We start from the raw sequence: 68,584 nt of genomic DNA, 5'->3' as shown, positions 1-68,584 counted from the left end.
GGAAACTGCTCCTCCCTGCATCCAGCCCTGTATTTCCACAGTGAGATCTACACATTCTTGCACACTGCCCAATCCCCGGGTTTTGCTGGCTAAGTGGGTAGAAATCTCACTCACGCTGGGCCAAGCCTGGGGCTTCATCATGCTCTCTGAACTCAGACCAGGGAGCATAAGTTCAGTCACTCCCTAGAGTAGAATCTTCATGGTGGCTGTTTCCCTCCATGAGTAGAAAGTCTGGTCTGCAGCAAGGATATATGGTGCCCACAGGCACAGAAAAGCAGGGATGACGTGTGGTGTGTGGGTCCAGATCTTTCTGGAGTCCAGCCCCATCCCAGTGGGCATGGGCTTTGTGGACTCCCTGCCTCCAACTGCTCACTGCAGACCTGGACTTTTCACAGCTTCCATGGTGAAGCAAGGGAAAGAAAAGAGCAGAAGAGAGGGAGCAACCATCCCACTCATCCCCCACTCACTACTTGGGGGCCTCCGTGTCCTCACCCTTGGGTGGGGCTGCCACTGTGGAGGTCGCCTTGAGGCTTCGCTTCCGCTTCTGCACATTCTGCTCCGGGTGGAACAGGATGACGTAGGTCTTGGGCACATAGAGCATGCCGAGGGACACCGATGCACTCAGGCTCAAGGACACAGTCAGTGTGGTGGTTTGGATGTAGATCTGAGTCATGGAGGAAGGGACCGGGTGGGACTCAGCCCTGTTCTCTCCCACCCCACCCCCCCACATGAGTCCGTGTTCATCGGGTGAATGGAAAAGACAACATACGAGCAAAGGCCCTGTGGCATGAAGAAGTGGTGGTCATGACATGGCTCCAATAGAGACAGGATGGAGGATGAGTGACACGGCACCAATGGACAAGTGACCAAGGGAAGTGAAGGGTTCATTCACAGCGAGTGACACCTGGGGAAATGGTCCCTATGCCTGAAAAGGGTTAGAGCATGTTAATGAATGAGTGAATATGTTTTCAAATGAACAAACCAATGAACAGAGATTGAATAAGAGAGCAAGTGGGCAAACAGATGATTGACAGGTGAATAAGCAAATGTTCTACTCTGTGCACAAATAAATGACTGAATAATGATCAAGCAAATGGACTGACAGATTAATGGATTGACAGGTTTGAAGTATATGAAGAAGTAATTGAATAGAAACAAGTTAGTGGATGGATAGAAGCATGGATGAACAAATGAAGGGAGACAGAACTCACTGAGCCAGCAGCGACACTGACAAATGAGTGAATGAGTATGTACATGAATGAATCAGCCAACAAGCAATCATTCAGATGGGTGGTCCAGCTCTTGGGACAATTGAGCCCCTCCTTGGACAGGCAAGAAACAGAGGAGGCAGTGAAAGCAACAGGAGACCCCAGATTACCTTCTCAGCTGACTGGGCGGTACCAAAGAAGATAGGCACAAAAGCTAGCCAGATGATGCAGGTGGTGTACATGGTAAAGCCGATGGGCTTGGCCTCATTGAAGGTCTCGGGCACACCGCGGGCCTTGATGGCATACACTGTGCATGTGACCATGAGCAGGAGGCTGTAGCCCAGGCAGCCGATGAGGGACATATCTGACATGTCGCACTTGAGCACCCCTCTGGCCTGCTCTGGGTCCACGGTCCGTTGCTCTTCGTAGTCAATCACGCTGTGTGGGGGCTGGGCCCCCAGCCATGCCATTACTCCCACCACCTGCAGGAGCCAACACCGTATCAGGGACACACCAGCCTAGCCATCCACCCATGTCTGGCAGGTTAGGGTTGCCTCCAGGCTTCTGGCCTACTGAGTGGGATGCTCAGGCCCAAGAGCCACAGTGACAGCAGGCAGAGGCCCTGGAATTGTGACCCTACACATATCTTCTCCATTCTACCTTGGGGGAGGAGCCAGTGCATGCCCCATGGATGCCCCCAGACTCAGCAGAGATCTTGTCTCCTCACAGCCCTCCAGGTAGGCAATAACCATCTCCATTCTGTAGATGTGAAAACACGAGCTTGATCCTGTCTAGCAACATGGCAAACCTAGTTCTTGAGGACCCCCTTCCTTCTCCAGCTCCAGAGAACTGTTGAACATAATGTGATGAAATCATGTGCAGATGCATGGTGAAGCTCAGAACGAGGCACTTAAACAGACACTGGTAAGAATGTGAGCTGATGCCAGGTGGCCTGGGAGGTTATCAAAGTCGAACACAAGCACTAACGGGGGGGGGGGGGGATGGAATAGCAATTCCCTCACAGTGACAGGAGACATGACCTTGAGCCAAGAGAAGCTGGGGAACAGGAACTAAGACACCTGCATAGAGGCAGGACGCTGGAAGGGCTACCCCGTCCGTGCATGCAGATTGTTCACTGCACAAGACTGCCTGATGTATGTGTGTACGAGGGGGGTAGGTGGGGCTGAAATCCAGCCAACACTCCGGTGCTATACTATGTCCCTAGAGCAGAGCTCTGTGATCCTGGAAGAAGGGATGCTTTTTTTTTTTTTTTTTAAAGTTTATTTATTTATTTTGAGAGAGAGAGAGAGAGCGAGCAGGGGAGGGGCAGAGAGAAGGAGAAACAGAATCCAAAGCAGGCTCCAGGCTCTGAGCTGTCAGCACAGAGCCTGATGTGGGGCTCAAACTCACAAACTGAGATCATGACCTGAGCCAAAGTCGGAAGCTCAACTGCTGAGCCACCCAGGTGCCCCAAGAAGGGATGCTTTTTATTAATTTGTACATCCAGAAGGAGAACTTTTTTGTGATTCTCCCAAAGGCAGTAGCTCCATAAACAAGGGACTAATAACACCCCACCCAATGTCCAGGAAAGCAGCATGAAGGCTCCTCTTATAACAAGGCTCTAGGTAGGGGGGAAAAGTTGCCTGTGAGAAACTAATACCCAAGGCCTGTGATACACAGAAGCAGCAACCAAAATGGATCCCACCAATTTTGCAACACATGTAATTGAGAAGGAACAAGCATCTGGTACATGTAAAAAACAAACAAACAAAAACAAAAAAAACCTCCTACAAAATAATAGAAAATGTGCAAAGTGTAGGAACAGGCACATCACAGAAGAGGAAACTCCAAAGGCCAGCTCCACTAGTAATTAAGTAAATGCAAATTAAAACAATGAGATACCACTTCATGTCCACCAGATTGGTAAATAACCTAGTAAAATTGAAGGTATGCCTCTTTGAAAGGGTCCAGGACCTCTGGAAAGGTGGGTCCGCAGATGAACCAGGAGGTACTAAATGTAGTCTAAGTATCTCTATCCTGGGGAAAGGGGCACCACAGGGATTTCAAGGAGGGAAGCAGGAAGGTAAGAAGTCAGGATGTGCTGGGCATTGCCATTCTGGCCCTGACAGGGGACGCTCGGCCCCTGCTATCTTTAGGAAGATGGCAACACTTTTCAGTCATGGAGAATTGCCTGTGGGTGGGAATGAAGGTGGTATATGCAGAACTAGGTAGGGAGAAGGGCTTGCCTGGAGTGGAGAGCGTGTCATGTCAAAAGCAGGCTGACCATAGGCCCTCCACCTAGCCCTGAGAACTGGGCTGGCTGTACAATATCACAGTGTCACACACACCCGTCTCTCAGTACCCTTTGCACAGAAAATATCCAGTGCCTTCCAGCTCATGAGAGTAATTTCTGCTGTTATAATGTTACTATCTTAGAGAAAACCCTGAAGGTCCTCTGCTTTTGCTGCACATACAGCATGAAATCCCTGCCATTTATGGAGCTGGACGACCCGCTCCATAGTGCCATTGCTGGAGCCTATGCCTCTCATCCAGGTTACCCTGGTGACTGGGCAACAAACAGGAACTCCCTTTATGGAAACAGATTTTTTTTTTTTTTTTTTTTTTGCTTGAGAAAACTGTCACATAGCTCTTTGCCTTATTTTTATATGGGAGCCAAATTGTGGAAGAGTTTGTTCAGTGTACAGAAAATAATCTCATTGTTTTTACAGAAACGTTGCTGGATGCTCGCACTCCCCAGCTTAAGGACCATTTTCTCTCTTAAGGACAGAGCCCCGGGGACTGGCTGCTCTGAAATGAGTTCTGCATATAAGTAAAATAGTAAGGCCCTGTCTCTTGTAGCCTTCCCCTCCACCCCCCTCCCTTAATTTTGACATAGGAGCCAAAATAGAAGCGTGATCACCTGAGTTTTTGGAGTGTTGGACAAGCCCGCCAGTGCAGGCGCAATGCGCCCACCGAGTGGCCCTGGGATTCCCACGACCCACCTGCACGGAGGTGAGGCTGAAGGTGATGACGAGCTGCGAGGTGGGGCTGATGAAGGGCGGCGGCGTGACGGAGCGCTTCCCCTGCTCGAAGATGCGGTAGATGCGGTTGGTCTTGGTGAGCAAGGCCGAGTAGCTGAGCGTGGTGCCCAGGCCGAGGAAGAGCCTGCGGCCGGCGCACACTGCCGCGCCGGGCTCGGCCACCATGAGGAAGGTGATGGCGTAGATGAGGAAGATGCCGGTGAGCAACACATAACTGAGCTCGCGGCCCGAGGCGCGGACGATCGGCGTGTCGTTGTGCCGCACAAAGGTGGCCACCACGGTGGTGGTGGCCATGCTGCCCAGCACGGCCAGCAGGAGTGGCGGCGCGGCCCAGGGCGAGGACCAGGTCAGGCGCACGACGGGCGTGGGGCGGCAGCCCGTGTGGTTGCGCGTGGGCCGCATGTCCCCGGGGCAGGCCTCGCACGTGAACTCGTCCACCTGGAAGCGGTACCCGTCACAGGCCTCGCAGTGCCAGCAGCAGGGGACGCCCTTCACCATCTTTTTCCGCTCACCGGGCCCACAGGGGAGGCTGCACTGGGACGCAGGCACCTCGCGGGGGTCTCCCGACCACTGGAGAGCTTCCACCTGCGGGCACAGGAGACGCGAGCCTGGGACTGCATTTGGGGACGGTGGGCCCGGGCCCCTGCGCCTCCCGTCGGCGTGTCTGTGCCCACTTACGTCCAGCCTGAGAGTCTCTGCCCACTGGCCCACGGCCTGGTAGCCGCCGCTGCCCGCACTGCCGTTGGCCGCCTGGTACTGGAAGATGTCATAACGCCCGGGCGCATCCCCATTCTCGTTGAACATCACTGGGGTCCCCGCGCTGCCTAGAGGGAGAGCCCATCATCCTCAGCTGGTCCCCCAGCTCATCCCGGAGATGCCCAAGGCCCAGCCAGGTTAAAGAAGTCGTGCGAAGATGCTCAGTGTCATCAGGGAAATGCAACTCAAAATCTATAATAACAGGAGCATCTGGACAGCTCAGTCGTTTAAGCACTGGACTTTGGCTCAGGTCATGATCTTACAGTTGGTGAGTTCAAGCCCCGCCTCAGGCTGTGTGCTGATAGCTCAGAGCCCAGAGCCTGCTTTGGATTCTGTGTCTCCCTCTCTCTGCCCTTTCCCTACTCATGCTCACTCACTCACTCTCTGTCTCTCTCTCAAAAATAAACAAACATTAAAACAAAACTACAATGAGATACCTCCTCACACCCATTAGCATGGCCACTTTTCACACACCAGAAAATAACGAGACTCAGTGAGGATTTGGAAAAATTGGAACCCTGATGTATTTTGCTGGTGCAGATGTAGAATGGTGCCATCACTGTGGAAAAAAAAGTGTGGCAGTTCCTTGAAAAACTAAACACAGAATTATCACATCCCCAGCAACTCCACTTCTGGGTATATGCCCCAAAGAAGTGAATGCAGGGCCTCCAAGACCTATCTATCCACCCGTGTTCACGGCAGCTTTGTTCACAGTAGCCAAAAGGTGGACACACAAACGTTGTTCACTGGGGGCTGAATGAATCAACAAAGTGTCTATTCATGCAAGGACATCATTCAGCCTTAGAAAGGAAGGGCGTTCTGGCACATAGCTATGACACGGATGAACCTTAAGGACATTATACTAAGTGCAGTGAGCCAGTCACACGAAAGGCCAAATACTGCATGATTCGTCTTGCGGGATGTACCTAGAGGAGGCAAAATCATAGAGACAGAATGTTGAATGGAGGCGGCCAGAGGCTGGGGGAGGGTGAGGAGGAGCTGTTCTTTAATGGGGACAGAATTTCAGTCTTAAGATAAAAAGAAGTTCTGGAGAATGATTGCTGCACAGTGTACACAACTAAGCTGTACCCTTAAAGATGGTTAAGATGGTCTGTATTACACCATGTATATGATAACCACAATTTAAAAAGAAGAATGAAAGGGACACCTGGGTGGCTCAGTCGGTTAAGCGGCCGACTCTTGGTTTCAGCTCAGGTCATGATCTCGCGTTTCTTGAGTTTGAGCCCCACATCGGGCTCTGCGCTGACAAGGTGGAGCCTGCTTGGGATTCTCTCTCTCCCTCTCTCTGCCCCCCTCCCACCTGCTCTCTCTGTCTCTCTCGAAATGCATAAATAAACTTCAAATAAGAAAAAGAAAAAAGAAAGAGCTTTAACAAGCCAGGCAAAATGATGGGTTCAAGACTTGTACAAAGGTCTGAGTGTTGGCATGAGATTTGTACTGATTTGAACAATCAGCTTTTATTTCTTTTAATGATTTTTTAAAAGTTTACTTATTTATTTTTGAGAAAGACAGAGACAGCATGAGGGGAGGGCAGAGAGACAGAGAGGGAGAGAGAGAATCCCAAGCAGGCTCTGTGCTGTCAGTACAGAGCCCAATGCCGGACTCAACCTCACAAACCGTGAGATCACGACCTGAGCCAAAACCAAGAGTCGGCCGCTTAACTGACTGAGCCACCCAGGTGCCCCTTGGCTTTATTTCTTTTGGAAGCCCATTCTACCAGCTTGTAGAGCTGGTCTGTAATGATAGTAAGTTGTGCCATTTATCAGAGAGCTTAGCAGAAAGAAGGTATTCGGTAGTTGGTGGAAGAACACTTTTTAATTTTATAAAGAATAGTAACTGGGGGCACCTGGGTGGCTCAGTCAGTTGAGCATCCGACTTAGGCTCAGGTCATGATCTCACAGTTTGTGAGCCCGCGCGTCGGCCTCTGTGCTGATAGCTCAGAGCCTGGAGCCTGCTTTGGATTCTGTGTCTCTTTCTCTGCCCCTGCCCTGCTCACACTCTGTCTCTCTCAAAAATAAACATTAAAAAAAAAAAAAGAATAGTAATTGACTAAGAAGTATATCTGTCTGCACAAACCATGAGGGCAGCTTGGGTCCATTTGGGCCTTTTCAGAAGACCTTATTCTGAGCCCTGCCTATGTGCCAGGCCCTCTGCTGGTACCAGAGGACACATCAGACTTGCACCTTGTGCTCCCGTGGCACAGAGCTTAGCTGGGGTGGCCTTTGCAAGCTTAAGACTCAGAATGGGCAGCCTGTCCACACTGTACACAGTGCCTTTGCAGTCTGCACCGTGCCCCACACAGGCCCAGAGTCCAGATGTCCCCGAACTCTGTGCAATGGAAGGGAGAGTTGCATGTGGCTCGCTGAGGGTTCCAGGCATGAAGGGGTCACAGAAAAAGTTCCCCAACACCTGAATTTCGCAACTTGGGCCAAGGGGTACTGAAGCCTGGGGATGAGTGTTAAAAATTGGTTCCAGAATTTGGCTTAAGTTTCCAGCTCTCAGTTCCGGGTGCCCCCACCATACCATCCTGCCTCTCTCATCCCTTTGATCCCCAGTCAACCTAGGTCCCGCAGAGAAATCCAACCCCGGGGGCTTCCCTTCCCTGTTGTTAGGAGATCTGGCTCCCACTCACCATTGAAGCGGACAGCTCGAATATACTGCAGCAGCATCCGCCCATCGGTGGTCTCCATCGCAGGGCACAGGCCCGTGAGCCCCGGGCAGAGTGCCTGGTGCATGCTGTGGAGGGCGTGGGCAATGGCGTAGACAGCATCGATCACAAACTGCACCTTCCCCTCCTGCTCGTAGGTAGAGTCCCGGCCGATGCGTTCCTCACCTGTCCTAGGGATGCCCGGAGGAAGTGTGCCTGGACCCCCGGCATCCCACCTGGCCTCCCACTTTCTCCCTCACCTCCCCTTGCCACCCCGGGCAGCTCTCACCTGTGCATTTGCGGGCGGAGTCGTCGGACTGGGTACCTGAGCTGATCAGTTTGCAGTTGAAATTCTCTTCCCAGAACTCGGCAAACCAGATGTTCCGGCGGTTGTTCTCCAGGGAGCGGGTCATGAAGTACTGGTCAAATCCTGAGAGTGGGGAGAGAGGAGGATGGCAACCATCTGAACCAGACATGATTCTTCTGTGTCCCTTCACCACTTGCTCACTTCGCAGCTAGGACTGGCCACATGACTGACTTCTGGCCAGTGACTTCAGAGCGATCTGGGGGCTCCAGGGTAGAATTTGTGTCCTGTTGTAAACTCAGAGCCTCACTGCATGAAAGACTTTGAGGCGGCTCCTTCTTTCCCGGTTAGGATGCTACTGTGAAGGTGTGATGGGTGGAGCTTCAGCAGCCACTTTGTGATTATTAAGACACCTCAGTCACCAAGGCACATAGCAACCATGGAGGATGGTGGAACAGAAGTGGGGATAGAGCTCAGGACTTTGAGAATGTCATTAACTCACTGGCCCAAACCTGAAGTGGCCTACTTTCAGACGTCTTGTCTTGTGACGAAGTGCCTTTATTGCTAAAACTGCTCTCATCCTAATTTGTCAAATGCAACCAAATGCACTCTAAGGGAAATAAAAAGTGTGAGGGTGGGTGTACACCCACAAGAGGCTCTGAGTCCCCAAAAGTTAAGGCTCTCAGCCTTTACAAGTTTCTGTTCTTCATAAAATAGCCCTGTAGCACCTCGTGAAGGTGCCTTCAGGTCAGTCTTTGGTAAAACGATCAATCCTATTATAAAGGGAACATCTCTGCTGGATTGTTCCAGACATTCACAGGTAGTATGGTGGAAGAAGGGAGGGGAGTCAGGCTTCATCATCTGACCAATAGGACAATATGTCGCCATCCTCGGCCTTGCTCCCTCTTCCCCAGCCCTCAAATTGGTGTGCCTTTTGAGGAACCAGCAACACCAGGAATGTAGGCATTGAATTAAAACAAAAACAGAAAGAGCAAAACTAATCCTTCACCCTGTGCAGTGGGGTGGGCTTTTCCTCCTTTGCCAACTCAAACACTGCCCGGAGGGAGGTATTCACAGAATCTCAGAATCCTAGAGTTTGGGAATCCCGTAAGGGACATGAATCAGGATGCAATTTTACAGGTGGAGAAAATGAGTACCCCCCCCCCATCACCACCACCACAAAGAGGGGTCCGTGGGGAAGGACAAGCAGGGGCAGGGGATACCATGGGGGACAGCATCACTGCACTCACCATCTATGGAAGCCCTTTTGGGCAGGATGGTGATGGCCCCCACGGCCACATCCTCCAGGTTCAGGATGGGTGAGGTCTTGGCTCCCCAGCTGTCGGAGCCGACCCATAGGAAGTGACCTGTCAGGTTGGCCTGGCGTGCAGCCTCCAGTACCCTCCTGGTAGGAATGGGGCGAGGGGTGAGTGAGGGCCTGCGATCCTCCTCCAACTTACCTCTGGGCACTTCCTGTTCTTCTCTCTTCTTCTATCCCCTTCCAAACCACTCAGCAGACCCTCATTTATCAGGAAAAATGGGGTGTCTGGGGTTTAGGACACCTGCCCTTGGCTCCTCAGGTAGTCAAGGTTGCAGCCAGGCTCTGGCCCCAGGCCTGCCCTCTTCTTCTGTGCATTCAGCCCACTTCACACTGCTTGGAAGAGGGGCCTCCCTTTTCTTGCGGAGCCCTCTGCTGGCTCTGAGCCACACAGGCCTCAGGGCAGAGTCCATGGCCACCTGCTGATACCCCCTGAACTGCCTCCCGGGGCTCCTTGCCTGACAGCTCATTTTCTGCACTTAGATCTGCCCACGGGTCTCTCCCCTATTTTGGATGATAAGAACAGACAGGCGTTTTTGTGTGTTTCCCTTGGCTAGTCTTGGAGCATCTCCACCCAGAACAGGCCTGGTTCGTTTCTGGGAGGCACCAGACAGGGAAATGGCAGCAGGAAAAATGTGTAAGGGCAGCAAGGTGGGGGGGGGGGGGCAGTCAAGGAGAGAGGGAGGAGGAGGAAGGGAGGATGCGCAAGGCTGGAGGATATGTAGGAAGAGGGAGCAGGGCCTTCGAGGAGAGCCTCTAATAAACATGGTGATGGAATGTGCCCACTGTCCCACCTGATGTCATCCTCGTTGGCAAAGATGATGATGCCCCGGGCATTGGGCGTCTCCATTAGTCTCTTGATCACCTTGTTGAATTCTCCTGGCTTTGGTTCCCTGGGAATCTTGATGGACTGGGCAATACAGACCCCCCCTGGGTGTCGGGGATGCCAAAGTCACCTTTTGTTCCACCCACTCACCCAACCCACTGGGGCCGCCACTGTGCATGATTGTGGCAGGGACAGAGTCCTCCAAAGGAAAGGGGCACCTGCCCACAGGGGCACCATCCACGCTCCCCACCATGTCTGATGGCCCTGGCTCACCCCTGGTACCCCCACACCCAGCTCACCAGCCTCCCGGGAGATCTGCACAAAGGCCTCAACCCCACTCTCGCCATAGTTGCCCTCGGAGGCCAGTGTGGACACGTAGTTCCATCCCAGCGCCCTCACGATGTCCACCATGGCCTGGGCCTGGTAGGAATCAGGTGGCACGACTCGGGAGAAGAAGTCATAGCGTGTGGAGTCGCTGAGCTCAGGGGCTGTGGACGCGTAGCTGATCTGGGGTATCTGGAATGGGGAAGGACATCTGGGTTATGGAGGGAGGGTCAGTGACCCTATGGGGAGGGAGGGCAACAGGGATCCAGGACACAGGTGGGGGCATGGAAGTTCAGGATTAGGGTTGGAATAGCTGCATGGAGACGCCTCAGGCGTGGGAAAATCTCTGCATTTTGAGAAGTGGTCTGATGGAATATGGGAGGTATGAGGGTCTAAGGAAGAGGGCAGGGCACCATACACACTGGCGCAGGATGTGTCCAGGCAAAGGTGGAGTGGGGACTCAAGTCCATCCTGTAGCTGATCCAGCTGCTGGGCAAAGGCTGCATCTGAGAGGGGAACGGGGCTCCTGTCATCCCTAGGGGACAGCATATTTTCCTACTTCCCACAAAGGGGCAATCTGTGTAGGGGAGCGGCACCCCCAAGCAGGGTCAGAGCAGGCAGGGGGGCTAGGAAGGGATTATTTGATTCAAAGCTGTGTCTGGTTTTCTGGAGGGGACTGCTTGGAGTTGGGTTTATCTCTGTGCATTAGAGTGATCGACAGCTGGGATTATGGGCTGAGCTGATCCAGGAGAGGGGGGGGCATGAATAGCAAGGGTGGGAGGAGAGTGGAGAATGGTAGGGGAAGGCTGAGGAAATCAGGACGATGGAGGCTAACTAGAGAAGAGGGCTGAAGTGGGAGCTGGTGAAGGTCAGAAGACAGGGAAAGTTCTGGCAGGGGTGGGCCAGACTGGTCTAGGGGAGACAGGGATGTCTGAAGCAGGACAGAAAGTGTAGAGTGTGAAGACAGTGTGCGAAGAGCAGGAGGGAGAGAGAAGGAAAGACGGAAGGAGGAAGAAGGAAGAGAGCGACAGGGAGACAGAAAAAGAAAAATAAGAAGAACCACAAAGAAAGAGGGAATGTCAGAGAAAAAGGAGACAGAGAAGGACGAGGGCAGTTCGTGGATGCTGTAGATACTCTGGGCACTCTAGACACTAAAGCTTAATCTTGAGAACAATCTCCTCGTACAGGTTGAACCTCCTGAGAGAAATTAATCTAAAATGCCTGACTGCTGGGGCGCCTGGGTGGTTCAGTTGGTTAGGCATCCAATTCTTTGTTTCAGCTCAGGTCTTGATCCTGCGGTTCATGGATTCGAGCCTCTCATCTGGCTCTGTGCTGACAGCTCAGAGCCTACTCTTGGGATTCTCTGTCTCTGTCTCTCTCTCTGCCCTTCCCCTACTTGCTTTCTCTCTCTCTCTCTCTCTCAAAATAAACAAACATTTAAAAATAAAATAAAATAGGGGCATCTGAGTGGCTGTCGGTTGAGCATCTGACTTCAGCTCAGATCATGATCTCCCAGTTTATGAGTTTGAGCCTCCACATCGGGCTCTGTGCTGACAGCTCAGAGCCTGGAGCCTGCTTCAGATTCTGTGTCTGTCTTTCTCTCTGCCCCTCCCCTGCTCACACACACACACACACACACTCTCTCTCTCTCTCTCAAATATAAATAAGCATAAAAAGTTAAATAAAATAAAATAAAATAAAATAAAATAAAATAAAATAAAATGCCTGACAGCACAGTAATACAAATATGGCCTGAACTCCGTCTCTGCTCCTGGACCAGGAATTGCAAAACAGCGCCTCAGGGAACCAAATCTGTTCCCTGGTTGCCATTCATGCACCAGTGTCTTCAAGCGTTTAATTTTTGAATTGGTAAGTAGTGTTTAACATGGTGTGGGGGTGCAGGGTGCTACCTTAGTCTGGGGCTGAGCTGGCAGCAGTGGGCCCTGGGCTTATGGGGTCCTGCTTCACCCATCTATGCCCCAACCTGGCCCTTGAAGGCCCTTGAGTCTGAGATCTCTGCACTCAGCCTAGAGGGGCAGACACAGGGAAAGAGACAGAAACCAGAGCTCCAAGCAGGGCAGAGGACAGAGCTATAAACACAGACAGACATGGGCAGTCGGGTGAGACAGAGACTCTCCTCACTACTACCCCGCCCCCCATCCACCCACACCCCCCCCCCCACACACACACACATCCCAGGGAGCCACAGAACTTCTCTTGGTGCCTACTAGAAGCTGTGTCTGTATGACAACACTGACATCTGGTGGGAACAGGGGTGGGGGGATTACATGGATGCAGATGATGGAGGGGGACCCACATAAAACCTCTACCCAGCATGGTAGAAACAGAGGCCTTGCCTCAAAGAAACTCTCAAGACACTGAAGTCCCCTCCCCCAGCCAGAAGGAAGCAAAGCCTTCCTTTCTTCACATAAAGATGGAGGGACAGAGACACCCCTCCCCCACAGAACCCCAGTGAATGACTTCTACTGAAAACCCCCACGCTCTAATGCCAAAGGCCCCCTAATCCCTTATTCTTATGCCCTTCCCCTCAATCACTGCCCCCCAGGCTGCAGGGAAGGGGTGCCCCGCACTTAAGACAGTTCCCTCAAGATGAGGGAACTACTCACCACCACCCTCCCCTACCCCGCAGAGTTGCCAGGGTCATGTCCTGGTGACCCCACCAGAGGAGGGCCCAGTCCCCAGGGCCGGGGGATGGGACCACCACACAAGGTTGTGCAATATGTGCCCCAAACAAGGACATCCAAGCAAGCGACCAAGATGAGGCTAAACTCCAGGGGGCCCTGCTCTAATCCATTGGGTCTCCAGGCAAAGGCTGCATCCCGCTGTGGGAAGAGGCAGCCTTGACCGCCCAGAAGGTAGGCTTCCTTAATTCACACAAAGGGCTGTGTGTGCAGGTGGCAGCGCTGGCAGGGCACCTGAGCAGACAAGGAAGGGTCAACGGGTTGGGTTGATCTGGCTCGGGCTTCCTTCTGGCTCCCAGGGCAGGGTTTCTTTGAAGCAGCGGGTGATCTTTGTGAATTTGAGTGATTTCTGCCAGGAGACTAGACTTCAGCCACCCAGAGGGCGGGGACGGGACGAGGACGCGAGAGAGTGCCCTCACCGCAAACAGGCGCAGCACATTGGCGACCATGATGGAGACGGAGCTGGCCGACGCGCCGACGACAGCCACGACCCGCTCGGGGGGCGCGGCGCGCAGCGGAGGGACGCCTCCGGGGCAGCGCACTGCCCCCTCGTCGCCGTCGCCGCGGCCCTGGATCAGCGCCTGCACGAAGGTCAGCGCCTGCTCCAGCGCGTACGTGTCCCGAGAGCAGGTGTCGAGCAGCCGCGCGCCCAGGCGCACGCCGGGCAGCAGCTCAGGGTCGGCGTTCACGCGGTCCAGCGCGTACAGCATGGCCTCCAGCCGGTGCACGCCCTGCTCCTTCTTCAGCTGCCCGCACGCCCTGCCCGCAGCGCCCCGCGCGTGCACCGGGAACAGGCCGCCCAGCGTGAGGCCGCCCGCCAGGCGCACCGAGCCCGCCGCGCCCGCCGCGCCCGCTTGCACCAGCACCAACAGCGGCGGCAGCAGCGCCAGGAGCGGCGGCTCCCGGGCGCTCCCCGGCCTGGCCATCCGCTGTCCAGCTGCGGGAGGAGGACAGGGCGGGGAGGGGAACAGAACAGGGGAACGCTCTGAGCGCTAGGCAGAGGGAGAACCCCGGGTCGCGGGGAAGGGGAAGGAGTTCCGGGTGCTGGGGAGAGGGGAGGCGCGCAATAAATGTTGGCTGAGCGGGTTGGGGAAGAAATGAGCTATCAATTCGCCCAGCCCTCCCAGGTCTCCACCGCGCTCTCACACCCTCTGAATCTTATCACACGCGTCCCCCCGCCCGACCGCTGTCTCCACCGAGCCAGCCTGCCCCTCCCCGACAGCCCTGGGCCTCTGCTCCTCAGGGACCCAGCCCCAGCGGACAACTAGGCCACACTCACCTGTGCCAACCGCTGTTGGTCAGGACAGGGCTGTGACAGATGCACAGGGCCCAGAGTGAGAGAGGATTTAAGGATTCTGGGGAAGGGATGAGGCCGCCCTGAGGGTGGAGACCCCTCCTGTGTATGGGGTGTGCACAGAATTGCCTCTCTCTACATCTCCTTTCCCTTCCTCTCCTACTCCCTGGGTTTGCTTCTTTCCTCTCTTTGGATGTGTGTCTCACCCCAACCTCTCTCTGGCTGTCCCTGACACACACACACTGTCCTTCTCTGTCTCTTTTTTTTGTTTGTTTCTCTGTCTCTGTCTCAGGCTCTCTTCTCCCCCTGCTGCCCCAACCCCTTCCCCTGCCTTCTCTCTTCCCTGTCTGTCTCAGTCAATTTCTCTTTCTTTCTTTGTCCCTCTCTTCCTCTCTTTCCTAGCCTCCAGTGCCTTGGCTCCAGCTGCCTAAGTCACTCCCCCAAACCCTGCAGTACACTTGGGAGTGGAGGGAGAAAGGAGCTGAATGAGCAAGAACACGACTGGTCACGAAGGGACCACCAGCAAGCAGACCTTTAACATTAGCAAGACCTCTGCTTAACACACACACAACCACCTGACAAAGACTTTTACCATCAGCCCCATTAGGCAGATGGGAAAATAGAAACCTCAAGGAATTAGGTGACTCATCCAAGGTCACACACTTGGTGTGGGTCAGCATCAGGATTTGCACTCAGGTTGGTATGAAACTACAAGCCCGAACTGCCTCTGCCTTGGATGGGGGTCGGGGACAGCACCAGCTAGCCCGGCAGCTCCTGTCCCAACCTCTTGCATCTGATGGAGGAACCCTAAAGACCTGTTCTTTTGGTCATGTCCAAAGCCTTCCTGGGCTCTGGGGTCTGAAGCAGTGACGCACACATGGTGTGAGGCTCTCTGTACCTGCATTTCCCCATCTCATGGTTGAGGGCCAAGGTGAGGGGGTTTTAGCCTCAATATACTTTTACCATCATCCCTGTCTGAGGCCCCGGATCTGGCTCTCTGATCCAGAGAGAGAGAGAGAGAGAGCAGAGGGCAGGCTGGGGACAGGTGGTAAGCTCCTAGCCCCAGGGATTTGCAGGCTCATCCCATGGGGCTTGAGCCGGCTTGGGCTCCATTAGTCAGGGTGGATTAGGCTTTGGGGATACAGGGATTTGGGCAAAGCTGACAGAGGGAATGAGCAGAGGCCTTGTCACCCTTCTCCCTTCCCCCACCACATCCAAGGGCCCTGCCTGGAGCTGTCCAGGCACCTCTTCTTGGCGGAGGCTGGGAGTCAGGAGGCCTGGATCTGGCTCTGCCTTTACCCATTTTATAACTCGGGAAGGATGGAGCACTTCGCTGGTGACAGGCCCCAAACTTGACGTTGCAAAGGTCAATACAAACTGGGTGTTTATGGTGGCTGGGCCAGGCTCACACAGTCCCTCACAGCCCTTCTCTGCTGAGAACGGGACAGACCAGGCCACAGCAGGTGTCACAAAGCAGCTTCTGGAATCACAGGGTCAGAGCATCCCACTGGCTCCAGAGTGCAGGATAGACCATCAGTAATTGGGACAGAGCCCTCATGGTGGTGCAGAGGGAGGTGAGAGGGTCTGTGGCCAGGCCGCTGGGGGTGGAAGGGAAGGGGAGTGGATCGGCTCCAGGCATGGGCAAGAACTGGCTCTGAGGGTGAGGAAGATGAAGGCGTCACGGCTGGAGCACCTGGGAGGAGGCAGTAGCATTCAGAGTAGCAGTAGAATGTCAGGACCCAGACTGGGGCAGATCAGGTCCGTGGAAGGCAGAAATCAAGAATTCAGTTTGGGACACAGGAAAGCCGAGAATCTCATTCAGTTGGTTGGATTTCATGAGTCTGGAATTGAGGGAAGAAGCCAGGGTGGGAGATAGAGCTGAGATGCCATCAGTGAGTGTGGTATCCAAAGCCATGGAATGATGTGCTCACCTGGGCAGAGGATGTGGACAGAGGGTGAGGACGGAGCCCGAGGCCCCCCAACATTAGGAGGAAAAACAGAAGACAGGAGGCTTAGGAGGGGGTGGCCAAGAAACCAGGCTTGAGGAAGAAAGGAGAATCCATTGTAATTAATTTAGCCCCATGCAGTGGCAAAGGGTCATTGCTCCCCTTGCACAGATGACACAATGGAGCCAGAGAGGTACAGTGACTCCCCCAAGGCCACACAGCAGGGGAGACAAGGGACTCCTCAGACAACCCTGGTAAAAGCTCAACAACTTTTACTTTGGAGTAAATTATGAAATTCCATAATTTCAGCTCCAGTATTTCAACTGACAAAATTAAATGGAATTTAAAGCCCAGGGCCGCTGATATCGGTTTGTTGGAAGGTTATATACTTATGTTTATGCTTATATTTAGACTACCTTCCAATTTAACAACCAGATGACTTTTATTGCAAAATTCATTTACAATTATCAGGGTGCCTGGGGGGCTCAGACTGTTAAGTGTCCAACTTTGGCTTAGGTCATAATCTTGAGGTTCAGGTCACGATCTCAAGGTTCGTGAGTTTGAGCCCCGAGTCAGGCTCTGTGCTTGACAGCTGAGAGCCTGGAGCCTGCTTCGGATTCTGTGTCTCCCTCTCTCTCTGCCCCTCTCCCGCTCACACTCTCTATGTCAAATTAAATAAACATTAGGGGTGCCTGGGTGGCTCAGTCAGTTAAGCTTCCGATTTCAGCTTCGGTCATGATTTCACAGTCCATGGGTTCGAGCCTCACATTGGGGTCTATGCCAACAGCTTGGAGCCTGGAGCCTGCTTCAGATTCTGTGCCTCCCTCTCTCTCTGCCCCTCCCCTGCTCTCTCTCCCCCCCCCCTTAAAAATAAATAAACATTTAAAAAATCTTTAAAAAATAAACATTAAAAAATGTAAAACTATATGTCCTCAGGTTCATTTAATGGCTAGCTTCAAAGCTTCTGATCCCTGGTTTGGGTTGCTATACATATTCCACCTTCCCCTTTGTTGAAAGAGTGGGGGACGTGGTTTGTGTGAGAAACGACATGTCTGGCATGGTCTCTGATTCAAGGATGTTGAAAGGCATGGTCATCTGTACCTAAGGATATCCCCCTGAGCCCTCCCTGAATGTCCTGTGTGGACACATGTGAGGTGTGTGTGCCTTTAGAATCCTCCCATTCCACTGCAGCCAGACCTGGCCTGGCCTCCCCACCTGCTCCCCTCACAAATCCTTATACACAAATGCTCATCGCAGCATTTTGTTGTTAGAAACAACCCAAAAGTCCATCAAGGGGTGCTTGAATAAACAAATTATGATATATTCAGGCAACGGAATATTATTCATCATAAAAGGAATGACGTACTGACACATGCTACCATGTAGATAAACTTCAAAGACATTATTCTAAGTGAAAGAAACTAGCCACAAAAGGTGACAGGCTACATAACTGCATTTACGTGAAATATCCAAAATAGGTGAATTTACAGAGAGAAAGCACACATTTGTGGTTGCTGAGCCCTGGGTTTGGGTGGGGGAGGAAGGATTGGGGGAGTAACTGCTTAATGGGTAAAGAGTTTTCTTGGGGCGTCTGGGTAGCTCAGTCGGTTGAGCATCTGACTTTTGATTTTGGCTCAGGTCATGGGATTGAGCCCCACATCAGGGTCCATGCTGAGCATGAAGCCTGCTTAGGATTCTCCCTCTCTCTCTCTGCTCCTCTCCCCCCGTTGTGCATGCTCCCTCTCTCTCTCTAAAAAAAAAAAAAATGAAAAAAGAGTTTTCTTTGGAGATGAATCAGATGTTTTGAAACTATATAGAGCTGGTGGTTGCCCGGCACTATGAATGACCTGTAACTATCACCAAAGGAAAACAATTCAATCCAGATAAGACTGCTAATGGATGACCCAGACCCTTCAGGGTCACTGGATTAAGAACCATGACCAGCTGATGTGCTTGCTGAGGGAAAGGGAATATAAAATGGATAGTGGAAGAAGGTAGTTATAAATATCAGCTACAACCATGTGACCAGTTATACAAACAAGGATTGTAATTATCGTGAGTTCATTTTTTGTGTTATGAACATGTTTGTTTATAAAGCTTTGTTTTCTTCCTTCTCTTATTCCCTTAATGTAAGAGAAGATTTGTTGACTTTATACCATAGTATTTAAGCATTTTTTCCTTTATATCATTGTGTTTTAGTTACAGATACCAAGAAGAAGAATATTCATCACTTAAGGACGTTACCTCTTCTTCTGGGGGAGAGATTAGCACATTTTTGGTTTGAGGGATAGATGCGTCACGTTTGGTGGATAGAAGTATGATCTTGTTATTATCTTTATTTGAAGATTAAGTATGATTTAAAGAGATGCAAATGGGTCCCAAGGTGACAAAGGGGTGGATTTGTGATGGATAATTTTATATGTCAACTTGGGTGGGTCAAACATTATTCTGGATGTTTCTGTGAGAGTATTTTTTGGATGAGATTCAAACTGGTGGACATTGAGTAAAGCATATTCTCCTCCATAATGTGGTGCCCCTCATGGAATCAACTGAAAGCCTGAACAGAACAAAAGACTGACCAGCAGATGGCCTTCACACTTGAAATGCAACATTGGCTCTTCCTGGGTTTCCAGCATGCTGATCCATTCTATAGATTTTTGACTTGTCAGTCTGCATAACTGTGTGAGCCATTCCTTAAAGTAAATCTTTCTCAATCTCTCTCTCTCTCTCTCTCTCTCTCTCTCTCTCTCCACACAGCACACACACACACACACACACACACACACAAATTGGTTCTGTTTTTGTGGAGAACCCTGACTAATACAATATATTTCAGTTTTCTTGGGCATATACCTAACAGTAGAATTGTTGGATTTTGTTGGATCATATGATAATTTCATATTTCACTTTTATTTTTTTATTAAAAATTTTTTTAATGTTTATTCATTTTTGAGAGAGAGAGACAGACTGTGAGTGGGGGAGGGGAAGAAAGGGAGATACAGAAAAAAAATTAAAAAAAAAAAGAAAGGTGCAGGGTGCCTGGGTGGCTCAGTCGGTTAAGTGTTCAACTTTGGCTCAGGTCATGATCTCATGGTTCATGGGTTCAAGTCCCACATCAGGCTCTGTGCTGTCAGCCTGTCAGTGAGAAGCCTGCTTCAGATCCTCAGTCCCCTCTCTCTCTGCCCCTCCCTCACTTGTGCTCTCCCAAAAATAAATATTAAATAAAAAGGGGCAAGAACCTTGGATAAAGGGAATATGATGAAGGGTTCATGTCACTGAGTTATGAAGACCACACAAAAGCATTTCAGAGTGAGAGCAGGTGGTCACACTGAGCTGAGAGAGACAGTGGTGTCAGGATCAGTCCTGTTCCCAGGTGGACTGCTCTCAGCTCTGTTGGTTTACCTGCATTCAGATCCTCTTACCTGAAGTATAAAATATTAATGTTCTGGGGGGAAAATCTCAGATGAACCAAGAAACTTTCCATAGGGGGTGAGCCAGTCTGTGGGCCACAGGGAGTCTGGGTGGCTCAGTCGGTTAAGCGTCTGACTCTTGATTTCAGCTCAGGTCATGATCTCATGGTTCATGAGTTCGAGCCCCATATCAGGCTCTGTGCTGACAAATTCTTGGGATTCTCTCTCTCTCTCTCTCTGCCCCTGCCCCGCTCTTGTGCTCTTGTGCTCTTGTGCATGCTGTCTCTCTCCAAATGAATAAGTAAACATGGAAAAAAAAACAACACTGCGTTGATCTGCAATACAAAATCATGTGTTGTAGCAGAACGCATTTCTTCACAAGAAATTGTCAGAGCAGAAAAAAGAAAAGCTTTTCATTTTATGAGGCTAAAAAACATAGCTAGAACAAGAAATACAATTTTCAGCCAAACTAAGGAGCATAGACACCAAAATCCTAATCAAAACATTTGTGAACTGAAATACTTAAAAACATCATAAGCATGTCTGGTTTGTCCCAAAAAGGCACGTTAGCAGATTAACGACTTAAAATTTATTAATGTAATTCACTGCATTAACAGATTAAAGAAAAAAACCAGGATTATCTAAATGGATGCAGAGAAAGCATTTGATAACTTCCAATATTCATTCATGATTTAAAAAACTTAGTAATCTAGGGATCTTCTTTAGCCTGAAGAAGCTAGCTACCAAAAGCCAACAGAAAATATTGTACTTGGTGATGAGTCATTTTGGGTACTGATTTCTTTTAAAATCAGAACAAGACTAATTCCAATTATCATTCCCTCTAAGGGGCATTAGTCAGTGCAAGAAAAAAACAAGCATGACTGAATTAAAAATACACTCATCATTTGCAGATATAATTAACTACTGTATTATTTGGTGTCCTGCAGAGAAACAGAATATATATATATATATATATATATATATATATATATAGTATGTAGTCTGAGGTCTCAGAACTTGTAGCACCCATGGCATGAGTTCCAGACAGAAGGCCAGGAGGCTTAAGATCCAAAAAGAGCTGATGTTTCAATTCAAGTCCAACAGCAAAAGACCAATGTCCCAGCTCAAGGAAGTCAGAAGCTCCCTCCTGGGAGGGTCAACCTTTTTGTTCTCTACAGGCCTTCAACTGATCGGATGAAGTCCACCTACATTATGGAGGGCAATCTGCTTTACTCAGTCTACCAGTTCAAATGTGAATCTCATATGGAGACACTTTCACAGACATACTCAGAATAATGTTTGAGCAGATATCTGGGCACCCTGTGGCCTAGTCAAGTTGACATACAAAATTAAACATCACCAACATCACCCCTTGTCTACGTGGTACCAATATGCATCACCCTAAGCCATACTTAAGCTCTATATAAAGGCAATAACAAGGTCATACTTCCACCTAACATGATACAACTATCTTGTATGTAACCAAAAACTCCCTAACCCCTTCCCCAGAAGAGGAGGTAATAGTTTTATTTTTTATTTAAAAAAAAAGTGTGTTTATTTATTTAATTTTTTTTTAGGGACAATGACAGGGACCACATGTGATATTATTTGTTGATGTAGTAATTTTTTTAAGGTTTATTATTTTGAGAGAGTGCACAAGTGGGGGAGGGGCAGAGAGAGAGAGAGAATCCCAAGTAGGCTCTTCACTGTCAGCATAGAGCCCAATGCAGGGCTCGAACTCATAAACTACAAGATCATGATCTGAGCCAAAGTCAGATGCTTAACCAGCTGAGCCACCCAGGTGCCCATATTTATTTATTTTTGAGAGAGGGGGGAGAGAGCATGAGTGGAGGAGGGGCAGAGAGAGAGAGAGACAGAGACAGAGACAGAGACAGAGAATTCCAAGCAGGCTCTGTATTGACAGTACAGAGCCTGACGCAAGGCTCCATTTCACAAACTGTGAGATCCTGACCTGAGCCAAATTGAAGAGTTGGACACTTAACTGATTGAGACATCCAGGTGCCCCAGTGTACTTGTTTATTTATTTTGTTGTTTTACAGTGAGAAAAAGTGTGAGCAGAGGAAAGGAGCAGAGGGTAAGAGGGAGAGAGAGAATTCCAAGCAGTCTCTATGCTCAGTGCAGAGCCCAACTTGGGAGTCAATCCCATGACCCTGGGACCATGACCTGAGTTGAAATCAAGAATTGGGGACTCAACCAGCTGAGCCACCCAGGCGCCCCAAGGAGGTAACGTTTTTGAGTGATGTTTATGCTTCTCCTTAATATCCTGTAACATAAATACTAAAAGCCATTAGCAGTTCTGTTTGAACTGGGTTGTTGTAGTTTTCCATTAACTTTAATCACAGGGCATGGCAATACTAAAGACATCCTAAGGGGTCACCTGTATTCCAAATGTAGTCTTCTTCTTCTCCACTGTGGAGCAGCTGTCCATTTTCCCTGAGGTACTCAGGATCAATCACCTCAGCCAGCATGGTGACTCTCTATTGATTCAGAGGCATGAGGATTCCAAAGTGGCCATAGTTCAGTGGAATTATTGCTATGTCTCCAGGTGGAAGCCTCCCACTCTCTGGAACTAAGACCTCTGGGCCAGCAGAACATGTGGTTGTGGGAACAGGAGGCAAAAATTTTGCTGGGGAGTCACTAGGGGTATTAGTGAGAGATGCCTCTGTTTCTACCCCTTGATTCCTGGGCTTAAATCCTGGCTATGGTAGCAATATTACTGTTTCTTGGAATGGGTTAGAGGAAGACTAGGTAACCCACCAACCTCAAGAAATTTCCGTGTGATGAGGTACATTGATAACTACCACACAATGTTTTACCCTACGCCACCTCCCTCTTAGGTATCAGTTTGGCTCTGAGAGACCCAAAGGCTTAGTCAAAGAAATGGGATCCTTAAAATTCTAAAGAGTTAAGCATGCCACCTTCCAGGACACCTGCTTAAGAACTAAGGTCCCACAAGCTCTATATATCTATAAAAATGGCCAAAAATCTTACCAAAGAAAACCTAGAATTTTGTGTCCCAAGAACCTGGTGGTAGCTGTCAAAGTGGGGAATCCCAAAATATGACTAGACGGAAACATGGGTTGAACTAAGTTTGTGGCTAAGGGTCCCACCAAACTGCTGCCAGCCCTCACGGAAAATTACAACCTAGAATGACAATGGGCTTTATGAGGAATGTTCAATCTGATAAGTTCATTTTAAGAAATGCACTTGAGGGGCGCCTGGGTGGCTCAGTAGGTTGAGTGTCCCACTCTTGATTTTGGCTCAGGTCATGATCTCACAGTTGTGAGATCAAGCCCTGTGTCAGTCTCTGCACTGGGCATAGAGCCTGCTTGGGATTCTCTAACTCTCTGTCCCTCTGCCCCTCCCCTGCCTTCTCTCTCTCTCTCAAAATAAATAAATAAATAAATAAATAAATAAATAAATAAATAAAAGAAATGTGCTTGAAAGCAAGGGTTCCCGAATCAACAAACAGAATGGGATGGCTATTTTAATTGGCAAGCAGAAGGCTCCAAAGGGCTTCAAAATTCCTATGTAGCTTCATTAAAAGATTTCTTGCCAAAGGCTAATGAAACATTGAAGATATAAGACATCCCTAAAACAAAAGACCTAAACCACAAGACTCCTATGGCTCACCTTCACCCTCCTTTATGTGAGTACTCAATTCTAGTAATCTTCAGTCTGAATTGCCTTTATAAGACCATAAACAAAAGTCCACCAAGTTAGTGGCCTTATGGACATCCCCATATCCATCTCCAAAGGATGGCCCCTGTATGGGTCCCTCTCAGAGCTGATAGGACTCAGGGATTTTTCTGGCCTACTGCTATGTTATTCCCTTAAACATCCAAGGAAAAAATAAAATTAAAATCAATGAAATATTTTGCCCAATTCTGGTAAACTCTGCCGAGTTACATCCTCTATTTTTTTTAACTATTTTTTAAATTTTATTTGTTTTGAGAGAGAGACAAAGCAAGTGGGGAGGGGCAGAGAGAGAGGGAGAGAGAGAATCCCAAGCAGTTCTATGCTGTTATCATGGAGCCTGACACTGGGTTTGATCTCATGACCTTCAAGATCATGACCTGAGCTGAAATCAAGAGCCCGAGGCTTAACCGACTGAACCACCCAGACGCCCCACATCCTCTACTTTAAACCCCACTCAGAGCCAACAGTTGGGGTGCTGGGAAAACTGGCAGAAGCCAGCTACGGGTGAGGATTTGTACCAGAATCAGCTGTCCTAGATCTGTCTGTAGTACCCAATAGGGAGAAACAAATAAAATTTCACATTGTCCTTTACCTTTCCAAATCCAGGGCACTGGTTATTGATCTTTGTGAATGGCTCTGGATCTTGCGAAGATAATATCTTTTGCACCCTCTTTGAGGATGCCTCCTGGGTCCATGGGGTTGTTGAAGGCTGCCAGCAATACTTACTGCTTGTCCAAGCTGAAACCTGACAAGGTACTTAAAAGGACTTAATAACTCTATGATCAGAAATTTGGCCACATTGGAAGCTGACACTCAAAGCCTGATAGAAATATTTTTAGGACTTTCCCCCTAAGTAAATAGAAAATAATGCAATTGAGTGGGTGAGTCAACTTATGACGTCATTTAGGCTACAAGGCAATTCTCGGGGGGAGTTGAGAGCAACTGTTTTTTCTTTTAGTTTTTTAAAAAGGTTTATTTATTATTTTGAGAGAGAGAGAGAATAGGGGAGGCGCAGGGAGAGAGAGGAAGAGAGAGAATCCCAAGCAGGCTCTGCACTGTCAGCACAGAGTCCAACGTGGGGCTTGAACTCACTAACCGAGAGCTGTCAGACACTTAACCGACTGAACCACCCAGGGGCCCCAAAAGCAACTGTTTTTACCTCACAGATCCTTGCAAAGCTGGAGATGCGGCTCCAGAGGCAGTTCAAAGCTCACCTATCCTTTTGTACCCATCCCCAAACCTCCCCTATTTATCTTAATAGGCTTGTAACTTGCATTCTTTCCCTGTGCCCTTAAGAGGTAAAGATCAAAGCACAAACTTTGGGAAGGTAGTTCTTATCAGAAGAAAAATAAACGGGGGAAATTCATTTGAAAGAGCTTTAGCCATCTGAGCAGGTGGCTTTGACTTATTCCATCTGCCAGAAAAACAACTGAGATCCAACTTCTTTTATAACCAGTAAAACAGAAGCTCGAAAATCTCTGTTTACGTCTGTCTGCATGTTTATGTGTGTCTCTATATGTGTGTTGTAGATGTGCGGTATTTTCTACCTCTAGATGATATTTTAAAGTTAATTTGTATTAGACTTGTCTTTTAATGATTTAAATACATAACCACTGACATAAACTTACTAGTCATAAAAAACTCTCAAAAATATAATAGAAACTAATGCACAGGAATTTCAGGTTCACGTGATCTGGGAAAAATATTTGGTGTTAAGGCTAGTTTCAGTTTGTTGGTTTATTCAAAACAGGTATGTCTTTTGGTTATCAACATTAAATACAAAACTTTTATTGCACCTGAGTGTACTAACCAAATAACTTATTTCTTATAAGATCTTTCAGCAAGAAAAATAGTTGTGGGGGTAATGGCTGACTTTGTCTAATGGTTTTTTTTAAATTTTTTTGATGTTTATTTTTGAGAAAGAGAGAGAGAGAGACAGAGTGCAAGTGGGGGAGGGGCAGAGAGAGAGAGAGAGAGAGAGAGACAGAATCCGAAGCAGACTCCAGGCTCTGAGCAAGCTGTCAGCACAGAGCCCGACATGGGGCTTGAATTCAAGAACTGTGAGATCATGACCTGAGCCAAAGTTGTAAACTCAACAGACTGAGGTGCCCCTGCAAATTTTTATTGTGAATGAATGTTGAATTCCATGACACTTTTGCATCTATGTATAGGACTTTGTGATTTTTTTCCCCTTGGATCTTTTAAGATGGGCGATTACATTAATTGGTTTTTTCCCAGGTGTTCTTTTTCTGAAATTCAGGTTTTTTGAAGCACAAGTTACCTATAGTAAAATACACCCCTTTTAGATATACAGTTTGTTGATTTTTGGCAAGTACATAATCACGCCACTATTAGAAAAATAGGGGTGCCTGGGTGGCTCAGTCAGTTAAGCCTCCCACTCTGTCTCAGCTCAGGTGATGATCTCGTGGTTCATGAGTTTGAGTGCTGCATCAGCTCTGCGTTGATAGTGTGGAGCCTGCTTGGAATTCTCTCACTCTCTTTCTCTCTCTGCTCCTACTTCACTCATGCTCTCTCTCTCTCAAAATAAACTTAAAAAAAAAAAGCTATAGAACATTCACATCACCATAAAAAGTTTTCTTGTGCTTCTTCACAGTCATTCCTTTCCTCCTACTACTCCCTACATGAGGGAGCAACTGATTTGACTTCTGTCCCTTACAGTTTTGCCTTTTCTTGTATACTATATTTAAAGGAACACACAAGGGGCACCTGGGTGGCTCAGCCAGTAGAGCATGCTACTGACTCTCGATCTTGGAATTGTAAGTTTAAGCCCCATGTTGGATGTAGAGATTAAAAATAAAATCATTTAAAAAAAAGATTTCCCTAGATAGAAGATTGTGTTGGTTGCAAATAAAGGTAGTTGTACTTCTTCCTTACCAATCTAGGTGTTTTTCTTTCTTTTTCTTGCCTTATAGCACAAACTAGCATCTTCACTAAAATAATGAATAGAAGCGAACATCCCTGCATTTTTCCTGATCTTAGAAGAAAAAACATTTCCACTTTTACCACCAAGTAGGATATTAACTGCAAAACCTACCACTAAATAGCCTACTGCCAACAGATGAAAAAGCACCATTGTATTTTTAGTTTGATGAAGAGTTTTAAATCAGGAATGGATACTGGATTTTGCAAATGCCTTTTTTGTGCCTTGACCTGAAAACTGTCAAAGCAGTAAGCTTAGACAATTGTACCAATGTCCTTTGTCACCTCCTGTCTTGTGTCTAGAAAATATTATTTCATATGTTTTGCCTGTGTTTGTTATTGTTGCTGGTTTTTTTTTTTTTCAGGCAGAAGGGTAAGTCCAGTCTTTTTTGCTGTGTCTTAGCCAGAAGCAGAAGTGCAGATTTTTACAGCACTGGATGCATTTCAATCCACTGAAGTTTTTACCCTTTTTGATCTTCAAATTGTTCCACTTTGTCCAGCAGAATCCCTGCAAGGTTGGCTCTTGTGTCCTTCTGATATGACCCAATAATCTCAGATAGCTTCCCTGCTTTCAGGCACCAAACTTCCCTTGGGTATTCCCTGCCTTGTCCTTGTAATCAGCTGTTTCTCTAAAGGAACCCTTTCCCATTAAATGCTAATTTAGAGACCATAATTTATTTTATTGCCATTGGATTGTTATTCTAGGCCTTGCAGTAGAAAGAGATAGGAAAAAAAAATTGGGGGGAGGCGGGGAGGGGAGGGCAGGGAAGAACCACAATGTGACTCTTGTTATTTTCTTTTTTTTTTTCAACGTTTATTTATTTTTTTGGGGGGGACAGAGAGAGACAGCATGAACGGGGGAGGGGCAGAGAGAGAGGTAGACACAGAATCGGAAACAGGCTCCAGGCTCCGAGCCATCAGCCCAGAGCCCGACACGGGGCTCGAACTCACGGAGCGCGAGATCGTGACCTGGCTGAAGTCGGACACTCAACCAACTGCGCCACCCAGGCGCCCCCTGTTATTTTCAATTCATATGTTAGACAACAGGTTTTTCCACTTAACTTTTTTGAAATAATGTTTCTTAATTCTTTTTTTTAAATGTTTATTTATTTTGAGGGAGAGAGACAGAGTGTGAGCAGGGGAGGGGCAGAGAGAGAGAGGGAGGCACAAAATCCGAAGAAGCCTCCAGGCTCCGACTGTCAGCACAGAGCCCAATGTGGAGCTCGAACTTGCCAACTGCAAGATCATGACCTGAGCCAAAGTCAGACATTTAACTTACTGAGCCACCCAGGCGCCCTGGTGTTTTTTAAATTCTTAATTAGATTGTTGTGTGGCTGCAGGCCCCAGTCAGGATAGTGGAATGGGACCCACAGCCCTGCTCTCTGTCAGCCAGCTCAGGAAGTTTCTTCCTTCCCCACGCATCTAGCCTGTGTCCCAAGCCTCGGCACCAGCCTCTGCTCTGAGTAGAGATGTAGACCCAGGGTGCCAGGATGCTCTAGGTGGGGAGGAAAGCGGGGCTTGCACGAAGCCACTTTGTTCCCCAGGGTATAAGCCCCACTCACCAGCACTGCCCGAACCTTCGGGCCCAGTGAACTTTCGGTTTTTGGAGTCTGGGCCCTGACACCTTGGGAGATAATGCTGGCTCAGCGTTGAGTGTCTTGGGGAGAGTGAAAACACCCACCAAAAGGAGGGCTTTTCTACCAGGACCCAAGGCACCAGTGGCCCAAACCACAGACCTCTGTTTAGAGAGACATTGGCCAAAGATAGAATCACCACTTTAGCTGTTGGCTGCTTAACTTCCAAACCGTCAAGTACATTTTTTGCCGTATCTCTTGGAGTAGTGTTACTGCCCACACACTTATCTACTTGTATTGACAAGGAGACTCAGAACTGAAATTCAGAAATCTACTTTACTGTATTTCATTTTCTATCATCATGTATTATGTGAGAACCTGTACTTTCATGATGTGGAAAGTGTGGTTGCCCGGGAGAGATACTTACCAGGTCTCTGCAAAGCTATATACAGGATTGTGAGTAAGGGCTGGATAAGGTATGCTGACGACTCTCCTGCAGAAGTCTGATACAGATTTTCCCCTTAATTGTAAATCTAAATTCCCTCTTGCAGGGAAGACATATTGTAGATCACTTTGCTTTTTCCAACAACACACGTTATTTTTCATTTTGAAATTAAAACATTTTATAATATGATTGCATGGTGAAAGACAATGTAACAGACAAAATCTTAATCTTAAGACAACTATCCAACTGTATTTCTGTTAAACTGAATATACAATTATTGTTCCCCAAGTGATCAACCTTTGTGTACAATTTCATGTTAACAAGACAGTGAAAAGACAACTTTGTGAGGATCTGATTACAAAAATAAATCAAATAATTTACATTTAAAAAAGAATATTGACTTAAACGAATATAGTTTAAGATTACTCTGTGGCTAGTTAGGAAGTCATATATCATGTTTCCATTTGTCTGGTAGTCTCTACTAAATATTTAACACATATATTTAAACATTTAAAAAACATTTATGTCTGAAGTTAACTGGTATCTGTGTCATTCCCTTGAAAAAGACAAGAACCAGGGCACCTGGGTGGCTCAGTTGGTTAAGCATCCGACTTTGGCTCAGGTAATGATTTCACAGCTTATGGGTTTGAGCCCCACATCAGGCTCTGTGCTGACAGCTCAGAGCCTGGAGCCTGCTTCAGATTCTGTGTCTCTCTCTCCCTGCCCCTCCTCCACTCACATTCTGTCTCTCTCTCTCAAAAATAAATATTTAAAAAAACTGAAAAAAAATATTTTTTAGGTTGTGAAATTTAGACATAACTTTTTTAAAATTCAAAAGTTTGTAAAATGGATTTTCACAGTTAAGAACAACAGACCCCAATAATTACACAGCAACAGCTAACAGACAAGATGGGGTCCCTCATTTTCAGGGAAAAAAACTAGACTTTTAATCAGGCCGAATGATGAAGAGAAATAAAACCAGTGGGCACAGCCTGAGGTGACAAGGCTGTACAAAATTCAGCAATATTCGCAGGAAAGACCCCTGCCACGCATCTTATCATGTTCTTCAACGGGCTGCCACATCCTGAAGCTGCTCAGAAAAGCGAGTTGTATCCTGCTTGTCACTCTGTTCCTGAAGTGGCAGTTTGGGACCTGGGTCTGACCAGCCTTGATAAGGGCAGACAACTTGGAGAGTACTTTCAGTTTGTAGACCAAGACTGAGGCTCCCGGGTTTGCAAACTGTATGGTAATAAAGCTACCCTCGCCTCTAACCAAATCTTTGCATTCCAGGAACCAAGAACAAGCAGCAGCGAGCGGCTAATTTTCCACATTTTTAAAATACATACCCACTTTTTCCCAAAACGGTGCTAGAGAACACAAGAGGTTAGCGATGCAGAAAGATGTGGCTTCAGCCTTCGTAGGCTCCCAGAAAAACTATCTTCAGCCTTACGACTTTTGGTCCTTTCCGGACACCGTAGACCGGCAGGCTGCGATGACGTCTGGGAAATATAGTTCGAAAGGAGAGCACTGCGGTTAAGGCGAGGTACCCCTTTGCTCTCTCCTGCGCAGGCGCGATTGTGCCCAGCGGCCTGGCGGCGGCGGCGAAAAATGTCCCCAGGCTAGGTATTCTGCTTGTCTCCAGTGCGGTCGGCCGCTTGGAGTCCCCGTCGCGGCGGGCTCAGGTAGTGGCTGCCGGTGAGAGCTGGCCCGGGGTGTACAGCTCTTGAGGCGGGGCCAGGGCTGAGGGCCGGCAGTGGCGGGAGTCCCAGACGAGCCCCGGCTCCGGGCGTCTGAGCCGCGGCGGCCTCGGCAGGTGAACGCGGCCCGGAGAGGAGGCGTTGCCCGGGGAGGTCTCCACTCTCGTGTCTTCCCACCCCGGGAAATCGGAGCTGTCACTGCCTGAGCTGCAGCCTCGGGCAAGGCTCCTGGAGAAGTGGCCCCAGAACCGAGATTGCGGGAAGCTGTGCTAGGGTCCGTGAACCCTGGGGCTGGTTTTGCTGGTAGCGCTGGCCTCGGTCTCCCCCGCCCCCATCTCACCCCGAGTTTAAACTTTATTTTGTGTTTATCAGTTTTTGCCATCTATGCTTGTTTGGCACTTTTCCCAGAGGGAATCCTCTGGTGATTTGACTGTTCCTTTTTTCGTTGTTGTTTAGATTAATTTTGACCTTTTGCTGAGTTTCTTCCCTTTTCTCTAAATTTTAAATTTATTTGTAGCTAGTGATGCTCTTTCTTTCGAGCCTTGTGGTGTTTTGGAGCCGGGAGAGGAAGGTGGATGGGTAATGTTTTCATTTATATTTGAGGAGGTTTGATAACTCTTCATAAAGGAAGCACAATTCCCAAGGAAGAGAAGAGAGGACTAATTTTTGCTTGGTTCTTCCTCAAAAGGACTCCAATTTCCTTCAAATGTTATGTGAAGAATTATTATAATTATATTATTGTACTTTGTTGTGCATGATGTACAGTTGTATGTTACATTAGATACAATATATTTATTATGATTACATTATTATAGTACAGCCCCAAAATATTTAAATGCAGATGTGGGGAATATTTATGTTATTTCTCATTAAATGAACATCTCAGAGAGCCCGGCATGACTGCCCTTGACTCTGTTCATGTGCTCTAAGTATGCTTGCTGTCTCTCCTGATTTTGGTGGCCAGGCTCATGGACCCTCTAACTCAGGAATGCTTGGGCTTACTTGTTCCCTCTGGCTTCTCTCTGTAGGGTGCTCGGTGTGTGGAGATTTCTAATTTAGTCAGGCGTAAGGAGGGTGGGAGTATAGACAGGATGGAGAGACCTCACTGTTTCTTTCTCCATTTCAGGTGCCTTCTCCAGAAGGGGCGGCAGGGAGGGAGAAATGGCCACAAGGTTGCTGCCAGCCCATGTTCAGGTGAGTGGAGGCTTTTTTCTTGAACTGCCTTCCTGGTTCAGAGGTCATGATCACACTTACGCCATTGTTGAGGTTTACAAGGCAGTGAAGCCCACGGAGGGACCAGAGGGCCCGGTAGGGTGACTTTGGAAGGAAGGTATTTTTCTAGGGTCAGCGCCAGTCTCATTGTGAGTTCCCCACTTAATCATTAAGTACTTGTTGGTTAGGAATTGAATGGTGCCCCCAGTCCCAAGCCAATGACCCACACAGAGCTTTGTGAGGTATCTAGGTATGTGTTTTCCCTATGAAGGGTGGAAATTTGGGGAAGTCAGATAATTTTTTCAATAACATTAGGAATTCAAAGAGAAAATGCATGGGCTTTACCCTCCAGGCACTGAGGACCAATCAACTACAGCAGTCCTTGGTCCAGGTGATTTTCTAGGAAGTTCCAACGAAGAAGACCTCTGAATCAGCAGGTTGGTCAGGGATATGTTCTAGGACAGTTGACTCTTGAACAATGCAGGGGTTTAAGTGTTGCCTTGACCCAGCCCGTCCTGGAGGGTCGCTGAAATTTCTTGGTCTTGTTTCAAGAAAGAATTCAAGGACAGATACACAGCACAGTTCATGAGTGACACAGCAGAAAAGTTTATTAAAGCAAAAAGTATATTTGCAAGATAAGAGCAGGAGAGCTCAAGAGGGAGCTTTGCATCCTGGGGTTTGGGTTTCTATCTTTTTTTTTTTTTTTTATCGTTTATTCATTTTTAAGAGACAGAGCGTGAGTGGGGGAGGGGCAGAGAGTGATGGAGACACAGAATCTGAAGCAGGCTCCAGGCTCTGAGCTGTCAGCACAGAGCCTGACGCAGGGCTGGAACCCATGAGGTGAGATCATGACCTGAGCGAAGTCAGACACTTAACCTACTGAGCCACCCAGGTGCCCCTGGGTTTCTATCTTTATTTATAGTTGTTAACTAGGAATATTCTACTTGGGCCAGGAATGCAGGGTTTCAAGCTTTTTCTTTCTAATTTTCATCCTAATTTGGCCATCCACATCTTGGGCCTGTCTGATTTGACCTGGCTTCTTGTGGAGTGCTGCCAGGACAGGCCTCTGACTTTCCTGAGCGCTGGCAATGACTTCCTTGTTGCTGGCCTCCAGGTATCTGTTAGAACCTAACTAGCAGACTACTCTAACATAAGGGCTCAGGCTCTGACCCTTCCTGTACCCCCATTGCCACTACCCACCCCTTCCGAAATCTACATATAACTTTTAATTTAAGTTTTTCTTTAAATTCTAGTTAGTTAACCTATAGTGTAATATTGGTAGTACTACCTATAGTGTAGTATAGAGTAGAATTTAGTGATTCATCACTTACATATAACACCCAGTGTTCATCACAAGTTCCCTCCTATCACCTATGGCCTATTACCCATATAACCCATCCTCTGCCCACCTCCTCCATCAACCCTCAGTTTGTTTTCTGTAGTTAAAAGTCTCTTATGGTTTTCCTCCCTCTTTTTTCTCCCTTCCCTTATGTTCATCAGTTTTGTTTCTTAAATTCCACATGTGAGTGAAATCATGTTATTTGTCTTTCTCTGATTGACTTATTTCCCTTAGCATAATATACTCTAGTTCCATCCACATTGTTGCAAATGAGAAATCCACATACAACTTTTGACTCCTCCCCAAATCTTAACTACTAATAGCCTACTGTTGGCTGGAAGCCTTACCAATAACGGTTGATTAGCACATATTTTGTGTGGTGTATATATTATATGCTGTAGTCTTATAATAAAGTGAGTTAGAGAACTACTAAAGTAGTTAACATTAATAAATGTTATTAACACATTTATAAGGAAGAGAAAATACATTTACAATGCTGTATTGAAAAAAAATATATATATATATATGTGGACCTGCACAGTTCAAACCCAGGTTGTTCAAGGGTCAACTATATTGGGCGATTTGGGGCTTACAAGCAGGACTAGGCTCATATAGATGAGGAAAAGGAAAGAAAAACAGTAAAAGGAAAAGAAAGCACAACTAGGCAGTGGTCTTGGGGAACAGATTCAGGGAAATGAGCCTTCCTTTCACAGTGTTTTCTTCCCTTCTTTGCCCTTTTGTGGCCCTTAGGGAAATAGAATTATAAAAACATAATCACCTCCCAACCTCTTCACAAAGGCAGAAGAGAAAGAAAACACTTTTATTATTGAATAAGCATTTAGCCAGAATGTGATGTTCATCACAGACAATCCACCAAGGGGATTGCAAAGACAGAAGGCTCATTCATAGAGTTAAGTGGCTACAACCCAGTCTGGAAGTTCATCAGGTGACAAGTTAGACCCGCCTCCTCCCAGGAGACTGAGAGATCGGCACATTCAAGGAGATAGCTACCAGGTCCTTGAGGAAGCAGTCCTGAGTTGTGAGACTGGCAAGTGACTTATTTTTTAAAGTTTATTTATTTGAGAAGGAGAGAGTGAGTGAGGGAGGGGCAGAGAGGGGGAGAGAGTCCCAAGCAGGCTCTGGACTGAGAGTGCCCAACACCAGGCTTGAACTCATGAACCATGAGATCATGAGCTGTTGAAAAGACATTTAGTAGTGCCTCCATCCATAGTCCAGCATTTTCAGAGTTACAAAAGTGGAAACAACATAAGTAACCACTAGTAGATTAGTTAAGTAAATCGATCCATCTATACAAATAAAATATATTGAGTACGGGGCACCTGGGTGGCTCAGTTGGCTGAGCGTCTGACTTCAGCTCGGGTCATGATCTCGTAGTTTGTGAGTTCGAGCCCCACATCGGGCTCTGTGCTGACAGCTCAGAGCCTGGAGCCTTTTTTGGATTCTGTGTCTCCCTCTCTCCATCCCTCACTAGTACTCTGTCTCTCTCTCTCTCAAAAATAAATAAAAGCATTAAAAAATTAAAAAAAAGATATTGAGTGGGATACAGTTATATCTATAATATTTTTATTTAAACCTAGAGCCATATTAGTAAGTAGAAAGTTCTGAGAGGCATATATACATATATACAGAGAGAAGTTAGCAAAGTTTGTGTGTGGTAGTAGAAAGTTAGATGAACATTTCCTTTTACTTATTGATGTTTTGTAATTCACTTTTAAAAGAAAAGATTTTTTTAAAGTTTATTTTGAGAAAGAGAGTGAGTGGGGGAGGGGCAGAGAGAGGGGGAGAGACAATCCCAAGTAGGCTCCACGCTGTCAGCCCAGACCCCATCACGGAGCTTGAACCCTTGAACCGTGAGATCATGACCTGAGCCAGAACCAAGAGTCGGAAGCTTAACCGACTGAGCCACCCAGGAACCCCCCCGCAAAAAGATTTTTTAATAGGAAAAGAAAGGGGTTTAAGAGAGGTGACTTGTGATATAGGTCAGCAAGAGAAAGGTAGAACAAAGGCTTCTGGGGCAGAGAGGGAGTGTTCTACCCACAGCCTTCTCACCTGGCTCTTATTGCAAGGTCCTGTAGTCCCCCATCCTGGGTCCTCTCCTGGCAAAGCTGTGCCTGTGAATGTCTGTGCCAGGACACAGAGAAGGCCTGAGGTGATGACAGAATCCAGGCTCACGTGTTCCTCCCTGAGTGAGTTGCTGGAGCTTCCTTCTAAAGCCCGATTCTCAGGTCTGAGCTGTAAAATGGGCTTTTCATGTATCTATGATTGTGCATTTCCACATCTCAAGTTCTGTGTTTCTATTGTTGTGATTTTATAGAATGATTTCAAGTGCTTCTCTCGTTCGGCCACTGTGCCTCATCTTCCCGGGGGCACAGTGCTTCCTTCACAGAAGGTATGTGATAGACATGTGCTTCGTCACTGAGAGGTGGTTGAGAAGTATTCGGCTCAAGATGCTCAGAACCCTGCATGGTGATCTTGCTGCTCAGTCATCCCGTTGGGGTGATGGTCCCAGGTGAGCAGGAGTGGGTTTGCCATTACAGGAGTCTGTGACGTTCAGGGACGTTGCCGTGTTCTTCAGCCAGGACGAGTGGCTGCGCCTGGACTCTGCACAGAGAACCCTGTACCGGGAGGTGATGCTGGAGAACTACGGCACCCTGGTCTCGCTGGGTAAGGACTTGCCCTTGTGATGTAGAATCTTCCAGGGGAGTATCTTGGTGCCCTCTCCAAGGAGGGCACTTGGAGGGTGTGACCAGGTTCAGCCCGCAGTTGCTGTCCCCTCCCACTGCCAAGAAAGGTGTTGGTTTGGTAGAGTAGATCACGGGCATTCTTTTATGCTTTTGCGAGTCTTGTGCCCCAGACTCTGTCCCCCTGGGTCTCACAGGAGGTTCCAGTGTAGAAGAGTGCACGGCCGGCGCCCTGCTATTCTTCCTGAGACCATCTCCCGGCTGTCCTCTGTGGCAGGAATTTAAGGCCCTCTCAGAACAGCTGTCCCTCTGCCCTGGAGCCCGTGCAGCTGAATGTGGGTGCCAGGATGGCTGCTTATGTCTGCACCACAGACTCATTCTCTTCTCCTTGCTCACGAACAGGAATTCTCTTTTCCAAACCAAAGGTTATCTTCCAGTTACAGCAAGGGGAAGACCCCTGGATGGTGGAAAATGGAGTTTCTCAAGACCCACGTGTAGGTGAGTGACTGTGACTGGGAGATGGGCATCGCACTTTCTCACTGCCTGGGTGCTGCTGATCAGGGCGGAGCCTGTGCTCAGGAGACACTGACCAGGGCCCTCCTACGTGTGCCAGGCCAGGTGGGACATGCTGGGAAGGGCATGTCCTCTGTCTCTCTACCTTGTTGAGTCCTTGATTTGGAGGTTCGGAGGGAGAGCTGAAATCTCCCAAGGAGGGCCCCACTTGCCTCAGATGTCATTTGTAATTAAAAAAAATTTTTTTTAATTTTATTCATTTTTTGAGAGAGAGACCAACAGAGCGCGAGCAGGGGAGGGGCTGAGCCACCCAGGCACCCCTGTCCTTTGTAATTTGAATGCAGAATATGTGACAACACAGTATATCCTGCGTAAAGGTTTGTGAGTCATGTGTTCCCCAGTTTTTCTTGCTTTTACTGGACTATTTTCCCTTTCTTTCTGTTTGTCTTTCTTTCTTTCTTTCTTTCTTTCTTTCTTTCTTTCTTTCTTTCTCTCACTGTCTCTCTCTTTCTTTCTTTCTTGTGTTTATTTACTTATTTTTTAGAGAGAGAAAGAACACAAGCAGGGAAGGGGCAGAGAGAGAGGGAGACACAATCCAAAGCAGGCTCCAAGCTGACAGCACAGAGCTGGACACGGGGCTTGAACCCACAAACTGTGGGATCATGACCTGAACTGAAGTAGAACTCTTAACTGACTGAACCACCCAGGCACCCCTGGACTGATGATTTTCTTTTCTTTTTTTTTTTTTGAGAGAGAGAACGTGCGTGCGTGAGCGGGGAGGGGCAGAGAGAGAGGGGGGATAGAGAAGCTGAAGCAGGCTCCAGGCTCTGAGCTGTCAGCACAGAGCCTGATGCCGGGCTTGAACTCACAAACTGTGAGATCATGACGTGAGCCGAAGTTGGACGTTCAACCAACTGAGCCACCCAGGTGCCCCTGGAATGATTATTTTCTTATATTATCTTCTCTTTGTGTTTGAACAAACCTTCTATTGCTACAATATATCCCTCATTGTTCTATCTTGCATTTTTGTTTGATGTTATTGGTCTGCAACTTACTATATATGGTTCAGCTAAAAAGGAAAAGCAGATATATGTGTATTTATATACTACATGAGAGAGAGAAAGCAGGGTAGCAAAATGGCGATAAGTCAAATATAGGCAGAAGGTTTGCAGATACTCACTATGACATTCTCCTAAATCTTTTGTGGGAAAATATTCAAAATACGATGTTTCAGCCCTGGTTGCTAGGATATACCTCTCAGTCTCTAAAACTCCTGCGGGTTGCTGGGTCAGTAAACTCTTACTTGCTTTTCTGCTTTGTCTTTGTTTTTGTTATTGTTGTTGTTATGAGATGGTGTTTTGTTTTGTTTTGTTTTGTTTGGTCTTTGTTTGCTTTTGTTCTGTTTTGTCTTTGATTCTAGCACCAGAGGGTGGGTCTCTCCTGTGCTCTGCTATTTATCCAGGATTTATTTCTCTCAGTGGCAGGACGCAGGTCCTGTGTCAGCTGAGTCTCATGTTTCCATTCATGAGCCTGGTCTTCAGATTTTCCCCTTCGGTTTGACTAGCCTATTTTCTTGAGTAATGTTTTTAGAAAGGTTCGTGCGTGCTATATTTGTGTATATCTAAAATAAATCCTCTTATCTCTCCTGTGAGAATTATAGATCTGGAATTCTGGCATCAATTTTTTTTCTTCACACTTTGCTCTAGTGTAGAGCATTGAGTGTTATTGATAAAAATCCTCCATTAGTTTGATTCTTTTCCCCCAATATTCTGTGTAAAACACCATTTTTTTCCCTGTTTTGGGGTCTTCTGTCTAGAATATTATGGGATAGTCTCCTTATTTTTGGAATTTGTAAGACTGATTAGGTTGTATGAAGGAGTTTTGTTTTAATATTGTTATTTGGCTTCACAGGGCCCTTAGCTTTGAAGAGCCAAGGCTACCCCGCTCCCCACCCCCCTACTTCAGGGATTTTTTTTTTCTACTACACACTAACATGTATTCTGCCACCTTTCACCAACAATTCAAGGAAGCTAACTGTAAGAATAATGATAAAATAGAAGTTCAGTCAGAACCTTAGAAAATAAATATGTTTGTGGTCAGGACAAGAATGGTAGCCATGGAATGGTAGCCATGGGTGAGTTTCAAATTTGTCTCTGAGCTTTCTGGTTGGTAAAGAAATCATTCGTATCAAATTGACTGTGTTTGTCTTTTGCAAGCATTAAAAAATTAGCTACTTTTAATTCATACAAGGTATACATGGTAATGTAAAAAAGAGGAGGAAAAAAAAAGGTGTTTGCCCTGAAATTTTGCCAGCCAACCATGATAAACTTTTGTTGGTGTTTTACTGTTTATCCTTTCAGGTTGTGAATATTTGTTTGAATGTATTTGTGCGTGAGGGAGAGAGAGACACAGAGAAAAAGAAAGAAACAGATTATACATATTCTCGGGGCACCTGGGTGGCTCAGTCAGTTAAGCATATGACTTTGGCTCGGGTCATGATCTCACAGTTCGTGGGTTTGAGTCCTGCGTCTGGCTCTGTGCTGACAGCTCAGAGCCTGGAGCCTGCTTCGGATTCTGTGTCTCCCTCTCTCTCTCTGCCCCTCCCTGCCTTGCACTCTGTCTCTCTCTGTCTCTCTCTCAAAAATAAACATTAAAAAAAAAAATTAAAAAAAAAAAGATTACATGTATTCTCAAACTGTTTTAAATTGGGAATATCCTTCACTTATTCAGCCCTCATTAATTAGGGGCTCAACTGTTTGAAAGAACTCTGTTGTATTGGTAAGCCATATTTTATTAAATAATCTTTTGGAAATATTAGTTTCTAGGTTTTTTTCTGTTATGAAGATTGCTTTTATGGCCATAAAATACCAAGGTTTAATATGAGAAACAGAGAAATTGTCTAGAGGGTAAATAATTACAGCACAAAGGCATGAGTATTACTGTTAAAAGGGCAAGGAATGTGAATTGAAAATTCACTCAGGATTCTTTGAAAAACTGTTCAATTTTATTATAATCAATGAAATACAAACTAAAGCAACGAGATACCATTTTCCCCCTTATTATATTACCCCAGATTAAGAAATACATATCCAGTGTTTTCCTACTGCTCTGAGTGATACTGGAGTCTTTAATGGGATTTAAATTTAAAATTAAAATAAAAAAAATTAAAAAATTAAGTTAAAAAAATTTGAAAACATGATGCCATCAACTTTCATTTGTTGACATGGAGAGAAGCCCACAAATTTTTTTTATTTAATTTTTTTAATGTTTATTTATTTTTGAGAGAGAGAGAGAGAGAGAGAGAGAGAGAGCATGAGCAGGGGAGGGGTAGAGAGAGAGAGGGAGACACAGAATCTGAAGCAGGCTCCAGGCTCTGAGCTGTCAGCACAAAGCCGATGCAGGGCTCGAACCCACGAACTGTGAGATCATGACCTGGGCCAAAGTCAGCTGCTTGACTGACTGAGCCACCCAGGTGTCCCCACAAATTTTTTTTTAAGTGAGGAGGGGGTAGGAGGCAATGTAGTTTTAACCATTTTTTATTTTTTAAGTAAAAGTGTTTTCTCATATCCCCCCGAATTCTGGTGAGCAAAATTCCATATCTAGCAGTGATTATATTTGTATGTTGTGTTTATGGGTGAACTCTATTTTTGTATTTATAGTTTTCTGTGTTTTCTTCAATTTTCTTACAATGATTATGTATCTTCTTTTTAGTTAAGAAAATAAAAGCTCTTTCATAAAATACAATTCATTCTTTTTGAAGCAATGATTCCACTGTATCCTAAGTGATCAAAAAGTGGACTGAAAATTATTCTCAAGCATGTACTCCTCTTCCAGTATGCCCCATATCGTTATACGGCACCAGTCTCCATTGAGCTGCCCAGGCCGGGAGCTAGACGTCATCCTGGAGTCCTCTCTTTCACTTACTCTGTACATCCTATTTATAGGTTGAAGACACTTGTCATCTCTGCCTTCGGAACATCACGAATGTGCCCACCTCCCCCCACTGTGCCAGTGCACATCCATCCAGTCTCCTAAGTGAACTGCTCTGCATCTGCCCTTGTTTCTCCTGACCCCCAATTACAATCCATTTGTCACACAACCATCGAGGTCCTTTTTATTTAAAAAAAGAAAAAAAAATTTTAATGTTTATTTATTTTTGAGAGAGACAGAGTATGAACAGGATGGTGGCAGAGAGAGAGGGAGGCACAGAATCCAAAGGAGGCTCCAGGCTCTGAGCTGTCAGCACAGAGCCTGACTCGGGGCTCAAACCCAGGAACCTTGAGATCTGACCTGAGCCAAAGTCAGACGCTTAACCGACTGAGCCACTCAGGCACCCTGTATTCCTTTTTAAACAAAACTGCCACATCCCCCAACCCCCAGCGATCCTCAGAAGAAATTTCACATGTGTTTGTATATCTTACAAGACCCACGTAGTATGGCTCCTGCCTACCTCTTTCCTCACCTCGTTACACTGTCTTCTTGTTCCCTTTTGCTTAGGCCACACTGGACTTCTCTAGGCTCCTCCAACACTCAGAGCTTACTCTTGCCTTAGGGCTTTGAGCTAGCTGTTCTTCCTGACTAGAATCATCTTTATACCCACATTTTTACGTGGCCAGCTCTTATTATTTAGATCTCTTTTTTCAATGTTTATTTATTTTGAGAGAGAGTGTGAGCAGGGGAGGGACAGAGAGGGAAAGAGAGAATCCCAAGCAGGCTCCACGCTGTCAGCACAGAGCCTGACACGAGGCTCGATCTCGAACCGTGAGATCATGACCTGAGCCGAAATCAAGTCAGATACTTAACTGACTGAGCCACCCAGGCGTCCCTAGATATCATCTTTAATTTTACTTCTTGTCATACAGCTTGTTTGCTCTTACTGCACATCACCTTGTTTTTGTTTGTTTTCTTAGTTCTCATCATCCCTAGTTTATTTGATCAGTTGGTCATTGTCAATATCCCGCTGCTAGAATGTACACCTTGTGAAAACTTAATTCTCACCTGATACGTACCCGGTACTCCCGATCTTGATCTTTGCATGGTGGGCACTAAGTAAGTACTCCTTGGGTGAGTACATGTCCATCATAACACCATAAATAGCCCTCAGATGAGTTCCAAAATAGCACTGATGGAGGCCCTGTGTTTCAGAGAGCTTTTTATGGCCAATGGCTCTTCTAGTTTTTACTTCTAGCCCCTCTGCAGTTTTCTTGTGGACTTACCTCAAGGGCGGTGGTGGCTGCTGTGGGAGAGGAAGCTGAGGAATAAATAACACAACCTGCTGCACTCACAAGTGCCCTGTGCCCTGCCAACCTGAGCTTTGTTACTAAAGCAGCCTGGCTCCTTTTGTTGGAGGGGCTTCTCTGAGTTCTTCAGCTCACCTACATGCAGGTGTCCTCAGACCCTCTGCACTCAGGCATGTCTCCCGCCCTGCTTCTTTCTCTTGCCTTTATTTCTCTCTACCCTTTCCTAAGAATCCAAGGGCATACTTGTTAGCAATCCTTGTATATGTATTTAAAAATTTTTTAATGTTTATTTTTGAGAGACAGAGGGTGGGTGGGGGAGGAGCAGAGAGAGAGGAGACACAGATCCAAAACAGGCTCTAGGCTCCGAGCTGTCAACACAGAGCCCGACGCGGGGCGTGAACCCATGAGCCATGAGATCATGACCTGAGCTGAAGTTGGATGCTCAACTGACCAAGCCACCCAGGTGCCCCTATCCTTGTATATTTTGATAGCACCTTTCTTTATCCTCCGTGCAAGGGAGACTTACCCGTTTTGTTTATTTTAGGATGGGAGAGCTTGTTTGAAACTGCAGTTTCTGAAGAAGACAATCAGGAAGTAATGAATAAACTCCGAGGTGACGGTCCTTTTGACTTCAAGTTGGGGAAAACCTACATAAACGAGGACAAGCTAGAGAAGCAGCAAGGCAAAAAGAACAAACCTTTCAGGAAAGTTTTAGTTACCATCAAGAATACATACCTGAGGGAGAAGAGCTTTATGGGTATTGAGCTAGGGAAAAATCTCAGTCTAAAGTCATCCCTTATTAGAAAACCCAGACTCGTTTCCAGGGGAAGGAAACCCCATTCACAGCAGTATTCCATTCTGTTTAAACAACTGGGAGTCAACACGGTTCGCAAATGTTACAAATGTAACATCTGTGGGAAAATCTTCCTCCACAGTTCTTCCCTGAGTAAACACCAGAGAATCCACACTGGAGAGAAGCTCTATAAATGCAAAGAATGTCGTAAAGCTTTCAGCCAAAGCTCGTCTCTCACTCAGCACCTTAGAGTTCACACAGGAGAGAAACCTTACATATGCAGCGAATGTGGGAAAGCCTTCAGTTTCACCACCTCTCTTATTGGACATCAGAGAATGCACACTGGAGAGAGACCCTATAAATGCAATGAGTGTGGCAAGACATTTAAAGGAAGTTCATCCTTGAATAATCACCAACGGATTCATACTGGAGAAAAGCCCTATAAATGTAATGAATGTGGGAGAGCCTTTAGCCAGTGCTCCTCTCTGATTCAGCATCACAGGATTCACACTGGAGAGAAACCTTATGAATGTAGTCAGTGTGGGAAAGCCTTTACCTCAATATCGCGGCTAAGTAGACACCATAGAATTCATACTGGAGAGAAACCCTTTAATTGTAACGAGTGTGGGAAAGTATTCAGTTACCACTCAGCTCTTATCATACATCAGAGAATTCACACTGGTGAGAAACCTTATGCATGTAAAGAATGTGGGAAAGCCTTCAGCCAAAGCTCTGCTCTGATACAGCATCAAAGAATTCATACAGGAGAAAAACCCTACAAATGCAACGAATGTGGGAAGGCTTTCTCCTGGATTTCACGGCTTAATATACACAACAGAATCCATACCGGAGAGAAACCATACAATTGTAAAGAATGTGGAAAAGCCTTCAGTTCCCACTCAGCAGTTAACACTCATCGAAAAATTCATACTGGAGAGAAACCTTATAAATGTAATGACTGTGAAAAAGCCTTCAACCAAAGCTCAGCTCTCATTCAGCACCAGAGAATTCATACTGGAGAGAAACCATTTAACTGTAAAGTATGTGGGAAAGCCTTCAGACAGAGTTCCTCCCTCATGACACACATGAGGATTCATACAGGAGAGAAGCCTTATAAATGTAAAGAATGTGGTAAGGCTTTTAGTCAGAGCTCATCCCTTACCAATCACCAGAGGACACACACTGGAGAGAAACTATAAATAAAACGCATGTGGAAAATCTTCCAACTGAAGTTCATTTCATACTAAATTTCAAAAACTTCATCCTGGGCAGAAAGTGATGAAGGGTAGTTGATTGTGAGTTAAACTTCAGAATTTAGACCTCCTCAAACGAGACTTCATGATGCAGGTAACCTTAGGTATATTAGGAAAGCCTCTATAAAATGTTATCCCCCCCCCCCCCCATAGCTTTTCAAGTAGAGAGTTTGTAAAGTTCTTTTCTCTTCTTCCTGGGGATATTGTGACGAGAGCCCCCCCAGCTTTCGCAAGCGTCACAGGGAAGCATGTTGATTTATGTTGAAGTGCAGCCATAAAATCCAGACTTTAGATTAATGGAGGAATCTATTTTTTTGAAACTACATTTAAGTGTTATGGAAGCCAGTTATGCTCAGAACAATGTTTTGGAGAAGAAATGTAAGCAGGTGACCTGTACTACCTCATTGTCGCTAAAATGTGTTTTTTAATAGTTTCAAAGAAAATTCTGTACTTGGTCGTTGTGGAAACTTTTGTGTTGTTTCTTTTCTGCTTTCCAGACCATTTACCTGAAAAGCAAATCACTCTGTAAACTCTGCGGGCACACAGTCCTGTGAGTTTTCTCCCTATTTGTTCCAAGCTCTGAAGCAGATCTAAAATCATTTTAAATCACAAAATGCATGGTATTTCACTTGGTTTTATCCGAAAGTGATTACCTGAATTAAAGGTTATTCAGACAACTACTGCTTTTGCAAGTTAATCTACTGATAAATGTTAACAGTTATCTGAAAATGTAGCCATAGGAACATGACTCTGGGCTCCCAGGCTGTGCCTGCTTCATAGAACTCTTGGTTACCATCCACCAGGAAGGCCCTGTCACAGTGTGGGTCACTGTCCATCCCACCTGGAGGTAAAATGAACCAGGTAATTTTGACTCCCTCCCACACTTCGAGGGCCACTAGACAAAATTTCAGGCTCTAAGTTCAGTAAATGGACCATTAATGCCCTTCAACAAGTTAGCATGTTTCAGCATTTCTAAAATGTGAGTAATAATTCCAACAACATAAAAAGTAATCTCCCAAGTGGAGCTAAAATTGTTGAACTTTACCGAAGCAACATTGTCTAGTTTTGCCCGGTGTTATCAGGAGTTGGCAAGCACTTAAGGACTGAAACACCTATTTTGTTTAAAAGAAAGAAAGAAAGAAAAAAAAAGAGACAAGTAAGGACAAGTTTCTTTCTCTTTGTCGAAGAGTTAAAAAAAAAAAAATAACACCTCAGGAAAGGCTATTGGGGCTGGAGACTGAGCTAAAGCAAACCTTGAATTCAACTTGTGCTTCCTGGGACTGACTAATCAGTCTTATTTTTTCAGACTTAGGAGGAGCAGACTTTTCTGGGTCATTTAATCCTTCACTGCAGTGCCCCTTTGCCTACAACTATTCTTTTACATTCTCTAATTTCTGGGAAAATTTCTAGGAAAATATAACTTCCCTGTCTTAGTCTCTTTAGGTTGCTGTAACAAAATACCACAGGCCAGGTGGCTTCTAAACAACTGAAACTTACTTCCCACAGTTCTGGAGGCTGGGAAGTCCAAGATAAGGCAACAGCGTGGTTGTGTTCTGGTGAGGACCCTCTTCCTGATTCGTAGCTGTCGCCTTCTTGTGTCCTCACATGGCGGAAGGGGTGAGGGAGCTCTCTGAGGCCTCTTCTAAGGGCACCAGTTGCATTCATGAGGCTCCACTCACATGACAGTCACCTCCCAAAGGCCCCGTCTCCTAATGCTGTCACCTTTGCGGTTAGGATGTCAACATGAATTCTGAAGGGGCACAAACATTTAGACCATCGCATTCACCAAGTAACAATAGTCCTAAAAATAATCCCCCAAGATAAATCTGAACAAAGTTACACAAAGAAAATACCAGGCCCTGTTACTTTTAAGTTGAGGTCTATCAAACATGAAGTAACAGATCATTTGAGTCTTGTGCAGGATATTCCAGAGGAGATCACGTGCCAACACAGTGATTCTAGTAACCCAGTACCAGAACCTGACAGGGAAAGTGCAAGAAAGAAAACTTGCAGGCCTATATCACCCATGAACAGAGATGTAAAAATCCTAAACAAAGTATTAGAAAATGTAATCCAGAAGTACCTAAACATAGTGAATGCATCATGATAGAGATTTTTCACAGGAACAGATAGATTATATAGCATTAGGAAACTTCGAGGTACTGTGTACCACCTGGACAGATTAAAGGTGCAGAATCCATGTGTTCATCTCAATAAATGCAGCCAAAGCAGTGGAAATACTCAGCACCCATTCATTGTAAAAACTCTTAGCCAAGCAGTGGAGAGAGCTTACTTAGCCTGGTAAAAGGGTATTTACCAAAAACCTGCTGGCAAAAATGGTAAAATGTTAGAAGTAGTTATGACAGGAGGAGTATAAAGAACAAATTATGCAATAATGGCTCTGAGAAAAACAGTTCATCCACATAGAAGAAAAATTAGATGCCTACCCTCACCACAAAAAGAATTCTGTGAGAGGCAAAATTATGTATCTTTTGGAAGAAGATGTAAGGCATAACTTTATGACTTCAAGATAGGGAAGGATTTTTTTTTTTTTTTAAGTAGGCTTCATGCCCAGTGTGGAGCCCAATGTGGAGCTTGAACTCACAACCCTGAGATCAAGACCTGAGCTGAGATTAAAGTCAGACTCTTAGCTGACTGAGCCACCCAAGCACTCCAGTAGGTAGGATTTTTTTTTTTTAATGATTGTTTATTTTTGAGGGAGAGGGAGAATCCAAGCAGCCTCTGCACCACCAGCACAGAGCCTGACATGGGTTTCAAACTCACAAACTATGAGATAACCTGAGCTAAGAGTTGGACAGTTAACCTACTGAGCCACCCAGGTACCCCAAGGGTTTTTTTTTTAATGTTTGTTTATTTTTGAGAGGGAGAGAGTGTGCATGCGACAGAGAGAAAGGGGGACAGAAGATCTGAAGCGGGCTCTGCTAAAGAGCTGAGAGCCCGATGTGCTCAAACTCATGAACTGTGAGATCATGACCTGAGCCGAAGTAGGACGCTTAACCAACTAAGCCACCCAGGTGCCCTGGGAAGGAGTTTTTAAACAGGATACAAATAAGCTATGAAATCTTTGTATATATTTGCTCACATTAAAATGAAAAACATCTTGTTATCAAAATATACCAAAAAGGAAATGAAAAGTCAAGACATAAGACATCTTGCCATGGTATTTAAAAAAAATTTTTTTTTAATTTTTTATTTATTTTTGAGACAGAAAGAGCAGGGGAGGGGCAGAGAAAGATGGAGACCCAGAATCCAAAGCTGTCAGCACAGAGCCTGATGCGGGGCTTGAACCAATGAAATGTGAGATCATGACCTGAACCGAATTCAGATGCTCACTGACTGAGCCACCCAGGTGCCCCTCCACAGAATTTTCAACAAATGCTTATCATCTGGAAAATGTAAATAATGTATACAAATCAACTTAAAAAAAGACAACCTGGTAGGAAAATAAATTGAATACATGACTGTATTTCACAGAAGAGGAAATGCAAATTTCTAAAAACATGAAAAGATGCTTTCAGGATCACAGATAATGATTTTATGAGATTTTGTGTCTTTTTAAAATAGACCTTATTTATTTTTTATTTTTTTGGTAGGCTCTAAACCTAGTGTAGGGCTTGAACTCACAAACCCGCTGTCAAGAGTTGCACACTCCACTGACTGAGCCAGCCAGGCCCCCCCAGGTTTAATGATTTTTTAAAGATGAGTAAAAGTGAAGATGTGTGACATTATGGAATTTTAGAATGTATGTGAAATAACTGGAATGCATACTTGACTAGTGAGAGTGTAAACTGATACAGACCATTAGCATCCTATAAAGTGAATTTGAATTTGTGTATGTCATGAAACAGGAAGTTCCACTCCTACGTATATATAATAGATAAATGTTTGCATATGAGCAGTAAGAGACATGTATAAAGATATTCTTAGCAGTGCTGATCATAGTAGCTACTGTTTGGAAGTATCTGGTGATAGGAAAATGGGTTATTTTGGAATATTAACTATGTAGAGCAGCAGTGGAAACTAATGAACCAAAGCTGTAAACAAAACACAGATGAATTTAAAAGCCTGAAGACTTTTCAAAAGACGTAGGAAACAACATACAGCCTAATAGCATGTTCTGCAAAATTAAATTTAGTTTAAGTGATTTATACATGTGGGGAAGATACTAAACAAAAATAGCAAGTGACCAAATGACAAGATATTCTAGCTCTCCATTGCTGTGTAACAACTCATCCCAAAGTTGAGTGGCTTAAAGCAACAGTTGTATCAAAACCTACCTGTCGGTTCCATATTTGGGTTCAGTTGGGCAATTCTTACTTGGCGTCTCTAATGCATTTGCAGTCCAATGGCAGCTGGCATTGAAGCTCAACTTGAGCTTGGTGTCCAGGGTGGCCGGCAGTCGGTGATGACTGCTGCTTGAGAGCCCTATTGGATTTTGCACAGGGGAGTGGCTGGTTTCTGAGAGGCAATGTCCTGAGAGCCAGCATTCTAAGAGACCTATATAGAAGTTGCAAATCTTAGAACTCGACTTTGGAAGTCACATGAGATTAATACATTAATTCTATATTCTTTTGGTGAAAAACGATTTATAGATGTGGCCCAGATTCAAGGGGAGAAGATTATACGAGAGTGTGAATACCAGGGTCATGGTTCATTGGGGGGACCAGATTTGGAGACTAGTTACCACATGAATACAAAAGCCAGGATGGTGATCACCTCTGACTGTGAGGCAAGGAAGTGATTTGGGAAGGAGCATGGGGTTCCTCAGTCTGCTTGATGCCTGAGAGAGCCTTCCTTTTCAGAAAGAGGTTTTCAGGTCAGCCAGAATGAGGATCAGTAAGAAGGCCAGTGTGTTTATCAGTAAAAATAATTAAATAGAATTTTTTTTTTTTTTTTTTTTTTGCTCAGCTCTAGAGTGGGTGATTTGAGGTAGGATAAAACCCATCTTACTGCCTGATCACCCTAGGTGAAGTGAACATCAAGTTTATGAGGTTGCATCCAAGGGCCATCCCAAGGTATAACATTCTTCAAGCCACTGACTCTTTGTTTTTAAAGTTTATTTAATTATTTTTGAGAGAGAGACAGAGCAGGAGAGAGGCAGAGAGAGGGAGAGAGAGAGAATTCCAAGCAGTGCAGAGCCTGATACAGGGCTCGAACCCACAAACCATGAGATCATGACCTGAACTGAAACCAAGAGTCAGACATTTAATTGACTGGGCTACCCAGGTGCCCCTCTTCAGGCCACTGTTAAATTTAAATATGTCTCCTTAACAAAACTATCAACACCTCTCTTTCCTGTCTACACTTTCCCTTATTCATCTCCTTAGGTCACCAGAGGAAGAGAATATTGGTTCCTATCTTGAGTAAGGAAACACTAAACCAAAAAAAAAAAAAAAAAATGTGCATTATAAGAGAACTAGGCAAAGAAAGAATGATCGTTAAGTTGTCAACATATTTTCTTTGAAGGGGTTTCTCTTTAAAGAGACTTCAGAGTCTAGGCAAAAGAGAAAAATGTCTATTTTTATAACGTCCTAATAGGCCATTTTCAAAGCAAGCTGAAAAAGCAGAATATACTTAAGCTTTTATAATATGATTGACATGCCCGATACATTGAATTTCTAGTATTCATAGTAATTATTTAAAATGTCCACCTTTTCGGGCGCGTTGTGCTCTCGTTGGCTATTGCATTATCAAACATGTTTTCTCATTGAAGAGGTCTGTGAAATGAATAGACCTTTTTTTTTCCCTAGACTGCCCCTCCATTGGCTTTGTCCAATATTTCCCACCTGGTCAGATTTATGCTGTGCTTTTTTGGTAAGAAAACCACCAAAGCAATATTCTCAGTTCATCATGTTATCACATTAGGAGCCTTATGATGTTGGTAATTTTAGCTTTATCTTGGTTAAGGTGGTGTCTGCCTGATCACCCACTGTGAAGTCACTGTTTTTCTCTTGGCAGTCAGTAGTGTCTTGAGAGGAGACCCTCTGAGTGTGCGCGTGTATATCTGTACTAGTCACACCTCACTGCTGCTGGTTTTAGCATCTATTGATGACACTTGCCTTGTTATTACAGTGGTTTTCCCAAGGAGATCTCATCAGTCCATCATTTCTTCTACATTTACTCATTGGCTTTCCACTTTGGGGAAGTGTTCTGTCTTCTGTTTTTATGACCGGAAGCATGGTTTCTTATTTTAGTTAATGGACTGTAATCTGCTAATATTGTTATGTACGTCGATGGAGAAATTGTCCCAGACTTGACCTCAAGAGCCTCCGCAAACTCATTTCTGTGTCCTTTCTGTCACAGGCTCGTGACTGCATCTAAGATTGGTAAGTCAAGTATACCTACTTCAGTCTATGTAGCAAAATATGATTTCTTGACTAGACGACTTGGGGGTTAGAGGAGGAATTGTGGGGTCAAAAGCATTTGGGGGGATTTTCTCTTTTCTCTTGCATGATCTTATATTTCCTCCTCTTGCTACTTTCCCCCTTGACATGTGGCTTCCACATCTCTGTCTTTCTATTAACTGTGTTGTGCCTTCATCATTGCCTTCACAAGGATGTCTCCTCACCTCCTGCAGGTACTTTTAAAAAAATTGCAGTAAAATGTACATAACATAAAATTTACCATTATAACCATTTTTAAGTTTACAATTTAGTGGCATTGAGTATATTCACAATGTTTTGTAACCAGCACCAATCAATTTTCCAGAAACTTTTTTATCATCTCAAACAGAAGCTCTGCACCCATTAAGCAGTAACTCCCCCATTTCCCCTGCTGCTAGCCCCCTGGTGACCTCTTATTCCACTTGCTGCCCCTGGGAATTTGCCTATTTTAGATTCCTGATATAAGTGGAATTGAATAATATTCGTCCTTGTGTGTCTGGCTTCTTTCATTTGGCATAACGTCTTCAAGGTTCATCCGTATCAGAGTATGTGTCAGAACTTCGTTCCTCTTTAAGGCTGAGGTAATACTCCATTGTAAGTATGCACCACGTTTTACTTACCCATTCCTCTGTTGTTGGACATTTGTATCGTTTGCACATTTTGGCGATCATGAACAATGTTGCTGTGAACGTTTGTGTACATATGTTTGTGTGAACATTTCTCTTCGGTAAATACCTAAGTGGGATTACATAGTCCTATGAGGAGTGGATATGTAACTTCATAAGACCCGCCCCCGACTCTTTCCAGTGTCTGCATCATCTTACATTGCCATCAGCAATGTGTGAAGGTTCCGGTTCCAACGTGGGTGGTTCTATGTCTTTGCCAACCCTTGTTATTTTTCAGTTTTCTTCCCCCACCCACCCCCCCGCCCATAATGACCACACTAACAGCTGTGAAGTGGGTATCTCATTATAGTCATGATTTGTAGTTCCCTGATGACTAGTGATGTTGAACATCTCTTTTATGGGCTTGTTGGCCATTTTATATGCCCCCCCCCCCTTTTAAGAAATATCTGTTCAAATCCTTTGCCCACTTTTGGAATGGGCTGTTCTGTGGTTGAGCTACAGGAATTGTTTGTATATCCTGCATGCATATTCAGTTCTCTTATATACCTGTACAGTTTTGCATATTTTCACACATAGACACACTTACTCTTTCTGGTGGTGATTTTATATCCATCTTAGGAACACTACTGCCTTTTTTCTTTTCTCTTCCATATCCTTTGTATATATATATTTAAGGATATGATGGGAGTTTTAGATTTATATCACCATCATTACCTCACCTACCTGAAGAAACACTTGGTTACCAAACAACCATACATTATTTCTACCCCGTTTTTATTTCTATGTCTAAGTGCCTACCGTGTGCCATATCCAAGAAGTGCATTGTGCCTAAAACAGAGCAAACCCTTGTATGCCTGTGGCATTAGGTCTAAAAGCTGCTTTGATCGGCAGCTGCTTTGTGATTTCTTTCAGTATAAAGATATGGGCAAAAGAAGACAAGCTAGCAATATTTCAATTTCTTTTAAGCAAATTATATACAATAAAAAAAATGTAGGTTTTCACGACTCAACTCCGTAACTTTATAAGGTTGTGATGGAAAGACCCAGATGGAATTACCCCCTCAGGCTCCTATATTCCAACACTATCCTGCCTACACATCTCTTTGCTTGGAATCTTGGAATCTTAAACCAGCCAATCAAGAACCAGCCATCATTAGGTAATCTGCCTGATAAACCCCTGCCATCTTCTGTAGGGAAAATAACCTTGCAATAACCAATCCAATTTTTGCCTAACTTCCTTGTTCTTTCTCCTTCCTGCCTATAAAAGTCTTTCATTTAGTACTGCTTCTTGGAGCTCCTGCTAGACAGGATGCTACCTGGTTCATGAATCATTGAATAAAGCCAGTAAAATCTTTAAAATCTACTCAGTTGTTTAAAAATTTTTTAAAAATATTTATTTATGTTTGAGAGAGACAGAGTGAGCAGGGGAGGGGCAGAGAGAGAGGGAGACACAGAATCTGAAGCAGGCTCCAGTGCTTGAACTCCTGAATGGGGAGATCATGACCTGAGCTGAAGTCAGCCGCTTAACCAACTGACTTGGTTGATGACTTAACCAAATGGCACCCCGGTTGATTTTTTTTTTAATACAGTGTTCATGTTGAGCATATAAGTCATAGGAGAACATACAGCAGACTCCATTTATATAAAGGTCAAAACCTTGCAAAAATAAACACTTATTATTGTGGGACACATACATGTGGAGTACGCATCAAGCTAAGGGAGTGAAATGCTTAACACAATTTAGATAAGTGACAGGGGAGCATTGTGCACCAGGCTTCAAAAATTCTGGTCAAATCTCTTTTCAAGCAGAGTGTTGGGTATGTGGGTATTGGTTTCTTTTTTTTTTTTTTTTTAATGAATACAATTTATTGTCAGATTGGCTTACATACACACCCAGTGCTCATCCCCACAAGCGCCCTCCTCAAACAGTACCTATGCATACATTATCCTCGGGTGTGCTACGTATTAAAATAAAAATAATCATAGCTAGCCGGTGGAGGGGGAGCTGTGGCGCGCAGAGCCTCCTAAAGGCGCTTAAATTCAGGGTTTGTTTTTCAAATCACCTTGCTGGTCTGACAAAACAAGCCTAGGGGTGGATTTAGGCAGCGGGCACTGCGAGGGGACCGCCCTATCCATCAGGTGCGCGCGCCCCCGCGTTGCAGACCCCTCGGACAGCGGGTCCCGGGGGCTCGCGCGGGGAGAGGGAACGTGCCTCCCCCGGGGGTCGCCCAGCCGCCTTCTGGGAGCTGTAGTCCGCGCGGGGCGGAGGCATGTCGGGAGTAGTAGTTCTAGGGTTCGCGGGGTTGCGGGACTGGTCCCGGCCTTTCTGGGGCTAGAGGCGCGGGTGATCTCGGTTACGCTGGGGCGGTGTGCAAGGAGCGGAGACTTCCCGGCTGCCTCTTCCCCGCAGCGGTGGAGCCTGCGTCTGTCCCGTCTGGGTGGGGAGTGCGGTGCCCGGCGGGGCGGCGCGCGGACACCGGGAGACGCCGCGCGGCCCGTGGGTCAGAGGTCGGCCGGGGCGGCGGTGCCTTGCGGGTGTCGCTGGCCCGGAAGACGCGCGGAGAGGAAGCGCCTTGCCAGGTGAGCTGGGGCGTGCCGGGACTGCTGTGGGCGGGGGCCTCCGGTGGCCGTCGTCTGCCGAGAGACTTCTCAGTGAAGTAATACAAACAATAGCTCGCGCTGGCCGAGAACGAGGTGTGCCCGGCCGTGGTGTAGCGGCTTGGATGCATTAACTCATTTCATGCTTCTGCATGCATAGCCAGTAAGTTGACTGCACACTGCCCCCATTTTACAGATGAAGGAACTGAGGCACAATGGCCAGGTAATTTGCCACGTTTAGCTAAGACCCTGGACTGGAGCAAGGATTCCCTTCCTGCCCCTGTTACTTAACCATTTTTGTTTCTTTGTCAGGTCGCTGTGACTCCTTAAGTTCTCAGTCTCCCTCACATCTGCGAAATGGGGTAGCCATACATACGTTTTAGAGTCGTTGTGAGGCTTAAAAATATATGAAAAGCACCCCAGATTCTGGAGTCTGTGAATACCTCTACAGCATCTTCCCTCCCCTGGCTGAGGTGCCCCAGCCCCAGATGACCACCCCCCTCGCCCCCATACTCTGCTAGTTGAGCTCTCACGCTGGGCACTGCACCCTGGAGAGCTCCCTGCATGCAAACCCAGGCAGCCAGTGCAGGCAGCTGTGGCCAGGGTCCTTCTCTGACACCTGCCTGGCGGCTCCAGGCACACTCACCTTGCTCTCCCAGTTGGGATTTGTGTGTGACAAAGAGGGCTGTTTCCCGCTGTGGATGCTGTAAGAGGTGGCACCTGTGAGATTTGGGGGGGGGGGGGGGGCGACAAAGCAACAGTCTGGCATGCATCTTGTGCGAGAGGGAGTGTTTTAACCACATTACCTCTGGTGAGGTAGGGTAGGTCCAGATGCAGGGGGGCGAGAGGAGGAAAAATGTGCAGGTTGTGTTATTCCCTGGGGACCAATGCAGCACTCCAGGCAGGGCCACTCAGGGAAGGCACCTGTGAGGCAGAAAGACAAGGCAAATGTGGGCAAGCGACTTGACTGTGGCTTCTTCTGGAAGGAAAGGGCTGGGTGGGGCAGGCGGGCTTAGGGCTGGCCGTCTGTATTTGAAAGTGGCAGCCCCCGGGAAATTCATGTTATTGTGGATTTTACAGCGTGTACAGTTTAAAGCTATCTAAGGACTCCAGGTATCTGTGGGTGAATCACAGTTTGCTTAGTCACAGCTAATAGACCTTAGGTGACCGTAAAGCATCAGTTTATAGCAGTTAGAAGTATGGTTAATACAGGGAGATGGAGATGGGAGAATTGTCTTAGAGCTGTATTGGCTTGGTGAGCATGTGTTTGCTTGGCTTGCATCATTTATGTGGTGCGGCTTTGCTGGGACCTGGTGGGCATTATGGGTGGTTGTAACTTCATCTCCCCAGGCCATCCCTTGACACCAGAGTTCCTCATGACACCTTTTCCTCTCCAGATCTACCTTGTCAGCAGTCTACACTCCTCTTGCCAGGAAAACTGAGAAGGAAAGCATGGCTGTGGATTTGCTGCCCACTAAGGTGAAAGTAAGTGAAGATTGTCTTTCTTATGAATTGCTTTCTGGGTTTAGAGAGGGTGCACATGTTTCCATTCTTTGTCTGAGTACTTTTCTCTCCAACAAAACCTGGGGAATCCAGGGTTCTTTAAGTTTTCCCCAGGATCCAGGATTCATGGAGGGGCTGCTGAGGAATGTACTTCCTCTGTCTCTGTGTCACTCTTAATTCACCCTAAATCCAGCTTCATGACCAAAGACGGAGGCAGCGCTCGCTGAACATGTGCTTTGGTCTACAATAAGCGCTTGGTGGGGGCATGGTGTATTAGACAGTCTTGCTTGGTGCAAAGACATGGAAGGACCAAAGACACCTTCAAAAAACACTTACTGAGCACCGACTATGCACAGGATACTGTTCAGAGCACTGGGGTCATGAAGAGGAAAGAGGTTGTTTCTGTCTTCAGGGAGTTCATCGTATTGACCTCAGTTAGGAAATGATTAAAGGTCCAAGAGGAGTTAGGGAAAAGATCCTGGAAGTAGTGGGGTCATTCTGAGCTGATACTGAAGGCCAGAAGGAGTTCAGCTTAGCTTGGGCTCTGAGGCCAGCACTTGGGAGGACACGGGGCTGGGAGCCGAGCACAGGTGTGACGGTAAACTGTCCAGATGTCTTCCTTATCCATCTGACTAATTATCTCTGTCTTCTCTTCTGAATCTTGTCTACTGGCTTTGATTTATTCACACTCCCCTCCTGGGCCCTTCTTGCTCTTTGCCCTTTTTAGATCCATTTTCTTTTTCTTTTTTTAACATTTATTTATCTTTCAGAGAGAGACACACACAGAGTGTGAGCAGGGGAGAGGCAGAGAGAGAGGGAGACACAGAATCTGAAGCAGGCTCCAGGCTCTGAGCTGTCAGCACAGAGCCTGACGCGGGGCTTAAACCTATGAAATGTTGATATCATGACCTGAGCCAGTCAGAAGCTTAACTGAATGAGCCACCCAGGCACCCCTGAAAACTGTACATTTTCCCTTTATTCCTTGAACTTGAATTCCCATTCCACTTCCATATGTATTTTTAAAAATTTTTTTTAACGTTTATTTATTTTTGAGAGAGAGAGGCACACAGAGTGTGAGCAGAGGAGGGGCAGAAAGAGAGGGAGACACAGAATCCGAAGCAGGCTCCAGGCTCTGAGCTGTCAGCATAGAGCCCGACATGGGGCTCAAACTTAAAAACTGCGAGATCATGACCTGAGCCAAAGTCAGACGCTTAACCAACTGAGCCACCCAGGTGTCCCTCTTTTTTTTTTTAAAGTTTATTTTTGCAAGAGAGTGGGGGAGAGGGGCAGAGAAAGAGGGAGAGAGAGAATCCCAAGCAGGCTCCATGCTGTCAGTGCATAGCCCTTTTCCGGGCTTGATCTCATGAACTGCAAGATTATGACCTGAGCTGAAATCAAGAGTCAGATGCTTAACCAACCGAGCCACCCAGGCGCCCCTAAGATCCATTTTCATTACTTTAACCTGAAGATCTTTCCCAAATCTCTGTTCTCAGGCCTCAACTTTTCCCTAGAGACACAGTCTAGAACTCTTAGGAAATATTTCCACATGGAAGTCTCAGCTTTCCCCCAACGCCAGCTCCTGTTCCTTCCGTGGGTTTTCTGTTCTGCCAGCCCCAAAGCCTCTGTTTTCATTGACTGTTTTCCCCCAAAGTAGTGGTAGCTTACATGTTACAAATGTAGACTCTGGAACTTGAGTTCATAAGTTCACCTCCAAGCTGGGGCTGTGACCTTGGCAAATTATTTTCTCTCTGTGTGCCTCATTTCCTCATTTGTAAGTGGGATTAATGACATACATACCTCGTTTGATCCATGTAACAGGACTGTTAATATCTGCATTTTACGGGTGAGGAAACTGAGGCACAGAGGAGCAAGTAACTTGACCAGGGTCTTCCAGCTAGCCTCGAACCCAGATAAGACCGTATATACATTAATGTTATGCTCTGAGAACTTAAGTATACGTAAAATTCTGAGAACAGTGCATGGTACATATTAAATCTCAGTAAATGCTAGCTGTTAACTACCATTATTATCATAAGCAGCAACGACATTATTTTAGGGCCTGCCAAATTGGTCTGCCTCTTGCCACTAGGCTGGACTTTGCTTTGATTCTCTAATTACAAGGAGATGTGTGTTGTGGGAAACCAAAATGTAAAGGCCAGCAAAATGAAGTGAAAGCAATACCCAGCCATCACCTGGGGTGCCTTCTGCCCCAGGTGGGATTTTCACTGTCTGAGCTTTTCCCACACCTGCAAGCTTTTCTGAGAGACCCACTTGATTTCAGCTAAGGGAAGATGAAGAGGAGGATGTTTGCAACTCAGCGTTTTTTGTGAGTTTTTTTTGACCTCTAATTTACTGAAAACTGAAGATTTGAAAGCAGATAGAATAAAGAGTACTGTACTAAATACAGAGCATCGGTATCTGAACGTCCATTGGCTTCTCATCAGAAACAAGGGCCAGAAAATGATCGAGTGGTGTTTTACATGAAAGAAACTGTGAACCCAGAATTCTATAACCGATGAAAATATTCTTTAAAAATTTTTTTTAATGCTTTTAATTTATTTTTGAAGGAGAGAGAGAGACAGCATGAGCGGGGGGAGGAGCAGAGAGAGAGAGAGGGAGACACAGAATCCAAAACAGGCTCCAGGCTTTAAGCTGTCAGCACAGAGCCCGATGCAGGGCTCCAACCCACAAACTGTGAGATCATGACCTGAGCCGAAATCGGATGCTTAACCAACTGAGCCGCCCAGGCGCCCCACCAGTGAAAATATTCTTTTAAGAAGGAAGATGAAGTAGAGGCGCCTGGGTGACTCAGTCGGTTAAGTATCAGACTCTTGATTTTGGCTCAGGTCATGATCTCATAGTCGAGAGATTGAGCCCCGCGTTAGGCTCTGCGCTGAGGGTGTGGAGCCTGCTTGGGATTCTCTCCCTGTCATTCTTCCCCTGCCTCACTTGCTTGCTATCCCTCTCTCTATCAAATAAACTTAAAAAAAAAAAAAAAAGAAAATGAAGTAAAGACATTTTCAGATAAATGAAAATGAACCTAAGTCATGGTCAGCAGGCCCACCCTGCAATATATGCTAAAGTATATGCTTGCTTCAAGTTGACAGGAAATAATGCCAGATGGGAGCTCTCACCTTAGGAAGGAAATAAAGAGCATTGGAAAAGGAGGCCATGTGGATAAATGTAAATATATAAATACTTTTTTCTCTCAGTATCTTTAAAATGCCTATGATTGGAGTGCCTGGGTGGCTCAGTCGGTTGAGCGCCTGACTTCGGATCAGGTCATGATCTCACGGTTGGTGGGTTCAAGCCCCGCCCCGCATTGGTCTCTGTGCTGGTAGCTCGGAGCCTGGAGCCTGCTTCAGATTCTGTGTCTCCCTCTCTCTCTGCTCCTCCCCTGCTTGTGCTCTCTCCCTCTCTCTCTCTCTCTCTCTCAAAAATAAACATTAAAAAATCAATAAAAAAATAAAATGCCTATGATTGTTTAGAGCAAAAACATAATACTGTATCATGGGGTTTATAACACAGGTGGAGGTAATACACATGACAGTTGTGGGTCTAGAGTTCATTTATGGTTGGACTCAAAAAGCTCTGTCTTTATCTCCAGAAAAGCTCTATCTTCATCTCTGGGGAGGGCCTGGATGGCTGATTTTTGACTCTGAGGCACAATAAAGGCAGTGGATATGCTGTTTAAGATCCCAGTGCCACTGGCTCCCCCCAGGGTAGTCATCTCAGGTGGTTGGGAGCTGGCCTACCTTGTTTGACAAGCCTTGCTTGACACACAAAAGGCCCCTGCTGAGTGTTTCCCCTTTAAGCCCTTCTGATTCAAAGTTCCTCCTACAGATCCAGGGACATGGCCTAGCCTGTGTGCACAAGGACAGGGAGATTGCACATGGAACATGTCTCCGTCCTCCAGGCCTTCGCTGCACTCTCTCTGTCTTGTTGCACTTGTACCTGTTGCCTCCCATGAGCGTGCTTGGTGAGGTCTGGTGAGTCCTGCCAGCTCTCTGAACAGGGAGCGTCTTTTTAACAACGATAGCATGAAGAAGGGGTGGTGTTCCCATACACTTGCAAGTTCTTGCGTTCTGTGTGAAATCAGATATTCGCTCTAATAGACTATAAAGAACTAAGGATGTATGTTATAATTCTCAGAGCAACCACTAAAAATGCAAAGAGGTGGGGCGCCTGGCTAGCTCAGGCAGAGGAGCCTGAGACTCTTGATCTTGGGGGTGTGAGTTCAAGCCCCACGCTGGGTGTAGCGATTACTTTAAACAAATTTTTTTTTAATATTTAAAAAAAATGCAAAGAGGTATAGCTGAAAAGTCAATACATAAAATGGAATGTAAACAATTTCAAAACAGGGACGCCTGACTGGCTCAGTCGGTTGAGCATCCGATTCTTGATTTCAGCTCAGGTCATGATCCCAGGGTCATGAGATAAAGCCCCACATAGGGCTCCATGCTGAGTGTGAAGCCTGCTTGAGATATTCTCTCTCTCTCTCTCTCTCTCTCTCTCTCTCTCTCTCTCTCTTTCTCTGCTCCCCCTCCCACACGTGCACTTTCTCTCTCTCCAAAAAATAAAAAAATTAAAAATTTCGTAATAAATGCACACACCCTGTAAACAATGTCAGCCTACTGGAAGGGTAGAGAGTAGTAAGCAAAAAATTGCTTTTCTGCTCCTCCACAAACACGAAAGAATAATCAGGGTGGATGGCTTGTTGTATTCTTCCAAATACTTTTGTGTGCGTATATATATATATATATATATATATATATATATATATATATATACCAGATCCATCTGGATAATCAGGATCTTCTCATCTCAAAAATAAAATCCTTAAGAAGATCTTCAGGGTCCTTTTAGTCATATATATAACATTCACAGGTTTTGTTACTCAGCCTACCACAAACATTGGCTTACAAATAAAGTTTCCAGAAACATCTTTGAACAAATACCCCTACTCATTTGTGTGAGGCTCTCTTATAGTGGACTCCTAACAGTAGAATCACAAGGTGAAAGCATACATATTCCTTTTTCATGCCTTATATCTCCTTCATATAAGAGTTGATAATTGGCCAGCCTCTGATTTCTCTCATTTTGCGAATTAGCGGAGTTCTCTTGGAAGAACTGACTTTCTCACAGTCCCTTTTGGCACGTGTATAGTCTTGCATGTTCTTTGGGTCTTTTATTTACTTTTAATTTCTTTAAAATGTGTATTTTTAAGAGAGACCAAGAGCCAGTGGGGAAGGGACAGAGAGAGAGAGGTAGACTAAGAATCCCAAGGAAGCTCTGGGACCCCGGGTCTTTTAATTTCCATAGACAGTGGATACCTATGTGACAGTCTAGTTTAGTGGTCAGTCTGCCTGAATTCAGTTCCAATCTCTACTAGTTTCTAACAGGATTACCTTGGCAGGTAACGTAACCTCTCTGAGCTGCTTCTTCACTTGCAAAACAATTTAATTATAGTGTCTTCCTCATAGAATTTCTGTGAAACTTCGTGAAGATACTATGTTCAAAGTTCCTGTCATAGTTCCTGACATACAAGTATTCAATAAACATGAGCTAATACTATTTTTATCATTTGCTTTTACATCTCAGAAATTCTTTTTTGTTTCGGTTCTGCTAATGGCTTTTCCAGTTTTCTGGCATTGTTCTAAGTGTATTCTGATTTTTCCCCCCCTTTCCTTTAATTTGGATTTTGAGTGAGAGGGAGGTGGATGTCTGTGCTCACTTGACAGATCCCAGCCTGGGATTTAAATTCCCTTTTGGCGGGGACATGCCTTTCTCCCCGACTTTGCCCTCACAACACCTGGTGGGTTCTCAGTAAATATTTGTATAATTGTCGATTGGGGGGGGTCCCAAAAGTAACATAAATAGTCCATTTGAAATATACTTAGAATCCTGGGACATCAGGGTTGGTTGTCGCACATCCCTGCATCACCGGCGTTACCGAGTGGTGGAGAACTTGGTCCTGGGTGAGCAGGAATGGGTTTGCCGTTACAGGAGTCTGTGACGTTCAGGGACGTGGCCGTGGTCTTCAGCCAGGACGAGTGGCTGCACCTGGACTCTGCGCAGAGAACCCTGTACCGGGAGGTGATGCTGGAGAACTATGGCACCCTGGTCTCGCTGGGTAAGGAGGCTCATCTGTAAGGGAGAATCTGCTGCGGGAGCGCCTTAGAGCTGCCCCTGTGGGGTTCAGAGTCCGCAGTTTCTCCCCTAACGAGCCCCTGGGAAAGCAAGAGCCTCTGCGGATTCAAGGCATGCATTTGTGTCCGGATGCCCTTCCTCTGCCTTCCTCCCACCTGCCTCCTGACCAGGGTGGTCCTCCTCCACTCACTGGGTCCTGTGGGGGGTCAGGGGGGAAGAGGGATAAGGCTGTGTTGTTTCTGAACCAAACCCACCCGCGATGTGCTGCGTGCCCCACCTCCCCAGGCTCCTTTCTCTGCCCTGTTGGCTCTGGTTTGTGAGCTCCGGACTTGCGCCATCTGCTCAAACTCCATTCCCTTCCCCACGAGCAGGGATTCCATCTTCGATGCCAAAGGTGATCTGCCGGTTGCAGCAAGGCGAGGATCCTTGCGTGGTGGAAAGGGAAACCCCTCAAGACGCCTGTCTGGGTGAGTGCGCGGCTGGGAACCGGGCACAGGGCGGGGTATATATGAGAGCAGGTCAGGAGGAGGCGGTGCTCTGAGAATTTTGCTGGAAGTGCTGAGCCAGGGCCCCCTCATGGGAAGTTCCTTGGTGATAATGGTTTTCTTTGCAGCAAAAGGCCCCTGAGTAGACCTCTTTCTTCGCTTAACGCGCCCCGCTTTCCCTCTTTCCTTCTCTGCCACTTCACCCACTTCCTTCTGCTGTCTTGGCCTCTTGATCTCCACGGTTTTCTTTCCATCTGCAATTACACATGACAGACTTGAAAAACTTTACACCTTCGGTTGCGTCTTGAATTCTTTGTAATTTCTCTCTCAAACCCATATTTCAGGGTGTTGTCAACGCTTCCGTGTCTCCGGTTTCTTAACTCAGCATTTCCCTTTTATGTCCCTGGAGACTGGGGTTGTCGTGTCCCACTGTGAGAGTCAACCAGCTCCCCTGGACCTCTGTAGCTTTTCTGGTCCAGGGCTTGGCATGCTTTTCCCACAGTGGACCATATGGTAAATATTTTGGCATTGGGGGCCACAGGTCTCTTTTGCAGTCCTTAAACTCCGCCATCTTAGTGCAAGGTAATGCAAATGCAGACAGAGACAGTAAGTAATCAACCCATAGGTGTGGCTGCCTTGTAGCACCAGAAGGAGGTATCAGCTGGAGTTGGCCCAGAGACCTGTAGTTTGTAGACTCCTCTTCTAGCCTAGTCTAAGCTCACTGGTCTTTATCATAAAACTGTAAGTTGTTGAAGTTAGAAGATCACTTGAAGACCGTCAAATTTAGATACCTCTCTTTATCACGGAAGAAACAGTGCATCAGAGGTTGTCAAACACTTTGCTGGCAGAGCTGGAAAAGCTGAAAAGCAGTGAGAAAAGCCTCGATCACCAGTGTCATTTCTGTTCACCGTGTGACACAGAATGGGCAATATTTTGTGGTTTGTGGTCTTGGTGCTTTGACCTTTATAATCTATGATTCTTGCTTTTATTGGCATGTTTTGTTTGCTCGTTGTCTTCACAAATACTTTTCACCTTTATTAAAATACAGTTTTCTAGGGGCGCCTGGGTGGCTCAGTCAGTTAAGTGTCCAACTTTGGCTCAGGTCATGGTCTTATGGTTCATGAGTTCGAGCCCCGGGATTCTGTGTCTTCCTCTCTCTCTGCCTCTTGCCAACTCATGCACGTGTGCATGTGCACTCTTTCTTGAAAATAAAGAAACATTAAAAAAATTAAAAAAAAAAAACAAAATACAGTTTTCTCCAAAGAAAGAGTTACTGAGTAGTACAGCCTAGCACATAAGATCATGATTTGACTTTGGACATTTCCTGATTTCATGTTACCCCTGCCACTGCTTCCAAGTGCTCTGAGCTACAGGGAAAGTTACCTACCTTCTCTGAGCCTTGTTCTCCTCTCTCACCTTCTGGGCCATCAGCAGAGTGATTGATCTTTTCACAACTCAGGTGTTATTCCCATACCTTAAGAGACCTTGTTGTTTCTCTCTTTATCCACGGAGTAAAGTAAAATTCCTTAATGTGACATTAAACCTACTTCGTAGCCTGTCTCCATGTTGCTTTATAGGAATCAGTGGCCACTTCCACTCCGGCTCCATGTTCTGGCCAAACCTGAACCCTCATTAACATTTGTGTGTCATTCCTTCTCGGGTTACTGCTTCCCCCTGGTCCACAGGAAACCTTAGATCCATCTGCCTCCCCTCATCTGTGGGTTTTTCTTATTTTTTCCTGCTTCCCAGTCAGCATCCATTTTCCAGTCAGTCGCATTCATACGGCACTTTCTGGATGCCCTGAACACATCCATTACAGCATCTGTTGTAGTGAATTATAGTTATTCTCCTGTTATTTCTTTTCCTAATTGGATTGTGCATATTTAAGGAAGAAACCAGGTCTGTCTTTGAATTCTGTGCCTGTAGCATCAAATATACTGCCTTCACTTAATATTTTTTTAGTGTAATTGAACTGCCTTTATGATTAACTCAGTGCCGAGGAAGCTCAGATTTAAGTACTCAGTGCAACCAGACCATGGCAGCTATATCATTGTTCACCTTCCACTCTGTCCTCATTCTTACCAAATAAGGCCACTGTTTCCTATTATTATCTGCCTAAGAACTTACAACCCCTCCTGTGACCTGTATTATTATTCTGAATTCTTCTGCCAGTTGTTCAGGAACTCTGTGTTTGGCTTTACCCTGTTATTCCAGGGGCGCCTGGGTGGCTCAGTCAGTTAAGCCTCTGACTTCAGCTTAGGTCATGAGCTCACAGCTCTGTGCTGACAGCTCGGAGCCTGGAGCCTGCTTCGGATTCTGTGTCTCCCTCTCTCTCTGCCCCTCCCCCCCGTGCGCTTGCTCTCTCGCACGTGCACCCTCTCTCTCTCTCAAAAATAAATAAACATTAAAAAAATTTTTTTAAATGAATTCGAACCTGGATTTCCTCTTTTAGTCATTAAGCCCCTCCCCCCGCCCCCAAATAGGTTTACTTTCCCCACAGATGACTTTGATCAGGCCTTCTTTCTGACTCATAGCCTCCTCTTTTCGTTTTCTACTGAAATCCATCCCCTTGCTCTTTATTATCCAGCTTCCTTTATAGAACCGCTCCTTGCTAATACTGTTGGTGTTGGTGTCTTGGTTCTCTGAACCTCACACCAACATTATACAGCCGAGGCTTCTCATATCAAGGAGAAATGAACCATTACTGTTTAATCATTTGTACGTTTCATATTATCATTGCTGATTATTCACTATTTGTTCAATAAATGACTGGGTTTCAGGAGTCTGTTATAAGAGGAGGGAATCCCTTTTCATTTTTGAGGTCACCTGCTCTTCATAATTTTTCCAACTAACTCTGCCCAGTTTTGTTGTTTTTTATGTTTATTTATTTTGAGAGAGAAAGAGAGCACAAGAAGGGGTGGGCAGAGAGGAGAGACAGAATTCCAAGCAGGGTTCGCACCATCAGTGCAGAGCCTAATGCCAGACTCAAACTCCTATACTGTGAGATCATGACCTGAGCCAAGATCAAGAGTCAGTTGCTTAACTGATTGCACCACCCACATGCTCCCATTATTTTTTTTATGCAAGACACTCTAATTGCATGCTTATCATGTGCACAGTAAGGAATTAACAAATAATGATGTTAATGTTTATAATGTTAATGTATAATATAGGTATGTAATATACATTATAGCATGTATAATATACAATATGTATGTATAGTATATACATATATATACATAATATATCTATATTAATATACACTAATAATGTACATTAACAATAATCAAGATATTCTCCTTGAACAAACACTTGAATTATTTTCAGACTTCGTGTATGTATATATGTTAAGTGATAGAATGTTTAAGTAAAATATGTTTTGGAAGAGAGAGAGAGAGACTGATTTAGGCTTTAGTCATTAAATTTCTTTAGAAAAATGAGATTAGGGTAGCCTAATAGATTTCTGGATGGGCAGGGAATGTCATATTGTGACAAAGGATAAAAAGAGGGGAGGTACCCTGGTCAATCCTTTAACTGGCAAACTGTTAGGTTTTCCATTAACATCTTGAAGAAAAATCTATATTTTTATACAGATTTATAGCCTGTGTGCCTTTTTCCTCTTATTATTTAATTTTAATCATATATATTTTATTATTATTTAATTTTAATCATATATATTTTATTTATATATTATATTTATATATTAATCCTGATGGATTTTTATTAACCTAAATTTAAGTATATACAATTACCTAATTACACAGACCTAGTTTTAGCCTATTTTCAATCATGGATTGATTAAAGAAAGCCAGATTTGAGCCCACAGTTCCATAGAATCAGCTCAAGCTGAATCCTTTCACTTAACATCATATCTGAGCTTGGGGCTTGGGCATATTTCAGAACTTTGGGGCATATTGACTCCACATTTCTTGTAAACTTTCATTTGTCTAAAGAGATTCTCACAGGGGTGCCTGGCTGGCTCAGTCAGTGGAGCATGAGACCTTTGATCTTGGGGTTGTGAGTTTGAGCCCCATGCTGGGTATAGAGATTACTTAAAAATAAAATCTTTAGGGGGTGCTTGGGTGACAGTCTGTTAAGTGTCCGACTTCGGCTCAGGTCATGATCTCACGGTTCGTGAGTTTGAGCCCCACGTCAGGCTGTGTGGTGACAGCTCAGAGCCTGGAACCTGCTTTGGATTCTGTGTCTCCTTCTCTTTCTGCCCCTCCCTTACTCAAACTCTGTCTCTCTCTCACTCTCTCTCTCAAATAAATGAATAAACATTTAAAAAATTAAAACTTTAATAAATAATACAAATATAAAAATAAAAAGATTCCTACAAAAGGAGGTCAGTCTTCTGGTTGCAGCTTATTAGAAGAGATGACTATCTATTTTTCCTCGTGATCAATTTGGAAGGGAAAAGTGGGGGCAGGGAGGTGTAAACAAAACTGTTATTCCTCCAATCACCAGGGATAGGTTGTTGCACGAGGCTGATTTATTCCATATTTTCCTCTTCTTTATAGTCAGCATCTTGAATTTAGATCAGAAATCCTCAATACAGTCATGCTTCAGGGCTGCTATAAGTTTGAAAACCTGAGCACCCTCTTATTAACAGACTGTTTCTCCTTTCACAGACTATGATACGAAATCATATTCACATACAGATTCACAAAATTTAAGGAAAACATCACAGATATTTTTAAATGATCACACCTAGAGTTTCAGCTATGGGCACTAACATCATAAAATCCACATGTGAATAGAAAGAAGATACGGGTGCCTGGCTGACTCACTTGGAGGGGCACACAACTCTAAATCTTGGACTTGTGAGTTCAAGCCCCATGTTGGGTGTAGAGATTATGCAAAAAATAAATAAATAAATAGATAGATAGATAGATAGATAGATAGATAAGTAAGTAAGTAAACTTTAAAAAAAAAAAAGGAGAAAATAAAGACAAGTTACCTACCTCATGGCCCAGCATACAGAACAGGAAATGATACACTGAAATGTGCCACAGTTTATTCAACTCGAACTTAGGAGCTAACATTTTTCTGTAGCCTCATACCTTCAGCTCGACCCGTTCTCTCTGCCTCTGCTTCTCTCAAGTCGCAATGTCTTTGTTTCCAGTGTTATTCTGTTCACTCTATTCTCTGACACCACTCCTTCACCTGTTTACCACTCTTCCTTTCCATCCTATCCTGTTTTTCCCCAGTGGCAAGTCCATATTTGAGATCAAAAGAGGTATAAAACCTCTTTTATTTATTTATTTTTTGAGAGAGAGAGAGAGAGCAGGGGAGAAGGGCAGAGAGAGAGGGATAGAGAGAATCTCAAGCAGGCTCCACTTTCAGTGCAGAGCCCGACATGGGGCTGGATCCCACAACCCTGGGATCATGACCTGAGTTGAAACCAAGAGTCGGACGTTCAGCTGACTGAGCCACCCAGCCACCTCTCAGACCTGTTTTATATGTACTATTGCCAATTTTACTGTTCCACGGTTGCATGTTTCTCTCTTCCTGTAGAGGTGCCGTTAATGCTTCTGATCCACTCCAGGTTTCAAGACTTGGCCTGAAATGGAAGCCTCACCTCCCAGACAGGACATTTCTATAGAAGAAACATCTCAGGGAATAATAAAGAAAAAGTCCATTAAGTTTGGTCACTGGGACATCGATTTTGGACAGACTTTGGAATTGGAGAGTGGAACAGAACAGGAGCAATGGAAGAAACCTCTTCAGCAAATCATGACCTCACACAAAAAAACTGTGAGTGGAGATGTAAAGCAGACACGTCTTGAATTGGGGAAAGGCTTACTTATAAATACAATTCTTGTCACACAACAGAGTGTTTCTATAGAAAGGATACCCAATATATATTACACTTTTGGGAGAGGTTTTAAACAGAATTTTGATTTAATGAGATGCATCCAGATTTACCCAGGAGAAAAACCTCATCTTTGTAATGAATGTGGGAAAAGCTTCAACCAGAGTCTCCATCTGATTGAACACCAGAGAATTCACACTGGTGAGAAACCCTACAGATGTAGTGAGTGTGGGAAACCCTTTAGCCACAGATCCTCCCTTCTTGCCCATCAGAGAATTCATACTGGAGAGAAACCTTACAAATGTAATGAATGTGAGAAGGCGTTTAGCAGCAGCTCGACCCTAATCAAACACCTGAGGGTGCACACCGGCGAGAAACCCTACCAGTGTAAGGAATGTGGTAAAGCCTTTAGCCAGTGTTCAACCCTCACTGTACATCAGAGGATTCATACTGGAGAGAAACTCTATAAATGTGCTGAATGTGAGAAGGCCTTCAATTGTAGAGCAAAACTTCACAGACACCAAAGAATCCACACAGGGGAGAAACCCTATAAATGCAGTGAATGTGGGAAAGGTTACAGCCAGTTTGCATCCCTGGCTGAACATCAGAAGCTTCATACTGGAGAACAGCTGTGTAAATGCTTGGAATGTGGGAGAACCTTCACACGCATCTCCACCCTTATTGAACACCAGCGAATTCATACTGGTCAGAAACCCTACCAGTGCAATGAATGTGGGAAAGCCTTCAACCAGTATTCATCCTTCAGTGAACATCGTAAAATTCACACCGGGGAAAAGCTTTACCCATGTGGAGAATGCGGGAAAGCCTTTGGTTGCAAATCCAACCTTTACAGGCATCAGAGAATTCACACTGGAGAGAAACCCTACCAGTGTAATCAGTGTGGGAAAGCCTTCAGCCAGTATTCATTCCTAACAGAGCATGAGAGGATCCATACTGGTGAGAAACTCTACAAGTGCATGGAGTGTGGGAAAGCCTACAGTTATAGATCAAACCTTTGTAGACACAAAAAAGTTCACACTAAGGAAAAACTCTATAAATGGAAGGAATATGGGAATCCTTTTATCTATAGCTCCTCCCTTACTCAGTATCAGAGATTTCTCAGAGATGATGAGTCCTATGAAGTTTAATTCTTCTCTCAAATGATTCAAGACTCCTCACTGGAGAATAATAAATAGGGCACAGACTCCAGATCAGATAAAGATTTTTTTTTACTTTGGGAGGAAATATGCTAGTTTCCACTAAGTCATGGTAAAATTGATCAATGGAATTATGAAGAGCACCGATTTGTCAAATTTTATAAGAATCATTAAATATTAAATGCTAAGGTTACAAAGAACATATAATAATTTTTAAATTCATAGAAAAAATATAAAAGGCCTAACTTAAAAAAATAGTAAAAATAATGGAATGTGAGTTTTGTTTCTTTTTCTTTTTCTTTTTCTTTTTCTTTTTCTTTTTCTTTTTCTTTTTCTTTTTCTTTTTCTTTTTTTGAGAGAGAGCACAAGTGGGGAAGAGGGGCGGTGGGGGGAGAGAGAGAGAGAGAATGGGAGAGAGAATCCCAAGCAGGCCCCACACCCAGTGCAGAGCCTGATGCAAGACTTGATCTCACAAATGTGAGATCATGACCTGAACTGAAAGCAAGAGTCGGACGCTTAACTGACTGAGCCACCCAGGCACCCCTAAGTTTTGTTTCTTTCATTAGAGTTTATTCCCTAAGAGTAAGCTTCAGTATGAATTTTCTTTTAAAAACGGTCATTG

The 68,584-nt window shown here is 45.5% G+C and overlaps 2 protein-coding genes and 1 pseudogene across 10 annotated transcripts; 2 read left to right on the top strand and 1 right to left on the bottom strand.

Annotated features, from left to right (window-relative positions):
* Positions 1-267: 267 nt before the first annotated feature.
* On the bottom strand, positions 268-14,073 carry GRM6 (glutamate metabotropic receptor 6). The gene is made up of 10 exons (XM_027076915.2): positions 13,567-14,073; positions 10,421-10,637; positions 10,090-10,225; positions 9,228-9,382; positions 7,963-8,103; positions 7,659-7,859; positions 4,928-5,073; positions 4,211-4,834; positions 1,379-1,690; positions 268-664 (listed from the first exon to the last, which is right to left on the bottom strand). The coding sequence occupies exons 1-10, from the start codon at positions 14,071-14,073 to the stop codon at positions 467-469; spliced, it is 2,637 nt and encodes an 878-aa protein (XP_026932716.2). The 3' UTR covers positions 268-466.
* A 14,020-nt stretch (positions 14,074-28,093) lies between these two features.
* On the top strand, positions 28,094-30,203 carry LOC128315015 (transmembrane protein 243-like; annotated as a pseudogene).
* Positions 29,988-68,282, top strand: LOC106970127 (zinc finger protein 879). 9 transcript variants are annotated; one of them, XM_053219613.1, is made up of 6 exons: positions 29,988-30,158; positions 31,300-31,367; positions 35,060-35,134; positions 35,283-35,409; positions 60,877-60,972; positions 66,539-68,282. In XM_053219613.1, the coding sequence occupies exons 2-6, from the start codon at positions 31,335-31,337 to the stop codon at positions 67,951-67,953; spliced, it is 1,746 nt and encodes a 581-aa protein (XP_053075588.1). In that variant the 5' UTR covers positions 29,988-30,158; positions 31,300-31,334; the 3' UTR covers positions 67,954-68,282. The 9 variants fall into 9 exon arrangements, with proteins under 9 accessions (XP_053075588.1, XP_053075595.1, XP_053075586.1 ...); XM_053219611.1 differs by lacking the exons at positions 60,877-60,972; positions 66,539-68,282 and adding exons at positions 35,829-35,924; positions 41,724-43,902 and having other exon boundaries at positions 30,008-30,158; XM_053219629.1 differs by lacking the exons at positions 35,060-35,134; positions 60,877-60,972; positions 66,539-68,282 and adding exons at positions 31,738-31,822; positions 35,829-35,924; positions 41,724-43,902 and having other exon boundaries at positions 30,042-30,158.
* The last annotated feature ends 302 nt before the right edge of the window (positions 68,283-68,584 follow it).

Source organism: Acinonyx jubatus, chromosome A1 (genome assembly GCF_027475565.1).
Source record: "Acinonyx jubatus isolate Ajub_Pintada_27869175 chromosome A1, VMU_Ajub_asm_v1.0, whole genome shotgun sequence".
NCBI classification, from domain to species: domain Eukaryota; kingdom Metazoa; phylum Chordata; class Mammalia; order Carnivora; family Felidae; genus Acinonyx; species Acinonyx jubatus.
Note: the sequence above shows the minus strand (reverse complement) of the source record. Positions and strands in the feature narration are given on the sequence as shown.

What these genes read in the sequence shown, in the direction of transcription:
- GRM6 (XM_027076915.2), bottom strand. Translation starts at nt 14,073, where the DNA reads ATGGCCAGGCCGGGGAGCGCCCGGGAGCCGCCGCTCCTGGCGCTGCTG. An exon ending in ATGTGCTGCGCCTGTTTGCG is followed by an intron (nt 10,638 to 13,566) that starts GTGAGGGCACTC and finishes TCCCCATTCCAG; the next exon opens with ATACCCCAGATCAGCTACGC. An exon ending in TCAGCCTCACCTCCGTGCAG is followed by an intron (nt 1,691 to 4,210) that starts GTGGGTCGTGGG and finishes TGGCTCCTGCAG; the next exon opens with GTGGTGGGAGTAATGGCATG.
- LOC106970127 (XM_053219611.1), top strand. Translation starts at nt 31,335, where the DNA reads ATGGCCACAAGGTTGCTGCCAGCCCATGTTCAG. An exon ending in TGCTGCCAGCCCATGTTCAG is followed by an intron (nt 31,368 to 35,059) that starts GTGAGTGGAGGC and finishes GTGATTTTATAG; the next exon opens with AATGATTTCAAGTGCTTCTC. An exon ending in TTCTCAAGACCCACGTGTAG is followed by an intron (nt 35,925 to 41,723) that starts GTGAGTGACTGT and finishes TGTTTATTTTAG; the next exon opens with GATGGGAGAGCTTGTTTGAA.